This window comes from Coregonus lavaretus, assembly GCF_964263955.1.
Source record: "Coregonus lavaretus genome assembly, contig: HAP1_SCAFFOLD_3042, whole genome shotgun sequence".
In the NCBI taxonomy this organism is placed as follows: domain Eukaryota; kingdom Metazoa; phylum Chordata; class Actinopteri; order Salmoniformes; family Salmonidae; genus Coregonus; species Coregonus lavaretus.
In genome coordinates this window covers 870-69,641 of record NW_028164559.1, presented here as the reverse complement: position 1 = coordinate 69,641, position 68,772 = coordinate 870, and the positions used below count along the sequence as shown (strand labels likewise).

General features: G+C 46.5%; 2 protein-coding genes across 2 annotated transcripts; both read right to left on the bottom strand.

Annotated features, from left to right (window-relative positions):
- Positions 1-11,674: 11,674 nt before the first annotated feature.
- LOC311116901 (activin receptor type-1-like) lies at positions 11,675-37,506 on the bottom strand (the record flags this gene model as incomplete). Its single annotated transcript, XM_084191925.1, has 9 exons — positions 11,675-11,821; positions 12,494-12,624; positions 16,892-17,089; positions 33,996-34,271; positions 34,502-34,648; positions 34,848-34,947; positions 35,102-35,301; positions 36,547-36,814; positions 37,501-37,506. The coding sequence occupies 9 exons, from the start codon at positions 37,504-37,506 to the stop codon at positions 11,675-11,677; spliced, it is 1,473 nt and encodes a 490-aa protein (XP_084048051.1).
- A 24,324-nt stretch (positions 37,507-61,830) lies between these two features.
- Positions 61,831-65,678, bottom strand: LOC311116902 (photoreceptor ankyrin repeat protein-like; the record flags this gene model as incomplete). The annotated part of the gene is made up of 5 exons (XM_084191926.1): positions 61,831-62,507; positions 62,828-63,007; positions 64,490-64,630; positions 64,914-65,043; positions 65,421-65,678. 5 exons carry the CDS (start codon positions 65,676-65,678, stop codon positions 61,831-61,833), a joined length of 1,386 nt encoding a protein of 461 aa, XP_084048052.1.
- Between the last annotated feature and the right edge of the window lie 3,094 nt (positions 65,679-68,772).

The following is a 68,772-nucleotide window of genomic DNA, read 5'->3' as shown; positions in this document are numbered from 1 at the left end:
CGGTTTGCAACTGCACATGGGGACAAAGATCATACTTTTTGGAGAAATGTCCTCTGGTCTGATGAAACAAAAATAGAACTGTTTGGACATAATGACCATCGTTATGTTTGGAGGAAAAGGGGGGTGGCTTGCAAGCTAAAGAACACCATCCCAACCGTGAAGCACGGGGGTGGCAGTATCATGCTGTGTGGGTGCTTTGCTGCAGGAGGGACTGGTGCACTTCACAAAATAGATGGCATCATGAGGAAGGAAAATTATGTGGATATATTGAAGCAACATCAAGACATCAGTCAGGAAGTTAAAGCTTGGTCACAAATGGGTCTTCCAAATGGACAAAGACCCCAAGCATTATTCCAAAGTTGTGGCAAACTGGCTTAAGGGGCAGAACTGAAAAAGCGTGTGTGAGCAAGGAGGCCTACAAACCTGACTCAGTTACACCAGCTCTGTCAGGAGGAATGGGCCAAAATTCACCCAACTTATTGTGGGAAGCTTGTGGAAGGCTACCCAAAACGTTTGACCCAAGTTACACAATTTAAAAAGGCAATGCTACCAAATTGAGTGCATGTAAACTTCTGACCCACTTGGAATGTGATGAAAGAAATAAAAGCTGAAATAAAATCATTCTCTATTATTATGCTGACATTTCGCATTCTTAAAATAAAGTGGTGATCCTAACTGACCTAAGACAGGGAATTTTTACTAGGATTAAATCTCAGGAATTGTGAAAAACGGAGTTTAAATGTATTTGGCTAAGGTGTATGTAAACTTCCGACTTCAACTGTACAGTGAGGGAAAAAAGTATTTGATCCCCTGCTGATTTTGTACGTTTGCCCACTGACAAAGACATGATCAGTCTATAATTTTAAAATGGTAGGTTTATTTGAACAGTGAGAGACAGAATAACAAAGAAATCCAGAAAAACGCATGTCAAAAATGTTATAAATTGATTTGCATTTTAATGAGGGAAATAAGTATTTGACCCCTTTGCAAAACATGACTTTGTACTTGGTGGCAAAACCCTTGTTGGCAATCAGAGGTCAGACGTTTCTTGTAGTTGGCCACCAGGTTTGCACACATCTCAGGAGGGATTTTGTCCCACTCCTCTTTGCAGATCTTCTCCAAGTCATTAAGGTTTCGAGGCTGACGTTTGGCAACTCAAACCTTCAGCACCCTCCACAGATTTTCTATGGGATTAAGGTCTGGAGACTGGCTAGGCCACTCCAGGACCTTAATGTGCTTCTTCTTGAGCCACTCCTTTGTTGCCTTGGCCGTGTGTTTTGGGTCATTGTCATGCTGGAATACCCATCCACGGCCCATTTTCAATGCCCTGGCTGAGGGAAGGAGGTTCTCACCCAAGATTTGACAGTACATGGCCCTGTCCATCGTCCCTTTGATGCGGTGAAGTTGTCCTGTCCCCTTAGCAGAAAAACACCCCCAAAGCATAATGTTTCCACCTCCATGTTTGACGGTGGGGATGGTGTTCTTGGGGTCATAGACAGCATTCCTCCTCCTCCAAACACAGCGAGTTGAGTTGATGTCAAAGAGCTCAATTTTGGTCTCATCTGACCACAACATTTTCACCCAGTTCTCCTCTGAATCATTCAGATGTTCATTGGCAAACTTCAGATGGGCATTTATTTGTGCTTTCTTGAGCAGGGGGACATGGCGGTCGCTGCAGAATTTCAGTCCTTCACGGCATAGTGTGTTACCAATTGTTTTCTTGGTGACTATGGTCCCAGCTGCCTTGAGATCATTGACAAGATCCTCCTGTGTAGTTCTGGGCTGATTCCTCACCATTCTCATGATCATTGCAACTCATTGCTCTTTGGTCTTGGCCATGGTGGAGAGTTTGGAATCTGATTGATTGATTGCTTCTGTGGACAGGTGTCTTTTATACAGGTAACAAGCTGAGATTAGGAGCACTCCCTTTAAGAGTGTGCTCCTAATCTCAGCTCGTTACCTGTATAAAAAGACACCTGGGAGCCAGAAATCTTTCTGATTGAGAGGGGGTCAAATACTTATTTCCCTCATTAAAATGCAAATCAATGTAGAAAATGTTTGACATGCGTCTTTCTGGATTTTTTTGTTGTTATTCTGTCTCTCACTGTTCAAATAAACCTAGCATTAAGATTATAGACTGATCATATCTTTGTCAGTGGGCAAACATACAAAATCAGCAGGGGATCAAATACTTTTTTCCCCTCACTGTATATGGTTGAATCATCAGCATACATGGACACACATGCTTTGTTTAATGCCAGTGGCAGGTCATTGGTAAAAATAGAAAAGAGTAGAGGGCCTAGAGAGCTGCCCTGCGGTAAACCACACTTTACATGTTTGACATTAGATAAGCTTCCATTAAAGAAAACCCTCTGAGTTCTATTAGATAGATAGCTTTGAATCCACGATATGGCAGAGGTTGAAAAGCCATAACACATAAGTTCTCAACAACAGGTTATGGTCAATAATGTCAAAGGCTGCACTGAAATCTAACAGTTCAGCTCCCACAATCTATTTATTATCAATTTCTTTCAACCAATCATCAGACATTTGGGTCAGTGCAGTATATGTTGAGTGCCCTTCTCTATAAGCATGCTAAAAGTCTTAATTTGTTTACAGAGAAATAGCATTGTATTTGATCTAACACAATTTTCCCAACAGTTTGCTAAGAGCCGGCAGCAAGCTGATAGGTCTACTGTTAGAACCAGTAAAGGCCAATTTATCACTCTTGGGTAGCAGAATGACTTTGGCTTCCCTCCAGGCCTGAAGACTTTCCTCTAGGCTCAAATTAAAGATATGACAGATAGGAGTGGCTATAGACTCAGCTACTATCCTCAGTAGCTTTCCATCTAAGTTGTCAATGCCAGGTGGTTTGTCATTATTGATCAATAACAATTTTGTCGCTTCTCCCACACTAACTTGACAAAACTTTTTGGGGATATTTTACCCCCTTTTCGTGATATCCAATTGCGATCTTGTCTCATCCCTGCAACTTCCCAACGGGCTCGGGAGAGGCGAAGGTCAAGTCATGCGTCCTCCGAAACATGACCCGCCAAACCGCGCTTCTTAACACCCACCCGCTAAACCCATAAGCCAGTCACACCAATGTGTCGGAGGAAACCCAGTTCAACTGACGACCGAAGTCAGCCTGCAGGCGCCCGGCCCACCACAAGGAGTCGTTAGAGCATGATCAGCCAAGTAAAGCCCCCTCGGCCAAACCCTCCCCTACGACGCTGGGCCAATTGTGCGCCGCCCTATGGGACTCCCGGTCACGACACAGCCTGGGAATGAACCCGGTTCTGTAGTGACGCCTCAAGCACTGCGATGCAGTGCCTTAGACCGCTGCACCACAAAATTCTAACTTGCAATGTATTTACAGATAAAAATAACTGGGAGCTGGCCCAACACACTCCACAGCCCTTCTCTACAATGCCTCTCTCAATAGTTTAAAGTGACAAATGTGGCTTTTTCAGTAAGTTTAACACAACCAGGCGTTGTGACCAACAACAAACAAGTCTAGCTAGTAGCAATAGGCTAAATACACCATATGCCAAATTCCAACCCAGATGTATTCATTTATTATGCCTTGGATCTGGTCATCAGCTGCTCTGAGCAGAGGGGGGCTGGGGGAAATGGGGTGGTGGTGGCCCCATAGCAGGAGCCTGAAAATACCCCCATTCGCCACATTTCCATCACAAAGAACCAGACTTCAACTTTGACTTCTGTCTGGGTCTGCTGAATGGACGGCTGGTGTTGCACCCCTGCCAGTTCCCACTTGGCTAGTGCAGTGGTGGTCACAAAACAGACTTTTTACTCAGAGATTCACAACTTGAGATATATATATATATATATATATTAAATAGCACCACCTCTGATAAATAAATAGTCTGGATTCCTGTATCCAGTTCTCTTGGTGGAAGGATATACATTATTTCAGCTGATAGCTACTAGAGATGGCCCTGTGTAGCTCAGTTGGTAGAACATGGCGCTTGAAACGCCAGGGTTGTGGGTTCGATTCCCACGGGGGGCCAGTATGAAACAAAAAAAATCGCTCTGGATAAGAGCGTCTGCTAAATGACTAAAATGTAGAGATACAGTCAATCACAAAAATCTCTAAACGCGTGACTATGGGTCTTTCACTTCATTGTTATATGCGGAAGCGCATATACACCCCCATCTAGCCTATTGTAATCACGAGCCGCCAGTAGATTGTTTAGTAAACACAAACGCTCACAGATAACCGTAGCGTTAACATCAACAGAAACGTGTGGCCTCTTTTCAAGACATAAACATGAAGCAATGTTGAAATACACAGACTACTCTGTTAGCCTGGCCCCTTCGTGCACACCTGATTAGCAAACTAGCCAAGCAGCTACAGTAGCTCGAGACAGACGCAAACATGTTTTGTTAGCTAACGTTTGCTAGCTAGCTACTTTGACTCACTCACACGCTAATCACTTGTTCTATTTATATAACTAGTTAAGCAAGCCATATGCATGATTACAGAAATGCACGGGCCATGTTTCTTCGGCTGTGTTATTCAACGAGTTTAGCAAGTAGTACTAGCTATAATGTGTTTGCGGTTTACAAACCCTAGACAGGCAGCGCCATGATGATCGACAGGCGATGCCAACCAAGCCATCCTCCCTCTCATCAAACAAACAAAAAATACACGAAGACAAAAGACGAAGGGGCCACACGTAACCATTTTACTTACCATCACCGATGGCTACGAACCCAAACAGGGTCAGTAACGTGAGAACAATTCGTTTTAAAGCCATTTATTCAGCATTCCCATCGCATTCGGAGTGTGGTATTGTAAACACCACGGCCAGATCTAAACACAACACTAACCATACAACCACCGCCAACCAGTGATGCGAAGTATTCTTCTTCTTTGGGTTTTATGGAGAACTACACGCAAAAAGGTGTATTGGCCAGCAATCGTGCGGGATGAAATAAAAGATCCCAAAAGACAAAAGCCAGGCGAAGTGATGCAGGCAGCGCAGTTCATTAAATGGATGTGCATTCGGTTTTAAAGGGGAGCGCTCTTTCTGGTTCCAGCCCCTTTGTTATGGTAGACCCGACACTACACTGATAGTAATGCAGATTCATATTCTGACTGCACTGAATCATTTTTGATCATTTCTATACAATTTTACAATTCGTGGTATAGGATTTAGATATATTACCTGACTGGACTATTTGTCACAGAATGTATCAGGGCACTTATGTTTTAGTAGTATTTTAGGTTATTTGCCCACATGATGAAAAAGCCACTGTGAAAAATGTTACATTTTGGGCAAATACCTATTAGAAGATTTAGTGACAGATCATTTAGTCAAACTGAGATAGTCTACACCTAAGCTGTCTTAATGAAAATGGTCAGGCTCATCAGGGATGCATTTGGCAGAATGGTAAAGCTCTATCTCTCTCTGCTGTTATCACCTGGCCCTTTGCTAGTGCTCTCTGTTCTGCCCTGAAGTCTAATAGTGTCTGCTTGGTCTCTACAGACAGCAACTGTATATCCAGCCGTTAACAAGCTGTCCCAATTGATCTGCTCATTTCTTCAGTGCACGCACGTCTGCTGGTCAAATCATCCTTCTATCAAAGCCAGCCGAGACATTTGGATATGGACAGAGAGGAAGACATGAGAGGGGCTCCTCTCTCTCTCTCTCTCTCTCTCTCTCTCTCTCTCTCTCTCTCTCTCTCTCTCTCTCTCTCTCTCTCTCTCTCAATTCAATTCAATTCAATTTAAGGGCTTTATTGGCATGGGAAACGTGTGTTAACATTGCCAAAGCAAGTGAAGTAGATAGTAAACAAAAGTGAAATAAACAATAAATATTAACAGTAAACATTACACTCAGAAGTTTCAAAAGAATAAAGACATTTCAAATGTCATATTATGTATATATACAGTGTTGTAACAATGTGCAAATAGTTAAAGTACAAATGGGAAAATAAATAAACATAAATATGGGTTGTATTTACAATGGTGTTTGTTCTTCACTGGTTGCCCTTTTCTTGTGGCAACAGGTCACAAATCTTGCTGCTGTGATGGTACACTGTGGTTTTTCACCCAGTAGATAAGGGAGTTTATCAACATTGGGTTTGTTTTCAAATTCTTTGTGGATCTCTGTATTCTGAGGGAAATATGTGTCTCTAATATGGTCATACATTTGGCAGGAGGTTAGGAAGTGCAGCTCAGTTTCCACCTCATTTTGTGGGCAGTGTGCACATAGCCTGTCTTCTCTTGAGAGCCAGGTCTGCCTACGGCGGCCTTTCTCAATAGCAAGGCTATGCTCACTGAGTCTGTACATAGTCAAAGCTTTCCTTAAGTTTGAGTCAGTCACAGTGGTCAGATATTCTGCCACTGTGTACTCTCTGTTTAGGGCCAAATAGCATTCTAGTTTGCTCTGTTTTTTTGTTTGTTCTTTCCAATGTGTCAAGTAATTATCTTTTTGTTTTCTCATGATTTGGTTGGGTCTAGTTGTGTTGTTGTTGTTGTTGTCCTGGGGCTGTGTGGGGTCTGTTTGTGTTTGTGAACAGAGCCCCAGGACAAGCTTACTTAGGGGACTCTTCTCCAAGTTAATCTCTCTGTAGGTGATGGCTTTGTTATGGAAGGTTTGGGAATCGCTTCCTTTTAAGTGGTTATAGAATTTAACGGCTCTTTTCTGGATTTTGATAATTCGCGGGTATTGACCTAATTCTGCTCTGCATGCATTATTTGGTGTTTTACGTTGTACACGGAGGATGTTTTTGCAGAATTCTGCATGCAGAGTCTCAATTTGGTGTTTGTCCCATTTTGTGAATTCTTGGTTGGTGAGCGGACCCCAGACCTCAGAACCATAAAGGGCAATGGGTTCTATAACTGATTCAAGTATTTTTAGCCAGATCCTAATTGGTATGTCAAATTTTATGTTCCTTTTGATGGCATAGAAGGCCCTTCTTGCCTTGTCTCTCAGATCGTTCACAGCTTTGTGGAAGTTACCTGTGGCGCTGATGTTTAGGCCGAGGTATGTATAGTTTTTTGTGTGCTCTAGGGCAACGGTGTCTAGATGGAATTTGTATTTGTGGTCCTGGCAACTGGACCTTTTTTGGAACACCATTATTTTTGTCTTACTGAGATTTACTGTCAGGGCCCAGGTCTGACAGAATCTGTGCAGAAGATCTAGGTGCTGCTGTAGGCCCTCCTTGGTTGGTGACAGAAGCACCAGATCGTCAGCAAACAGAAGACATTTGACTTCAGATTCTAGTAGGGTGAGTCCGGGTGCTGCAGACTGTTCTAGTGCCCTCGCCAATTCGTTGATATATATGTTGAAGAGGGTGGGGCTTAAACTGCATCCCTGTCTCACCCCACGGCCCTGTGGAAAGAAATGTGTGTGTTTTTTGCCAATTTTAACCGCACACTTGTTGTTTGTGTACATGGATTTTATAATGTCGTATGTTTTTCCCCCAACCCCACTTTCCATCAATTTGTATAGCAGACCCTCATGCCAAATTGAGTCAAAAGCTTTTTTGAAATCAACAAAGCATGAGAAGACTTTGCCTTTGTTTTGGTTTGTTTGTTTGTCAATTAGGGTGTGCAGGGTGAATACGTGGTCTGTCGTACGGTAATTTGGTAAAAAGCCAATTTGACATTTGCTCAGTACATTGTTTTCACTGAGGAAATGAACTAGTCTGCTGTTAATGATAATGCATAGGATTTTCCCAAGGTTGCTGTTGACGCATATCCCACGGTAGTTATTCTCTCTCTCTCTCTCTCTCTCTCTCTCTCTCTCTCTCTCTCTCTCTCTCTCTCTCTCTCTCTCTCTCTCTCTCTCTCTCTCTCTCTCTCTCTCTCTCTCTCTCTCTCTCTCTCTCTCTCTCTCTCTCTCAGAAGGAGAGCAGAGCTTGGCCTTTGATACTTTAACAACCCCCTTCTACGGTGTTAAAAATAACCAGCTCTTAATCTGACAGCATGGCCAGATAGACAGACTGGGGCATGGAGGGTATTATCTTTCTGGACTTTGGTCAACACCAGCCAGACAGATACAGTAACACCCACACACACACCCACACACACCCACACACACCCACACAGGCTGTGGAATCGATATTGTGGTTCTCTGTAGCTCAGCTGGTAGAGCACGGCGCTTGTTACGCCAAGGTAGTGGGTTCGATCCCCGGGACCACCCATACACAAAAAAAAAAATGTATGCACGCATGACTGTAAGTCGCTTTGGATAAAAGCGTCTGCTAAATGGCATATTATATTATTATTATATTGTAGATGAATGGGCAGATAGACTGGAATCAATTTCCGTCCACACTCACACACAGTGTTCTAAGTTTATGTTGATCTGCATGAATAGACACGGATTAACTTTGAAAACCTTTAGATGTCTTCTCTTTGTGGAAATAGAAATAGAGCCTCCAGACGTAATAGAAACATGTGCTGGCCGAATTAGACCTGCTTCTTTCACACTACACTAACACCACACTTTGGCAGTTTGTAACTAGGTAAAAAAATAAAAATATCTGGGAGAGAAATACATCTCTCACAGTAACACAAAGAGATACACACACGGTCACACACACATGTAGGCACGCATGCACGCACACGCACACACACACACACACACACACAGACACCCACACCCACACACCCACACACATATACACACACGGTCACACACACATGTATGCAGGCATGCGCACACAAACACACACACACATATACACATGCATGTGTGTGCATGCATGAGTGTGTGTGTGCATATACGCCTGTGTGGGTGCATGCATGAATGTATGTATATAAGAGTATCTGTTATATGAATGTATGTATATGTTTGAGCAGGAGTTTGTCCCATTAAAATTAGATCCCATTTTAACATTTTTGATTGTATTGGACTGTAAACCTATGCTGAAAAACATGGCTGAAGACTACTCCATTGAACCAAAGGGATCATTCATTTGAGTCAAAGATGATCTATGTAGTGTCTGGTGCCCTCTGGTGGACAATTACGCCCTTATTCTCTACCAGTGTAACAACTAATCTTTTAGTAGCCTAATTAAAATGTAACGTCAGTGTGAAGTGAGCAGCATAGAAACACATTTCAACCAATTTGAGTAGGTTAACAAATATACATCTATGGATAAATGAAATACCCTGTAATCGATGTAATGTTTTTTATTCCCCTTTTAAATATTGAATGGTAGTGGTGATAATGATGCTATTTCTAAGCTGAAAGTATTGCATATAGAATTTCAGATTTAAAAAAATACAAATACATAAATATCCTAATATACATACAGTTGAAGTCGGACGTTTACATACACCTTAGCCAAATACATTTAAACTCAGTTTTTCACAATTCCTGACATTTAATCCTAGTAAAAATACCCTGTTTTAGGTCAGTTAGGGTCACCACTTTTTTTAAGAATGTGAAATGTCAGAAAAATAGTAGAGAGAATGATTTATTTCATATTTTATTTATTTCATTACATTCCCAGTGGGTCAAAAGTTTATATACACTCAATTAGTATTTAGTAGCATTGCCTTTAAATTGTTTAACTTGGGTCAAACATTTGGGTAGCCTTCCACAAGCTTCCCACAATAAGTTGGGTGATTTTTGGCCCATTCCTCCTGACAGAGCTGGTGTAACTGAGTCATGTTTGTAGGCCTCCTTGCTTGCACACGCTTTTTCAGTTCTGCCCACAAAATGTTCTATAGGATTGAGGTCAGGGCTTTGTGATGGCCACTCCAATACCTTGACTTTGTTGTCCTTAAGCCATTTTGCCACAACTTTGGAAGTATGCTTGAGGTCATTGTCCATTTGGAAGACCCATTTAACCAAGCTTTAACTTCCTGACTGATGTCTTAAGATGTTGCTTCAATATATCCACATAATTTTCCTTCCTCGTGATGCCATCTATTTTGTGAAGTGCACCAGTCCCTCCTGCAGCAAAGCACCCCCACAGCATGATGCTGCCACCCCCGTGCTTCACGGTTGGGAGGTGTTCTTCGGCTTGCAAGCAACCCCCTTTTCCTCCAAACATAACGATGGTCATTAAGGCCAAACAGTTCTATTTTTGTTTCATCAGACCAGAGGACATTTCTCCAAAAAGTACGATCTTTGTCCCCACGTGCAGTTGCAAACCGTAGTCTGGCTTTTTTATGGCGGTTCTGGAGCAGTGGCTTCTTCCTTGCTGAGCGGCCTTTCAGGTTATGTCGATATAGGACTCGTTTTACTGTGGATATAGATACTTTTGTACCTGTTTCCTCCAGCATCTTCACAAGGTCATGTTCTGGGATTGATTTGCACTTTTCGCATCAAAGTACGTTTATCTCTAGGAGACAGAACGCGTCTCCTTCCTAAGCGGTATGACGGCTGCGTGGTCCCATGGTGTTTATACTTGCGTACCATTGTTTGTACAGATGAATGTGGTACCTTCAGGTGTTTGGAAATTGCTCCCAAGGATGAACCAGACTTGTGGAGGTCTACAATTTTTTTTCTGAGGTCTTGGCTGATTTCTTTTGATTTTCCCATGATGTCAAGCAAAGAGGCACTGAGTTTGAAGGTAGGCCTTGAAATACATCCACAGGTACACCTCCAATTGACTCAAATTATGTCAATTAGCCTATCAGAAGCTTCTAAAGTCATGACATCATTTTCTGGAATTTTACAAGCTGTTTAAAGGCACAGTCAATTTAGTGTGTGTAAACTTCTGACCCACTGGAATTGTGATACAGCGAATTATAAGTGAAATAATCTGTCTGTAAACAATTGTTGGAAAAATGACTTGTGTCATGCTCAAAGTAGATGTCCTAACCGACATGCCAAAACTATAGTTTGTTAACAAGACATTTGTGGAGTGGTTGAAAAACGAGTTTTAATGACTCCAACCTAAGTGTATGTAAACTTCCGACTTCAACTGTAGGTGCTTTACTTTGAGCAGCTTTTACAGTAAATCCAATGCTGGTGAAAGATACAATATTATATTGTTAGATACAACTAATTAATTAGCTCTAGGCTGATATTATGATCATGAGTAACACATTTCAGTAATGGGAGCATTACCAGGGTACTGTTGATGGTCAGCTCAAAGGGCTTCCAGGAAATACAAAATCAATCAATATGTATAGATTCTGTATAGTGCATCAAAACAAATAAGGCACTAGCAAGACATTAACGGCCGCTTGCAATGATCATACTGTATGATCACAAGGCCTCACTGATCCAACAGTGAGACATCCATCCCCAAAGCATCACAGGACAAGGCTATAACAAGGACCAAACTCTGATGATCTCTCAATCCGGTGGGCCCCTAGGAGAGGACAATGTCCATGTTCTGTGGAAGTCCTTTCAGTAAACTCTTCAAAAATCCAAGTCCAAGTCCTTATTTGTCTATGGTAATGCTTGTCCCATTCCAGATCTCGGCAGATGATTATGCCAAAGCAAATACATGAAATCCTTCTATTGTATTCCTGATTAAATGATCCAGGCGGTATACTGAAGGTTGGTGGGGGCCTTATAGGAAGATGCACCAGAAATATGGGACACTGAGAGTCTTACGTAGTAGCAAAGGATATAGATAGGCTCTATACAAGACTATAAACCCTATTGTTGGTGTGCTGGTTGTAGTCTTATGTTAAGGTCTAGACATCCTGCTTGTATTCTGGAGTTGAGGCCTACATGTCCATTTTGAGTTTCTCTGTGGGGTAGTCATGGTTCTGGTCCAACTTGGAGAGGATCTTCCTGACACGGAGAGCTGTGAGGCGGGCTGGAGGGCTCTGGAAACAACACTCCTTCATTGTCTTGGCAATGGAAGACAGGATCTGTACACAAAGAGAGAGAGAGAGTCCCATCATAAGATCTCACTCAGTTCTATCACTGTATGTACAGTAGAAAGTCACTGTAATATCTTTACTATTGGTGGTGTGTGTGTGTGCGTGTATATACACTGACTGTACAAAACATTAGAAACACCTTCCAAACATTGAGTTGCACCCCACATTTGCATGCAAAACAGTCTCAATTTGTCAACAAGGTGTCGAAAGCGTTCCACAGGGATGCTGGCCCATGTTCACTCCAATGCTTCCCATAGTTGTGTCAAGTTGGCTGGATGTCCTTTGGGTGGTGGACCATTCTTGATAAACACAAGAAACTGTTGAGCGTGAAAAACCCAGCAGCATTGCAGCTCTTGACACACTCAAACCGGTGCGCCTGACACCTACTACCATACCCCGTTCAAAGGCACTTAAATATTTCGTCTTGCCCATTCACCCTCTGAATGGCAGACATAAACAATCAATGTCTCAAGGCTTAAAAATCCTTCTTTAACCTGTCTCCTCCCCTTCATGTACACTTTTAAAAGTGGATTTAACAAGTGACATCAATAAGGGACCATAGCTTTCATCTGGATTCACCTGGTCAGACTATGTCATGGAAAGAGCAGGTGTTCCTAATGTTTTGTACACTCAGTGTATGTGCATGTGTATGTGTCTCACCGGGTGGGAGTGCAGCCTGTTGTGCATACTGGGTCTTTGCTGGTCCACACACACCACCTTCTTCATCTCCTCAAAGCTGGGGTCAGAGGGCACCATGTCAAAGAATGGCGGACGGTACTCTTCCACTATCCCTGGAACAACAAACACAATCACACCTGAGGAACACATGTTACATATACAGTCAGTACCAGTATATCTACGTCTTCATTCCAAAGGAGTCAGCCAACATTCCATCTTACATAATGATGATTGAGGTGGGGAGGATTTGGTGGGAAAACCACAGGCAACATGACACTACAGGCACCATGACACTACAGATACCATGACACTACAGACACCATGACACCATGACACTACATACACCATGACACTACAGACAGCATGACACTACAGACACCATGACACTATAGACATCATGACATTACAGACATCATGACACTACAGGCACCATGACACTACAGACATCATGACACGACAGACACCATGACACTACAGACATCATGACACTACAGACACCATGACACCATGACACTACAGACAGCATGACACTACAGACATCATGACATTACAGACATCATGACACTACAGGCACCATGACACTACAGACATCATGACACGACAGACACCATGACACTACAGACAGCATGACACTACAGACATCATGACACTACATACACCATGACACTACAGACAGGATGACACTACAAACATCATGACACTACAGACACCATGACACTAGAGACAACATGACACTACAGAAACCATGACACCATGACACTACAGACACCATGACACTACAAACATCATGACACTACAGACACCATGACACTACAGACACCATGACACTACAGAAACCATGACACCATGACACTACAGACATCATGACACTACAGACACCATGACACTACAGACACCATGACACTACAGACACCATGACACTACAGACATCATGACACTACAGAAATCATGACACTACAGACACCATGACACTACAGATAGCATGACACTACAGACACCATGACACTACAGACACCATGACACCATGACACTACAGACACAATGACACTACAGACACCATGACACTACAGACACCATGACACCATGAAACTACAGGCACCATTACACCACAGACCCTATGACACCATGACACTACAGACATCATGCCACTACAGACACCATGTCACTACAGACACCATGACACTACAGACATCATGACACTACAGACACCATGACACTACAGACATCATGACACTACAGACATCATGCCACTACAGACACCATGACACTACAGGCACCATGACACTACAGACACCATGACACCATGAAACTACAGGCACCATTACACCACAGACACCATGACACCATGACACTACAGATATCATGCCACTACAGACACCATGACACTACATGCACCATGTCACTACAGACATCATGACACTACCATGTCACTACAGACACCATGACACTACAGATACCATGTCACTACAGACACCATGACACTACATACATCATGACACTACAGACACCATGACACTACAGACACCATGACACTACAGGCACCATGTCACTACAGACATCATGACACTACCATGTCACTACAGACACCATGACACTACAGATACCATGTCACTACAGACACCATGACACTACAGACATCATGACACTACAGACACCATGACACCATGACACTACAGGCACCATGTCACTACAGACATCATGACACTACCATGACACTACAGACACCATGACACCATGACACTACAGATATCATGCCACTACAGACACCATGACACTGCAGACACCATGACACCATGACACTACAGACACCATGTCACTACAGACATCATGACACTACCATGACACTACAGACACCATGACACCATGACACTACAGATATCATGCCACTACAGACACCATGACACTGCAGACACCATGACACCATGACACTACAGGCACCATGTCACTACAGACATCATGACACTACCATGTCACTACAGACACCATGACACTACAGATACCATGTCACTACAGACACCATGACACTACATACATCATGACACTACCATGACACTACAGACACCATGACACCATGACACTACAGATATCATGCCACTACAGACACCTTGACACTACAGACACCATGACACCATGACACTACAGGCACCATGTCACTACAGACATCATGACACTACCATGACACTACAGACACCATGACACGATGACACTACAGATATCATGTCACTACAGACACCATGACACTACAGACATCATGACACTACAGACACCATGACACTACAGGCACCATGTCACTACAGACATCATGACACTACAGACATCATGACACTACAGACACCATGACACTACAGACATCATGACACTACCATGTCACTACAGACACCATGACACTACAGACACCATGACACTACCATGTCACTACAGACACCATGACACTACAGACACATGACACTACAGACACCATGACACTACAGACACCATGACACTACCATGTCACTACAGACACCATGACACTACAGACACATGACACTCCAGACACCATGACACTACAGACACCATGACACTACCGACACATGACACTACAGACACCATGTCACTACAGACACCATGACACTTCCAACACCATGACACTACAGACACCATGACACTACCATGTCACTACAGACACCAAAACACTACAGACACCATGACGCTACCAACACCATGACACTACCGACACATGACACTACAGACACCATGACACTACAGACACCATGACACTACAGACACCATGACACTACAGACACCATGACACTACCATGTCACTACAGACACCAAAACACTACAGACACCATGACGCTACCAACACCATGACACTACAGACACCATTCCACTACAGACACCATGCCACTACAGATACCATGTCACTACAGACACCAAAACACTACAGACACCATGACGCTACCAACACCATGACACTACAGACACCATGCCACTACAGACACCGAAACACTACAGACACCATGACACTACCAACACCATGACACTACAGACACCATGCCACTACAGACACCATGACACTACAGATACCATGTCACTACAGACACCATAACACTACCGACAACTGACACTACCAACACCATGAAACTACAGACACCATGACACTACAGAAACCATGACACTACAGACATCATGACACACAGTGACATTGGAATAACAATCTAGATTCCAAGACAGAAAAAACAGAAAGGAGAAGACTACATCAAAGATAGAGTGTCAATCTTCTCTCTGTTTAGATTAGATTTGGGTTGTATATGTTGGCTTCATATACATACGGTATACATCTTTTCCTTCACAAAGGACTGAAATAGTTCTCTGAAATTCAGATAGTGGAGAACAGGAGTGTTGGGTATATCTTGGACAAAAAAGAGAAGATACAGAATCCCTGGAGAGAGAGTGTATTGTGATTGAGTTCTGGGAGGCTTGGTTGTGTGTGTGTGTGTGTGTATGTGTGTGTATGTGTGTGTGTGTGTGTGTGTGTGTGTGTGTGTGTGTGTGTGTGTGTGTGTGTGTGTGTGTGTGTGTGTGTGTGTGTGTGTGTGTGTGTGTGTGTGTGTGTGTGTGTGTGTGCAACTGTGTATGTATATGTGCGTGCGACCAAGTGTGTGTTTGTGTGCATGTATGTGAAAGAGAGACCGACAGAGAGAGACAGACAAAGAGAGAGAGAGAGAGATAAAGAGAGAGAGAGCATCTGGACTATGTGAGGTGGGAGAGTGCTGACACTAGATAAGAGCGTTTATAATGACTAAAGGGCTAATCATGAGAGAGGATAGAGAAAGACAGACTGCCAGATAGAACAACATTGTAGTGAAGAGAGACATGTACTAACTCCCTCCTACACCGTTCAGTTGCATCCCAAATGGCATCCTATTCCCTATATAGTGCACTACTTTTGGCCAGGACTCAAAGGGGTCAAAAGCAGTGTACTACATAGGGAATATTGTGTCATTTGGGACAGAGGATACATGTTCTAGAGGTCCAATAGTCCTGGTGCACTAGTATTAAGACTAAGACAATTCAAATTTCAATGTTTGAGTGGATGGTGTGCTCCAGTATGTGTATTAACTTGTTCAATCATGAGAAACCTACCCCAGGTCCCTTTGGTTTAAAAGGCTTCATATGCGTTCAGACAGAAGCTTTTATACAGTACAGTACAGAGAGTACAGCACAAGTTCATGTGATCCCTGTGGGAATTGAACCCATGACCTTGATGTTACCAGCACCACGCGCTTACCAACTGGACCACAGTACATGTTTCAATTAAAGACGGCAGAGCGTTTTCGTTGACCTCATAGTTGCATGTGTGTTCCTGTGTGTGTGTGCATGCCTGTGTGTGTGTGTTACCGTTTACTATGGTCCTTCTGGAAATCTCCCAGAGGACTAGGCCCAGGGCCCAGATGTCTGTCTGCTTGTATGACTCAAAGATGTCCATGCGGATGCTCTCGTCCAGGACCTCCGGGGCCATGTAACGTTTGGTGCCCACTCTGGGGTTGTTCCCTACATCCAGGTAGTCACTGGTCTGGGAATGCATCACAGACAGGCCTGGAGACACAACAGGGTCATGTTCACTAGTGAGAAAACATTTAGAAACAGAGTGAAACAGGTCATACCTGAATTTGCACCTCTCTCCGCTAGCCCTCTCTCCTCTAGCCCTGTCTACTTCAGCCCTTTCTCCTTCAGCCCTCTCTCCTCTAGCCCTCTCTCCTTCAGCCCTCTCTCCTTTAGCCCTCCCTCCTCTAGCCCTCTCTCCTACAGCCCTCTCTCCTTCAGCCCTCTCTCCTTAAACCCTCTTCATTTCAGCCCTCCCTCCTTCAGCCCTCTCATTCAGCCCTCTCTTCTTCAGCCCTCTCCCTTTCAGCCCTCTCTTTTTCAGCCCTCTCCTCTCTAACCCTCTCTCCTTCAGCCCTCCCTCCTTCAGTCCTCTCTCCTCTAGCCCTCACTCCTTCAGCCCACTCTCCTCTAGCCATCCTCCTTCAGCCCTCTCCTTCAGCCCTCTCTCCTTAAGCCCTCTCTCCTTCAGCACTCTCTCCTCGAGCCCTCTCTCCTCTAGCCCTCTCTCAGTCAGCCCTCTCCTTCAGCCCTCTCTCTGCTAGCCCTCTCTCCTCTAGCCCTCTCTATTTCAGCCCTCTCTCCTTCAGCCCTCTCTCCTCTAGCCCTCTCTCATTCAGCCCTCTCTTCACTAGCCCTCTTTCCTTCAGCCCTCTCCTTCAGCCCTCTCCTTCAGCCCTCTCATTCAGCCCTTTCTCCTTCAGCCCTCACTCCTTCAGCCCTCTCCTCTCTAACCCTCTCTCCTTCAGCCCTCACTCCTTCAGCCCTCTCCTCTCTAACCCTCTCTCCTTCAGCCCTCCCTCCTTCAGTCCTCTCTCCTCTAGCCCTCACTCCTTCAGCCCACTCTCCTCTAGCCCTCCTCCTTCAAACCTCTCTCCTTCAGCCCTCTCTCCTCTAGCCCTCTCTCCTTCAGCACTCTCTCCTCGAGCCCTCTCTCCTCTAGCCCTCTCTCCTCTAGCCCTCCCTCCTTCAGCCCTCTTTTTCAGCCCTCCCTCCTTCATCCCTCACTCCTTCAGCCCTCTCTCCTTCAGCACTCTCTCATCCAGCCCTCTCTCCTCTAGCCCTCTCTCATTCAGCCCTCTCCTTCAGCCCTCTCTCTGCTAGCCCTCTCTCCTCTAGCCCTCTCTATTTCAGCCCACTCTCCTCTAGCCATCCTCCTTCAGCCCTCTCCTTCAGCCCTCTCTCCTTAAGCCCTCTCTTCTTCAGCACTCTCTCCTCGAGCCCTCTCTCCTCTAGCCCTCTCTCATTCAGCCCTCTCCTTCAGCCCTCTCTCTGCTAGCCCTCTCTCCTCTAGCCCTCTCTATTTCAGCCCTCTCTCCTTCAGCCCTCTCTCCTCTAGCCCTCTCTCATTCAGCCCTCTCTTCACTAGCCCTCTTTCCTCTAGCCCTCCTCCTTCAGCCCTCTCCTTCAGCCCTTTCTCCTTCAGCCCTCACTCATTCAGCCCTCTCCTCTCTAACCCTCTCTCCTTCAGCCCTCACTCCTTCAGCCCTCTCCTCTCTAACCCTCTCTCCTTCAGCCCTCCCTCCTTCAGTCCTCTCACCTTTCAGCCCTCACTCTTTCAGCCCTCTCCTCTCTAACCCTCTCTCCTTCAGCCCACCCTCCTTCAGTCCACTCTTCTCTAGCCCTCACTCCTTCAGCCCTCTCTCCTCTAGTCCTCTATCCTTCAGCCCTATCTCCTCTAGCCCTCCTCCTTCAGCCCTTTCCTTCAGCCCTCCCTCCTTCAGCCCTTTCCTTCAGCCCTCCCTCCTTCAGCCCTCACTCCTTCAGCCCTCTCTCCTTCAGCACTCTCTCCTCCAGCCCTCTCTCCTTCAGCCCTCTCCTCTAGCCCTCTTTCCTCAGGCCCTCTCTCCTTCAGCCCTCTTCCTTTCAGCCCTCCCTCCTTCAACCTTCCCCTTCAGCCCTCTCCTCTAGCCCACTCTTCTTCAGCCCTCTCTACTTCAGCCCTCTCTCCTTCAGCCCTCTCTCCTTCAGCCCTATCCTTATGCTCTCTCTCATCTAGCCCTTTCTCCTTCAGCCCTCTCTCCTCTAGCACTCTCTCCTCTAGCCCTCTCTCTTTCAGCCCTCTTCTTCAGCCCATTCTACTTCAGCCCTCTTCATTTCAGCCGTCCCTTCTTCAGCCCTCTCCTTCATCCCTCTCCTTCAGCCCTCTGTCCTTCAACCCTCTCTACTTCAGCCCTCTTCCTTTCATCCCCCACTCCTTCAGCGCTCTCCTCTCTAACCCTCTCTCTTTCAGCCCTCCATCCTTCAGCCCTCTCTTCTCTATCCCTCTATCCTCTAAGCCTCTCTCTTTTAGCCCTCTGTCCTTCATCACTCTCTCCCCTAGCCCTCTCTCCTCTAAACCTCTCTACTCTAGCCCTCTCTCCATCCCTTTCTCCTCTAGCCCTCCCTTTCAATCCTCTCATTCAGCCCTCTCTCCTTCAGCACTCTCTTCTTCAGCCATATCCTTATGCCATCTCTCCTCTAGCCCTCTCTCCTTCAGCCCTCTCTCCTCTAACCCTCTCTCCTATAGCCCTCTCCTTCCTTCAGCCCTCTCTCCTCTAGCCCTCTAACCTTCAGCCCTCTATGCTCCAGCCCCCACTCCTTCAGCCCTCTCCTCTCTAGCTCTCTCTTTCAGCACCTTGTCCTTCAGCCCTCTCTCCTCTAGCCCTCTCTTCTTCATCCCTCTCTACGCTACCACTCTTTCCTCTAGCCATCTCTCCTTCAGCCCTAACTCTTTCAGCCCTCGCTCCTTCAGCCCTCACTCCTTTAGCCCTCTCTCCTCTAGCCCTCTGTCCTTCAGCCCTCTCTCCTCTAGCCCTCTCTCCTCTATTCCTCTCTCCTCTAGCCCTCACTGTTTCAGCGCTCGCTGCTTCAGCCCTATCATTCTGCCCTCTCTCCTTCAGCCCTCTCTCCTCTAACCCTCTCCCCTCTAGCCCTCTCTCCTTCAGCCCTCTCCTCCAGCCCTCTCCTTCAGCCCTACTCCTTCAGCCCTCATTCCATCAGCCTGCTCTCCTTCAGCCCTATCATTCTGCCCTCTCTCCTTCAGCCCTCTCTCCTCTAGCCCTCTCTCCTTCAGCCCTCTCTCCTCTAGCCCTCTAGCCCTCTGTCCTTCAGCCCTCTCTCTAGCCCTCTATCCTCTATTCCTCTCTCTTTTAGCCCTCTCCTTCAGCCCTCACTCCTTCAGCCCTTTCCTTCTGACCTCTCTACTCCTCCCTCTCCTTCAGCCCTCTCCTATCTATCCCTCTTTACTTCAGCCCTCACTCTTTCAGCCCTCTCTCTTTCAGCCCTCTCTCCTCTAGCCCTCTCTCCTTCAGCCTTCTCTTCTTCAGCCTTCGCTCCTTCAGCCCTCACTTCTTCAGCCCTTGCCCTTTAACCCCTCTTTCCTTCAGCCCTCTCTCCTTCAGCCCTCTCTCCTTCAGCCCTCTCTCCTCTAACCCTCTCTCCTCTAGCCCTCTCTTTCCTTCGGCCCTCTCTCCTCTAGCCCTCTCTCCTTCAGCCCTCTCTCCTCTAGCACTCTCTCTGTTAGAGCCGATTTGGGCATATTTTGTATAAAAGACTGAACATACTGAGCTCCATGTACATTTGTGTATATATATTAAATATTAATGTATATGATGAAATATTAGGTACGTACCTTTATGATTTATTTACCGGATTGAGATATATTCATTTGTTATTAGTGTAACTCAGTTTTTGGCCCCCCCTCTCGCCCATTCATTGTACTGTGTTAATTGTATTAGTATAAAGGCAGGAAGTTGGGCCTTCGGGGGGAGGAGTCCTTGCTAGATGCGGGAGCGGTATAGTTTTTTGACCATATAGACATACAGAAATACAGACAGACAGGTCATATTATATTATGTATTTGCATTTCAAGTAATCTCTGCTTTAAGTTGATTGGAGAATACCTTTTTGTTAGATAAGAAGAATAAACATTTTTGTTGCACTATATCCCTGGATCTCATTGAATGTTTGGCCGTTTGGAAACGTTGAGTGTGGACTGTATGCGTCCGAAACAACCCCGCTTCAGGCTAGGGCAGTGGCTATGGTAAAGAGGAAAGGAAGCCACTACATTCAAGTCAAAAAACTCAGTGAAGGATTACTACCGGAAGGAAATCTCCGGTTCGGACACACGCTGGATTTTGTTCTATTTGTAATTGCATTCGGACCATAAGGACAGCTCGCTTGGAAGGATTTGAACTCCTAGATTTCGCCAGCCGTGAGTAACCACTGCGAATGAATGAGCTGCCCTGTTCAAGGCGAGCGTTTGATCATGCATATTATGGAAGCGCAAATGTGCTTATAATTGGAATGTTTGATAAACTTGGGAATGGAATTCAAAATACAGCGCTGTGAAAACAATTAAGAAGTTTAAGTTCGGGAAACACAGATCCTATGCACAATGTAGCCTAATCATATATCTAATATTTGGCCTAACGTGGAAAGCAATCCATCAACGCAACGAATGCAACTTAAGGATCTAAAGATACTGCGTGTTAAAACTTCATTAAAGGGACAAAACCTCAACGGGATGAAATGTTTAAAACGCATCTAAAATGCCAAACTTGCACATGTGCAATTCAAAATGGGTCAATATGCTGAAATGGATGACTGTGTTTTTAAAGATTAAAGGAGGTCTAAAGGGGCATTACGTTTAACAATCAAACCAATAACCGTGTCATTGTAAATTGAGTGAACTAAAAGTGAATGATGGAGGAGGAAATCCCAAATAAGACTCCACTGGAGAGGGCAGAGGAGCATCTAAATTCACTCTATGCAGCCCGGAGAGGCAAACTTGGAGTGTGTACACGCAAAATGAATGAAATAAAAGTCCTTCTTGTTGATGGAGGAAACATTGCAACTGTGAATGAGAGTCTTGAAGCATTTGATGCTGTGCTCAATGACTTTAAGAAGGCTCATGAATCTGTGCTAGAGCTGGTCACAGAGGAGGAACAGGGACAGGAGAGCATTAACTATTATCAACCAAGAATGAGAACTTATGAACATTTCCTGAAAGAGGTGGAAATATGGAAAAAGGCTGAAGTTGAGCCACAAACGCTCATTGAACCACATGACAGCATTTCCAATGTGTCAAAAATATCAAGTAAAACTAAGTATTCTAAGACTGCTTCCTCAGTGTCCTCTGAACGCCTTAAAGCCGAGGCAGAACGAGCAGCTCTACTAGCTCGCCAAGCATCATTACAAGACAAGCATGCATTGGAACTGGAGAAAGCTCAACTGAATGTTAGGATGGAAAAAATGGCACTGGAAACGGACATAGCAGCATATAATGCCAAACTGAAGGTCCTGGAGAGTACCGAGTCAACTTCTCAATCCCATTCTGTGGCAGCCCATTTACTAAGCCAAGAAGATGGAATGAACTCTTATTTTGAGAAACAGGAACCAGAGGTCTATGTGGAACCTGAACCATCACCTGTTGAGTTTGCTGCATTAGGTGCAGTTCCAAAGACCCCACTACAAAGAGTTTTACAACAACCGACCATAAAGCCATCAAACCCTATTCCGAAAACAGTCGTAAACCACACTCTTCATCAGCCAACAGCAAGGTCTAGCAATCGACACAGAATCAACACTGCGGGTATCAGCCATAATACCAGCCATGATAACCTCTCTACTGTCATGCAAAGGCAGAATGAAATTGCTGACCTCCTTGTACTACAGCACAAACAAGCCACACTCCCTGTTAGGGAGATACCTATGTTTGACGGTGATCCTCTAAACTTTAGGCCATTCATGCGTGCATTTGAGCATGGTATAGAAGATAAGACAAGCAGTCACCAGGATAGGCTCTATTACCTGGAACAATACACCTCTGGTCAGCCCAAGGATCTGGTCCGTAGTTGTCTGCATATGGAAGCCAGAAGAGGCTATGCAGTAGCTAAGAGGTTGTTAAAGGAACACTTTGGCAATGAAATCAAAGTCACCACTGCTTACATGGAAAAGGCTTGGAACTGGACAAACATCAAACCCGATGATGGAAAGGGACTGGGTGGTTATGCACTCTATCTAAGAGGTTGCTGTAACGCTATGCAAGACCTACAGAACATAGAAGAGCTTAATCTTCCCTCCAACATAAAGCTGATCATGTCAAAACTTCCCTACAAACTAAGGGAAAAATGGAGGTCTATGGCATGTGATATTTTAGAGAGAAGTCACCTGAGGGCCCAGTTCAGTGACCTGGTAACGTTCATGGAAAAACAGGCCAAAATACTGCAGGATCCGTTGTATGGAGATATTCAAGATCCCCTGTACAACAAAAGGTTTTTAAAACCCAAAACAGAAGCTGACTTTAAACAGCAGTTCAAGTCCAAGAGTAGGGGAAGCAGCTTTGCCACTACAGTAGCTGTAGTGGCAGATTGTGACTCTGAAAAACCTTTAAAAGAACAAACATTCAAAGTAAAGAGACCAGGCACCTACCCTTCTGATGCTCCCAGTATCTCATGTATATTTTGTGCTGGTGCGCATTTATTGGTCGACTGCCAACAGGTGAAGGCACAGCCACATGAATTCAAGGTTGAGTTTCTGAGATCAAAAGGCCTTTGTTTTGGCTGTTTGATGAGAGGACACTTAAGCAGAGAATGTAAAAGAAGGATGACCTGTCAGAGCTGTCAAAGAAAGCACCCCACGATCCTGCACATTGAAGGAAGAGAGAGATTTAGATCTCAAAAGGCAGATATGAGTGGTGTAGCAGTAAAGCGGGAGGAGACTGTCAGCAGTGCTCTTGTTTCACTGGAAGCTGGTGAAGATACCGGGGCCGGTACAGATTGTGCACTTGCAATTGTGCCAGTTCAAGTAAAGGTGGCAAATGGAAGCAAGTCTGTGTTAACCTATGCGTTTCTCGATTCTGGTAGCTCAGCAACATTTTGTACGGAGAGACTCATGAGGCAGTTGCAAGCTAAAGGCAGTGCGACTGAAATTCTGCTACGCACAATGGGGCAGGAGAGTCCTACCAAGAGCTTCGAGATATCTGGATTAGAGATTGGCAATGTGGAAGGCGACACATTTCTTGCATTACCAAAGGTCTACACCCAACATAAGATCCCAGTGACAAGAGAGAACATTCCCACTCAGAAAGAGCTCAAAAGGTGGCCATACCTGAAAGAGGTTCAGTTGAAGGAGATTGATGCCGACGTCGAACTTCTGATTGGCGTAAATGCTCCAAAGGCAATGGAACCCTGGCAAATCATAAATAGCCAAGGCAACGGACCGTATGCAGTGAAAACCCTCTTTGGATGGGTGATGAATGGTCCTCTCAACAGCTGTACCATGGCAGAAGAATCCGGGCGTCCTACGGTGATGGCCAATCGTATCTCAATGGCCGACCTGGGGGTTCTTCTTGTAAATCAGTACAACCATGACTTCCCTGAGAGAGAGTATGAAGAGAAAAGTGAGATGTCAGCTGAGGATCGTAGGTTTATGGAGATAGTATCAAGCTCCATAACCCTCAAAGACCATCACTACTACTTACCGTTGCCCTTTCGCAACAAAGATGTAGTCCTGCCAAACAACCGTGACATGGCAAAGCAGCGGGCTCTAAATATTATCAGGAAGTTCAAGAAGGACAAAGGTTACGCTGCAGAGTACAAAGGCTTCATGGAAGAGATGATAACAAAAGGTTACGCCGAGAAGGTACCACAAGAACAGCTCCTCAGAGAGAAAGGCAAGGTATGGTACATACCACACCATGGCGTTCACCATAAGCGCAAAGGAACGATACGAGTGGTGTTTGACTGTTCATCATCCTATAAAGGTACATCTCTTAACAGTGAACTCCTTCAAGGCCCTGACCTGGCAAACACGCTTATAGGAGTCTTGCTAAGATTTCGGCAAGAGCACATTGCCATGATGGCAGACATCGAAGGAATGTTCCATCAAGTACGTGTCCATGAAGATGACTTAGACTTCCTGCGATTCCTATGGTGGCCGGATGGTGATACTAACAAAAGATTGGAGGAGTACAGAATGACAGTACATCTTTTCGGTGCTATATCCTCTCCAAGTTGTGCAAACTTTGCACTGCGAAAGACTGCAGAAGACAACTGTGAGGGGTACGATGAAGAGGTGATTCAAACAGTCAAGTCCAACTTCTATGTTGATGACTGCCTCAAGTCAGTGGCCACAGAAGAACAAGCCATAGCTCTCACAAGAAACCTCAGGGATGTGTGCTCTCAAGGTGGGTTCAAATTGACCAAGTGGGTCAGCAACAGCCGCACTGTACTAGCTTCTATCCCTGATGAACACAAAGCCAAGCAGATAAAAGAACTGGACCTGGACAGAGAAAAGCTGCCTGTTGAAAGAGCACTTGGAATCCGATGGAACATTGAAAGGGATGTGTTTACCTTCCAGGTCACTGTCAAGAACAGACCCCTTACAAGAAGAGGTATTCTCTCAACTGTCAGCTCTATTTATGATCCATTAGGTTTCCTCGCCCCATTCGTATTAAAGGCAAAGCAAATTCTTCAAGTGCTCTGCAAGCTAAAGTGTGGATGGGACGAAGTCATCCCTGAAGAACACTCTATTTCATGGAAGAGATGGCTCTCAGAGCTGGACCAGCTCTCCAGATTCCAGATCAACAGGTGTATGATGCCGGAGAACTTTGGTCAAATCAAGACCGCACAGCTGCATCACTTCGGTGATGCAAGTGAACAAGGTTATGGCACGGCAAGCTACCTTAGGTTCACAAACGTTATGGAAAAGGTCCACATCGCATTCATACTGGGGAAATCAAGGGTGACCCCACTCAAGCAGATGACGATCCCCAGACTGGAACTAGCTGCAGCAACATTGGCAGTGCGAGTGAACAGGATGTTAAGGTTGGAGCTCCAGATTGAACTTGAGGAGTCAACTTTCTGGACAGACAGCCAGTCGGTGCTAAAATACATCCGCAACGATACCAAGAGATTCCATACTTTTGTGGCTAATAGGGTTGCTATGATCCGTGACCTATCGAAAGCAAAACAGTGGAGGTATTTGAACTCCAAACACAACCCAGCCGATGATGCCTCAAGAGGATTACATGTTGAAACTTTCCTGAACTCAAAGAGATGGCGCAAAGGACCAGAATTCCTGGAGAAAACAGAAACACAATGGCCGAAAGTCCCCGAGGAGCTTGGCTCCATCCCTCCAGATGATCCAGAGGTGAGAAAAGACGTCATCGTAAACAGTACATGTGTGGAAGAAAAGAGTCCGACCAGCAAACTGATTGAGTACTATTCAACATGGAACAGCTTGAAGAAAGCAGTTGCCTGGATGCTGAAACTGAAGAGACTTCTACTACAGTTAAGCCAGCAAAGGAAAGTTCTCACCCAAACCGATCCAGGATCAGATCAGAGTCTGACAAACCCACTGAAGGAACAAATTGACAAGTTCAAACTGACGTTTGGAAAAGAAAGTCTGTCTGTAGATGACCTAGATGAAGCAGAAAAGGTCATCATTCGATTTGAGCAACGACAGCACTTTAAACAAGAAATTGCACTAGTTGTAAAAGGAAAACAATGTGCCAAGAGAAGCGGCTCAATCTGTAAGCTTGATCCAATAGTTGACAATGGCATTCTGAGAGTAGGAGGAAGGTTAAGCAAAGCTGCTATGCCTACGGAACTAAAGAATCCTATGATCCTGCCCAAAGACTCCTACATCTCCAGACTGATCTTACTCCACATCCATGAGCAGGTTGGCCACTCTGGGAGAGGTCACATGCTTTCTAGACTTCGCCAGCGATATTGGATACCCTGTGCCAACTCCTTAGCAAGGAAGATCCTTAAGAGCTGTGTCTTCTGCAGGCGGATGCAAGCTAGAGCTGGGGAACAGAAGATGGCTGACCTTCCACAAGATCGGGTAGCACCTGATTTGCCGCCTTTCACCCATGTGGGCATAGATTACTTCGGCCCCATAGAGGTGAAGCGAGGCCGCGTTCATGTGAAGCGGTATGGTGTGATCTTTACTTGCCTTGTGAGTCGAGCTGTCCATCTAGAAGTTGCTAGTTATCTGGATACTGATTCCTGCATCAATGCCCTGCGCAGGTTCATCTGTCGAAGGGGCCCAGTAACAAGTATCAGAACAGACAATGGCACCAACTTTGTCGGAACACACAGAGAGCTAGGAGAAGCTCTGAAAGAGCTGGATCACAACAAGATTCAAAATAGATTACTGAAGGAAGGAGTGACATGGTCATTCAACCCTCCCTCTGGAGCCCACCATGGGGGGGTATGGGAGAGGTTGATCCGACTGGTGAAAAATATCCTCTATTCAGTCCTTAAAGAGCAAGTACTGGATGATGAGGCTTTGCAGACAGCCTTGTGTGAAGTTGAGGCGATTATGAACGACAGACCAATCACTACTGTAACAAATGACCCTAACGATCTAGAACCCCTGACTCCGAACCATCTGCTTCATCTGAAAGCAAAGCCAGTCCTGCCACCAGGACTATTCCAGAGAAGTGACCTATACTCAAGAAGGAGATGGAAGCAAGTACAATATATCACTGACCTCTTCTGGAAGAGATGGATCAGGGAGTATCTACCACTTATGCAGGAGCGGAACAAGTGGAACAAAACTAAGAGAAACTTCAGTCCTGGTGACCTTGTGGTCATCGTCAATGACACCGCCCCAAGGAACTCTTGGCTAATGGGGCGTGTGGTGAAGGCTTTGCCAGGGGCCAAAGGTCTTGTCCGGAGCGTCATGGTTAAGACTAAGACCAATATCCTACAGAGACCTATCAATAAACTCTGTCTGCTCCTTGAGGCGACGAAGTGAGACACACACACACACAGTGCTCCATCTTTGAATCACGTGCACCTCTGATTCGTTGATGTCGTACTCTTACATTCTTTGATGTCATACATTTTGTGGACGTCAAACTCTTGACATTTTTTGGAAGTTGAACACCTTTACACTTCAACTCAGACTGAGATCTATGGACTATTTTCCTATATAGCACCTTGTATATTTGTATATAGCTATGAACTGTAATGGTGCTCTGGTATAGAATGTTTTTGTATTGGCTCTACGTTTGAATATTAAGTAATTGTTGTGCATTCAGTGCAGTCAACAATTAGGGGCCGGTATGTTAGAGCCGATTTGGGCATATTTTGTATAAAAGACTGAACATACTGAGCTCCATGTACATTTGTGTAAATATATTAAATATTAATGTATATGATGAAATATTAGGTACGTACCTTTATGATTTATTTACCGGATTGAGATATATTCATTTGTTATTAGTGTAACTCAGTTTTTGGCCCCCCCTCTCGCCCATTCATTGTACTGTGTTAATTGTATTAGTATAAAGGCAGGAAGTTGGGCCTTCGGGGGGAGGAGTCCTTGCTAGATGCGGGAGCGGTATAGTTTTTTGACCATATAGACATACAGAAATACAGACAGACAGGTCATATTATATTATGTATTTGCATTTCAAGTAATCTCTGCTTTAAGTTGATTGGAGAATACCTTTTTGTTAGATAAGAAGAATAAACATTTTTGTTGCACTATATCCCTGGATCTCATTGAATGTTTGGCCGTTTGGAAACGTTGAGTGTGGACTGTATGCGTCCGAAACAACCCCGCTTCAGGCTAGGGCAGTGGCTATGGTAAAGAGGAAAGGAAGCCACTACACTCTCCTTCAGCCCTCTCCTATCTATCCCTCTTTACTTCAGCCCTCGCTCTTTCAGCCCTCTCTTCTTCAGCCCTCTCTCCTCTAGCCCTCTCTCCTTCCGCCCCCTCTCCTTCAGCCCTATATTTCAGCCCTCTCCTTCAGCCCTCTCCTTCTGCCCTTCTCCTTCAGCTGTCTCTCTTTCAGCCGTCGCTCCTTCAGCCCTCACTCCTCCAGCCCTTGCCCCTTAACCCCTCTTTCCTTCAGCCCTCACTCCTTCAGCCCTCTCTCCTCTAACCCTCTCTCCTCTAGCCCTCTCTTTCCTTCGGCCATCTCTCCTCTAGCCCTCTCTCATTCAGCCCTCTCTCCTCTAGCCCTCTCTCCTTCAGCCCTCTTACCTCTAGCCCTCTCTCCTCCAGCCCTCTCTCCTTCAGCCCTCTCTCCTCTAGCCCTCTCTCCTTCAGCCCTCTCTCCTCTAGCCCTCTCTCCTTCAGCCCTCTCTCCTCCAGCCCTCTCTCCGTCAGCCTTCTCCTTCAGCCCTCTCTACTTCAGCCCTCTCCTCTCTAGCCCTCTCTCATTCAGCCCTCGATCTTTCAGCCCTCTCTTCTTCAGCCCTCTCTCCTCTAGCCCTCTGTCCTCTAGCCCTCTCTCTTCTCTAGGCCTCTCCTTCAGCACTCTCTCCTCTAGCCCTCTGTCCTCTAGCCCTCTCTCCTCTAGCCCTCTCTCCTTCAGCCTTCTCCTCCAGCCCTCTCCTTCAGACTTCTCTCTTTCAGCCCTCACTCCTTAAACCGTCTCCTCTCTAGCCCTCTCTCCTTAAGCACCCTCTCTCCTTCAGCCCTCTCTCCTCTAACCCTCTCTCCTCTAGCCCTCTTTCCTTCAGCCCTCTCTCCTCTAGCCCTCTCTCCTTCAGCCCTCTTCCTTCAGCCCTCTCTCCTTCAGCCCTCTTTCCTTTAGCCCCCTCTCCTCTAGCCCTCTCTTCTTCATCTCTCTCTCCTCTCGCCCTCTCTCCTTCAGCCCTCTCCTTCAGCCCTCTCTTATTCAGCCCTTTCCTCTCTAGCGTCTCTCCTTCAGCCCTCACTCTTTCAGACCTCTCTCCTCTAGCCCTCTCTTCTTCATCCCTCTGTCCTCTAGCCCTTTCTTCTCTAGCCATCTCTCCTCTAGCCCTCTCTATCCTTCAGCCCTTGCTCCTTCAGCCCTTCTCCTTCAGCCCTCTCTCCTCTAGCCCTCTCTCCTTCAGGCCTCTCTCCTCTAGCCCTCTCTTCTTCAGCCCTCACTTTCAGCCCTCTCCGTCTGCCCTCTCTCCTTCAGCCCTCTTTTCTTCAGCCCTCTCTCCTCTAGCTCTCTCTTTCAGCCCTCTCCTTCTGCCCTCTTCTTCTGCCTTCGTCTCTCTTTCAGCCTTCGCTCCTTCAGCCCTCACTCCTTCAGCCCTTGCCCCCTTAACCCCTCTCTCCTTCAGCCCTCACCTCTCTAGCCCTCTCTCCTTCAGCCCTCACTCCTTCAGCCCTCTCTCATCTAGCCCTCTCTCCTCTAGCTCTCTCTCCTTCAGCCCTCACTCCTTCAGACCTCTCCTCTAGCTTTCTCTCCTTCAGCACTCTCTTCTTCAGCCCTCTCTCCTCTAAGCCTATCTCCTCTAGCCTTCTCTCCTTCAGCACTCTCCTCCAGCCCATTTTCAACCCTCTCTCTTTCAGCCCTCACTCCTTCAACCGTCTCCTCTCTAGCCCTCTCTGCTCTAACCCTCTCTCCTTTAGCCCTCTCATTTTCAGCCCTCTCTCTTACTAGGCCTTACTCCTTCAGCCGTCTCCTTCAGCCCTCTCTGCTTCAGCCCTCTCTGCTTCAGCCCTCTCCTCTCTAGCCCCCTCTCCTTCAGCCCTCACTCTTTAACCCACTCTCCGTCAGCACTCTCTCTTCTAGCCCTCTCTCCTTCAGCCCTCTCTCCTTCAGCCCTCTCTCCTCTATAACCCTCTCTCCTCTAGCCCTCTCTCCTTCAGCCCTCTCTCCTCTAGCGCTCTCTCCTAAAACCATCTCTCCTTAATCCCTCTCTCCTCTAGCCCTCTCTCCTCTAAACTTCTCTCCTTCAGCCCTCTCTCCTTTAGCCCTCACTCCTTCAGCACTCTCCTCTCTAGCCCTCTCTGCTTCAGCCCTCTCTCCTTTAGCCCTCTCTCCTCTATCCCTCTCTCCTCTAGCCCTCACTCCTTCAGACCTCTCCTTTCTAGCCCTCTCTCCTTCAGCCCTCTCCTCCAGCCCTCTCCTTCAGCCCGCTCTCCTTCAGCCCTCATTCCTTCAGCCCACTCTCCTTCAGCCCTCACTCCTTTAGCCCTCTCTCCTTCAGCTATCTCTTCTTCAGCCCTCTCTCCTCTAGCCCTCTCTCTTTCAGCCCTCTCTCCTCTAGCCCTCTGTCCTTTAGCCCTCTCTCCTCTAGACCTCTATTCTCTGTCCCTCTATCTTTTAGCCCTCTACTTCAGCCCTCTCTCCTTCAGCCCTCAATGTCTGACCTCTCTACTCCTCCCTCTTCTTCAGCCCTCTCCTATCTATCCCTCTTTACTTCAGCCCTCGCTCTTTCAGCCATCTCTCCTTCAGCCCACTCTCCTCTAGCCCTCTCTCTTTCAGCCCTCTCTTTCAGGCCGCTCCTTCAGCCCTCTCCTTCTGCCTCTCTCCTTCAGCCGTCTCTCATTCAGCCTTCGCTCCTTCAGCCCTCACTCCTTCAGCACTCTCTCCGTCAGCCCTCTCTCCTCTAGCCCTGTCTTCTTCATCCCTCTCTACTATACCACTCTCTCCTTTAGCCCTCTCTCCTTTAGCCCTCACTCTTTCAACCCTCTCTCCTTCAGCCCTCACTCCTCTATAACCCTCTCTCCTCTAGCCCTCTCTCCTCCAGCCCTCTCTCCTCCAGCCCTCTCTCCTACAGCCCTCTCTCCTCCAGCCCTCTCTCCTTAATCCCTCTCTCCTCTAGCCCTCTCTCCTCTAGACCTCTCTCCTCTAGCCCTCTCTCCGTCAGCCCTCTCTCCTTCAGCCCTCACTCCTTTAGCCCTCTCTCATCTAGCCCTCTGTCCTTCAGCCATCTCTCCTCTAGCCCTCTCTCCTCTATTCCTCTCTCTTGTAGCCCTCTACCTCAGTGCTCTCTATTCTTTAGCCCTATCATTCTGCCCTCTCTCCTTCAGCCCTCTCTCCTCTAGCCCTCTCTCATCTAGCTCTCTCCCCTATAGCCCTCTCTCCTCCAGCCCTCTCCTTCTGCCCTTTCTCCTTCAGTGTTCATTCCTTCATCCTGCTCTCCTTCAGCCCTATCATTGTGCCCTCTCTTCTTCAGCCTTCTCATATTCTGCCCTCTCTCCTCTAGCCCTCTGTCGTTCAGCCCTCTCTCCTCTAGCCCTCTATCATCGATTCCTCTCTCTTTTAGCCCTCTCCTTCAGCCCTCACTCCTTCAGCCCTCTCCTTCTGCTCTCTCTACTTCTTCCCTCTCTACTTCAGCCCTCTCTCCTCTAGCCCTCTCGGGTCTATCCATCTCTCCTCTAGTCCTCACTCCTTCAGACCTCTCCTCTCTAGCCCTTCTCCTTCAGCACGCTCTTCTTCAGCCCTCTCTCCTCTAGCCCTCTCCCCTCTAGTCCTCTCTCCTTCAGCCCTCTCCTCCAGCCATCTCCTTCAGCCCTCTCTCCTTCAGCCCTCATTCCTTCAGCCTTGCACTCCTTCAGCCCTCTCTCCTCTAGCCCTCTAGCCCTCTCTCCTTCAGCCCTCTCCTCTAGCCCTCTGTCCTTCAATCCTCTCTCCTCCATTCCTCTCTCTTTTAGCCCTCTCCTTCAGCCCTCACTACTTCAGCCCTCTCCTTCTGACCTCTCTACTCCTCCCTCTCCTTCAGCCCTCTCCTATCTATCCCTCTTTACTTCAGCCATCTCTCCTCTAGCCCTCTCTCCTCTAGCCCTCTCTCCTTCAGCCCTCTCTCCTTCAGCCTTCTCCTTCTGCCCTCTCTCCTTCAGCCGTCTCTCTTTCAGCCTTCGCTCATTCAGCCCTCACTCCTTCAGCCCTTGCCCCTTAACCCCTCTTTCCTTCATCCCTCTCTCCTTCAGCCTTCTCCTTCAGCCCTCTCTCCTTCAGCCCTCTCTCCTCTAACCCTCTCTCCTCTAGCCCTCTCGGTCCTTCGTCCCTCTCTCCTCTAACCCTCTCTCCTTCAGCCCTCTCTCCTCTAGCCCTCTCTCCTTCAGCCCTCTCTCCTCTAGCCCTCTCTCCTTCAGCCCTCTATCCTCTAGCCCTCTCACCTTCAGCCCTCTCCTTCAGCCCTCTCTCCTTCAGCCCTCTCCTCTCTAGCCCTCTCTCATTCAGCCCTCTCTCCTTCAGCCCTCTCTCCTCTAGCCCTCTGTCCTCTATCCCTCTCTCCTCTCTAGCCCTCTCCTTCAGCACTCTCTCCTTCAGGCCTCTCTCCTCTAGCCCTCTCTCCTCTAGCCCTCTCTCCTTCAGCCTTCTCCTCCAGCCCCCTCCTTTAGACCTCTCTCTTTCAGCCCTCACTCCTTCAGCCGTCTCCTCTCTAGCCCTCTCTCCTTAAGCACACTCTCTCTTTCAGCCCTCTCTCCTCTAACCCTCTCTCCACTAGCCCTGTTTCCTTCAGCCCTCTCTCCTCTAGCCCTCTCTCCTTCAGCCCTCTTCCTTCAGCCCTCTCTCCTTCAGCCCTCTCTCCTTTAGCCCCCTCTCCTCTAGCCCTCTCTCCTTCAGCCCTCTCTCCTCTAGCCCTCTCTCCTTCAGCCCTCTCCTTCAGCCCTCTCTTCTTCAGCCCTTTCCTCTCTAGCCATCTCTCCTTCAGCCCTCTCTCTTTCAGCCCTCTCTCCATCAGCCCTCTCTACTTCAGCCCTCTCTCCTCTAGCCCTCTCTTCTTCATCCCTCTGTCCTCTAGCCCTTTCTTCTCTAGCCATCTCTCCGTCTGCCCTCTCTCCTTCAGCCCTCTCTTCTTCAGCCCTTGCTCCTTTAGTCCTCTCTCCTTCAGCCCTCTCTCCTTCAGCCCTCTCTCCAGCCCTCTCTCCTCTAGCCCTCTCTCCTTCAGAACTCTCTTCTTCAGCCCCTTCTCCTTCAGTCCTCTCTCCTCTATCCCTCTCTCCTCTAGCCCTCCCTTCTTCAACCCTCTCTCCTTCAGCTCTCTCCTCTCTATCCCTCTCTCCTTCAGCCCTCTCCTTCTGCCCTCTCACCTTCATCCCTCTATCCTTCAGCCCTCTCTTCTTCAGCCCTCTCCTTCAGCCCTCTCCTTCAGCCTTCTCCTTCTGCCCTCTCTCCTTCAGCCCTCTCCTTCAGCCCTCTTCTTCAGCCCTCTCCTTTCCTTCCACCTTCTCCTCCTCTCACCCAGGTCAGCGATGCAGCACTGTCCATTCCTCTTGACCAGGATGTTTCGGCTCTTCAGGTCTCGGTGGGCGATGGCGGGTTTGCCCTGGCAGCTGAGTATCTCTGTGTGAAGGTGGACCAGACCACAGGCTACAGACAGGCACATCCTTAGGCAACCCTCTGGGTCCACGCTGCTGTACTGGAGGAAGTCGTAGAGACTACCCAGCTGGTGGAAGTGGGTGATCAGCCACAGCTGAGTAGTGGAGTTCTTAGATGTCATGTCAGACGCTATGAAGCCTGGGGGAGAGAAGACAGAAGGTATTGTGATAGTCAGACCAGGCCAGGCAAGCTAAATCAAGTGTACCAGAATTCATTGAAAGAAAACAAACACTATTTTGAATCCAAGGGAATTGGTAGAAATTGAGAGCTAAACAGGGTTAAGTTGAATGCACCAATTCGTAAGTCGCTCTGGATAAGAGCGTCTGCTAAATGATGTAAATGTAAATGTAAATGTTATGCTGACTCACCTAGGATGTTGTCGTGTCTGAGCTGTACAGTGTTGTAAATCTCTGTCTCCCTGAACCAAGACTGCTCATCCCTGGAGGAGAAGATCTTCACTGCAACACTCTCTCCCATCCAGGTGCCTCTCCACACCTCTCCATACCTGCCCTTACCTGGGTAGAGAGCAGAACAGAGGAACAGAAACACAGCAGAGATGGAGTGGGTTGGTGTAATAACGTTATCACACTAGTAAGACTAGAAATTAACCCAAAGGGTCCATAAACCATTACATGCTGGTACATGAACGAGTGAGTTCGAGTGAGACACTGAGAGAAATAGAGGAGGGAGTGAGAATGGAGGAGAGTATTTTACCGATACACTCGACCAGAGAGATCTGTTGAGCCATGGTCCTCTGTACCAGGTATGGCAGACCAGTCCCACTGCCTGAGGTACAGAACTCATCAAAGACATCCTGCAGACACAGAAAGAGTATCAATTTGATAATATACTGTAAGTACCAATATTATTGCTAAGTGGCAGTGATCTTGGTACTGATTCTGTTACATCTAAATGTCCTCCTTTGTATCAATACAATTCTATTCAATTTCATTAAATTCCATTCTTACCCCATAGGTGGGATCTGCCCCGCTGGGGACCTTGAGCATGGTGACGTCATGGTCCTCGTTGTGGCCAACTCTGTGGTGCTGTGGTCTGGAGCGGAGCCACAACACCAGGCCACACACACCCACAGACAGGATCAGCAGCAGCAGCAGGGGGACAGCCACCAGCAGAATCACACCGTTCTCCTCCCTTGTAGGCTCACCTGCTGGACAGTAAACACACACACACACACACAGTCATACAGGTAAGAGGGAATAGCAGAAAGCCAAGATGATTTTGATATAAAAGCCCACCAACAGCCACCAGGGGGTATCAGAGGCCTGTATGACACTGCCCTGTTAGTCGGACTCCAAGAGGATTCTGTATGACACTGCCCTGTTAGTCGGACTCCCAGAGGATTCTGTATGACACTGCCCTGTTAGTCGGACTCCCAGAGGATTCTGTATGACACTGCCCTGTTAGTCGGACTCCCAGAGGATTCTGTATGACACTGCCCTGTTAGTCGGACTCCCAGAGGATTCTGTATGACACTGCCCTGTTAGTCGGACTCCCAGAGAATTCTGTATGACACTGCCCTGTTAGTCGGACTCCCAGAGAGACCTGTATGACACTGCCCTGTTAGTCGGACTCCCAGAGAATTCTGTATGACACTGCCCTGTTAGTCGGACTCCCAGAGAGACCTGTATGACACTGCCCTGTTAGTCGGACTCCCAGAGAATTCTGTATGACACTGCCCTGTTAGTCGGACTCCCAGAGAGACCTGTATGACACTGCCCTGTTAGTCAGACTCCCAGAGAATTCTGTATGACACTGCCGTGTTAGCCGGACTCCCAGAGAGACCTGTATGACACTGCCCTGTTAGTCGGACTCCCAGAGAGACCTGTATGACACTGCCCTGTTAGTCGGACTCCCAGAGGATTCTGTATGACACTGCCCTGTTAGTCGGACTCCCAGAGAGACCTGTATGACACTGCCCTGTTAGTCGGACTCCCAGTGAATTCTGTATGACACTGCCCTGTTAGTCGGACTCCCAGAGAGACCTGTATGACACTGCCCTGTTAGTCGGACTCCCAGAGAATTCTGTATGACACTGCCGTGTTAGCCAGACTCCCAGAGGAGTTGTTCCAGAGTAGAACTACTGAAATATGAGCCTCAAGTTTGACTGCTGGTTTCATTTTCTGCCTGGTAGTTAATTGATTGATTCAAGTCACTGATTGACGAGAGAGTGTCTCGGGTCTGAATCAGTCCCTGATTATAGAGGGGAAGAAGGGAAACAAGAAGTATGGACCTCATATGAGACCAGACATGCCATTAGCGGTTCTAGGTTGTTGGAGAGGCTTCTAGAGTAGCTGCAGTGTTCTGACCTGGGTCTGGTGGAGCAGAGCTGTTGGTGTTACAGAGGTTCTAGACTGTTTGAGTGGAGGTTCTAGAGTAGCTACAGTGTTCTGACCTGGGTCAGGAGGAGCGGTGCTGTTGACATTACAGAGGTTCTTGGAGCAGCAGTGGACGTACAGTCCCAGGAAGTTGGTGTAGCACTGTTCCTTGTGGTGGTCCTTCTGGAAGCAGCCCTTCTCCTCTCTGCCATGCACCTTGGTGTAGAAGCAGTAGTCACCCCTGCAGGTGCCGTTCGTACACGTCCCCTTGTTGTTCTCACATGTACACAGAAGGTCGGTGCTGTCGTCAGGGCCTGGGGGAGAGGGAACCAGTGAGTGTGTGTGCTGTGTACGTATGCACAAACACACGCACGCACACACACGCACGCACACACAAACACACACACATGCACAAACGTGAACATAAAGACACAGGACAGATTTATAATAAACAGTTACACAGCTCTATAGAGTATCTGTGGTTGACATTATTAGACAGAAACAAACTTACCCTCTGATGACTCCACGGATGACTGATCTACAAAATATAAAAGGCAGTGGTGAGAGAAGGTCCAGGTCTGGTGGGGCTGGGACTGAGGCTGGGGCTGAGGCTGGGGCTGGGGCTGGGACTGAGGCTGGGGCTGAGGCTGGGGCTGGGGCTGGGGCTGGGGCTGAGTCTAGGGCTGGGGCTGGGGCTAAGGCTGGGGCTAAGGCTGAGGCTGAGGCTGGGCCTGAGGCTGGGCCTGAGGCTGGGGCTGAGGCTGGGTGCTGATGCTGGGGCTGAGTCTGGGAAGACCCACTCATCCTTTGCTCTATTGTTTCAGTACCATACAACAACGAGCACTTCTCATCTACAGTACACACACATCTGCACCCAGCTGATTCCCCAGCAGCAACACACTCACTCACACTCAGATACACATAAACACACAAACAAAAGGACAGGCACAAATACACAAAGATATACAACACACAAACACACTGGTGATTATGTAAACTAGAGCACAAACACACCACTTTTGTTGAACTACCTGCATGAGCGGTGGAGGTCCACAGGCACATCCCAGCCAGCAGCACTGTGAGCATGGCAGCACCCCCCATCTCTGTCAGAGAGACAAGACAACAATTAGAGCTGCAGTGATTATGCTTTGTTTAAGGCTTTTAGAGACTCAAGAAAATAATATGGAACGCACAGTTCTCTCTCACATGCAGTTTCATAAACTCATATGCAGCTTCACAATTAATGTCAACTTCTAGGTTTCCTCTCACCCCCCCCCCCCCCCCCCCCTCTCTCTCTCTACTCTCTCTCTCTCTCTCTCTACACTCTCTATTTCTCTCCTCTCTCTCTCTCTCTTAGCTCCTATCAATCTGTCCTCCCACTCTCTCTGTCTGAGTGTGACAGCCTAGGCCTGGATGCGGTGGCTGAGCTGAGTGGACATGTTTGCCTCAAGACCACCAAATGGAAACAGCTGCAGCCAGATCCATGCAGCTCTAGCCCAGCAAACAGTGAACATTCCTACAACGTTCCAATGGAGTCCCCAATTTGGTTTCCAGCTAACATTATGACAACATGGGCCCCAGCCGCTGGTCGGAGTCACACAGCCCCAGTCAGTCAGTCCCCATTCCATCAGAGGAAGTTATGAGATCAAAAACAATAACAGAGAGTGCCAGGCCCAGGGTCCAGTCAGTCTGCCTGCACTGTAATTACAGTGGCTGATGGGAGAGGAGAGGGGGCTTTGCATGGAAAAAGAACGGTATACACTGACTGTACACGGACACTATTGCGGTTTCACTACTCATGTGTAGTGTGATATCATTGAAAATGTTTCTGAAACGGCTGAGTAATGAAAACTGCCTACAGGACATTTGGCTGACTTCCCCTCTCTATGAGAGATATTGCTCAAACAAATAATGCTAGAAATTAAATTAGACACGCTGCAACTTTCTTTGTTGGTTCAGACGCCCTGCTATCCTCACTGAAGAGTCAGATAATACACTGTAGCACCACTATGACGTATAAACACAATGCACTGTAGCACCACTATAACGTATAAACACAATACACTGTAGCACCACTATAACGTATAAACACAATACACTGTAGCACCACTATGACGTATAAACACAATACACTATAGCACCACTATAACGTATAAACACAATACACTGTAGCACCACTATGACGTATAAACACAATACACTGTAGCACCACTATAACGTATAAACACAATACACTGTAGCACCACTATAACGTATAAACACAATACACTGTAGCACCACTATAACGTATAAACACAATACACTGTAGCACCACTATAACGTATAAACACAATACACTGTAGCACCACTATAACGTATAAACACAATACACTGTAGCACCACTATAACGTATAAACACAATACACTGTAGCACCACTATGACGTATAAACACAATACACTGTAGCACCACTATGACGTATAAACACAATACACTATAGCACCACTATAACGTATAAACACAATACACTGTAGCACCACTATAACGTATAAACACAATACACTGTAGCACCACTATGACGTATAAATACAATACACTGTAGCACCACTATAACGTATAAACACAATACACTGTAGCACCACTATGACGTATAAACACAATACACTGTAGCACCACTATAACGTATAAACACAATACACTGTAGCACCACTATGACGTATAAACACAATACACTATAGCACCACTATAACGTATAAACACAATACACTGTAGCACCACTATGACGTATAAACACAATACACTGTAGCACCACTATAACGTATAAACACAATACACTGTAGCACCACTATAACGTATAAACACAATACACTGTGTGTACTGTATGTCTATGATCACATTACACAACGAGACAGTGTTTGTAATGTGCTCGATTATCTTACAGTAATCATCCTTTATTTGTTGATGGCTGCTTATGATCCGAATCAAAGTAATTAAGTTGAATCAACATCGCACAAGAACAGATTTGATCTGCGCCTCTGATCGTAATGAGCAACAATGCCACAAAATCAGCTTCGTCGATCTTTACACCTCTATTGCCATTGCTGCAGGGCTTTGTTGCACAGCCTCGTAGCACTTTGAGAGGCTAGTTAAGGATCATATCACCTCCACCTTACACGACACCCTAGACCCACTACAATTTGCATACCGCACCAACAGATCCATGGACCACGCAATCGCCATTGCGCTGCACACTGCCCTATTCCACCTGGACAAGAGGAATACCTATGTAAGAATGCTGTTCATCCGACTACAGTTCAGCCTTCAACACCATAGTGCCCTCCAAGCTCATCACTAAGCTCGGGGCCCTGTGCAACTGGGTTCTGGACTTCCTGACGGGCCGACCCCAGGTGGTGAAGGTAGGCAACAACACCTACGCCACGCCGATCCTTAACACGGGGTCCCCACAGGGGTGCGTGTTCAACCCCCTCCTGTACTCCCTGTTCACCCATGAGTGCGTGGCCACACACGTCTCCAACTCAATCATCAAGTTTGCTGACGACAACAGTGGTAGGCCTGATTACCAACAACGATGAGACAGCCTACAGGGAGGAGGTGATGGCCCTGGCGGAGTGGTGCCAGGAAAATAACCTCTCCCTCAATGTCAACAAAACAAAGCTGATCGTGGACTTCAGGAGACAGCAGAGAGAGCACACCCCCATCCACATGGACCGCGCTGCAGTGGAGAGGGTGAAAAGTTTCAAGTTCCTCGGCGTGCACATCACTGATGACCTGAAATTGTCCATTCACACAGAAAGTGTGGTGAAGAAGGCGCAACAGCGCCTCTTCAACCTCAGGAGGCTGAAGACATTTGGCTTGGCCCCTAAGACCCTCACAAACTTCTACAGATGCATTATTGAGAGCATCCTGTCAGGTTGTATCACCGCCTGATATGGCAATTGCACTGTTCGCAACCGCAGGGCTCTCCAGAGGGTAGTGTGGTCAGCCAAACGCATCACCGGGGGCACACTGCCTGCCCTCCAGGACATCTACAGCACCCGGTGTCACAGGAAGGCCAAGAAGATCCTCAAGGACCTCAGCCAACCGAGCCACGGCCTGTTCACTCCACTACCATCTAGAAGGCGGAAACAGTAAAGGTGCATCAAAGCTGGGACGAGAGACTGAAAAACAGCTTCTATCTCCAGGCCATCAGACTGTTAAAGAGTCACCACTAGCCAGCGGCCTCAGCCCAGTACCCTGCCCTGAACCTTACTCACTGTTAATAGCCAGCTACTAGGATTGAATATTGTCCCGGTATTTTACAAATGTTCCATCCCGAGAATAAATCACTTTTCTCCGGGGTAACCCTGGTATTTCCGTCAAAACCGGAAGTGTCATTCAAAAGCAATATAAAGCATATAAATATGTCTGGATTTGATTAGAGCTTTGATCAGCATGGAAATTCAAACCTGACACTACCTGAGCCTGATGAGCCATATATAAAATACATTTTAGGAGCCCTACGTTAAGGACATTTAATGAGCCCAAGCCCAAAAAAGGCCAAATGATTGTGCCGTTATCCAATACATACAGTGGGGAGAACAAGTATTTTATACACTGCCAAATACTTATGTCATGCAATAAAATGCAAATTAATTACTTTAAAATCCTACAATGTGATTTTCTGGAATTTTGTTTTAGATTCCACCTCTCAAAGTTGAAGTGTACCTATGATAAAAATTACAGACCTCTACATGCTATGTAAGTAGGAAAACCTGCAAAATCGGCAGTGTATCAAATACTTGTTCTCCCCACTGTATATGATATAGGCTACTGCACAGTATGCACGACAGAAAAACATAAAAGCCCATATATATATATATAGATATATATGTATATATATAGGCCTAGCGATGCTCTCTTGGGTAAATAAATTAAACTAGCTCCAGTAGGCTAATCTTTTTGAGTGTGAACTGTATTACTGTACTGTATTGTATTATACTGTATTACAGTGGGGGAAAAGAGTATTTAGTCAGCCACCAGTTGTGCATGTTCTCCCACTTAAAAAGATGAGAGAGGCCTGTAATTTTCTTCATAGGTACACGTCAACTATGACAGACAAATTGAGATTTTTTTTCTCCAGAAAATCACATTGTAGGATTTTTAATGAATTTATTTGCAAATTATGGTGGAAAATAAGTATTTGGTCACCTACAAACAAGCAAGATTTCTGGCTCTCACAGACCTGTAACTTCTTCTTTAAGAGGCTCCTCTGTCCTCCACTCGTTACCTGTATTAATGGCACCTGTTTGAACTTGTTATCAGTATAAAAGACACCTGCCCACAACCTCAAACAGTCACACTCCAAACTCCACTATGACCAAGACCAAAGAGCTGTCAAAGGACACCAGAAACAAAATTGTAGACCTGCACCAGGCTTGGAAGACTGAATCTGCAATAGGTAAGCAGCTTGGTTTGAAGAAATCAACTGTGGGAGCAATTATTAGGAAATGGAAAACATACAAGACCACTGATAATCTCCCTCGATCTGGGGCTCCACGCAAGATCTCACCCCGTGGGGTCAAAATGATCACAAGAACGGTGAGCAAAAATCCCAGAACCACACGGGGGGACCTAGTGAATGACCTGCAGAGAGCTGGGACCAAAGTAACAAAGCCTACCATCAGTAACACACTACGCCGCCAGGGACTCAAATCCTGCAGTACCCCCAGCCAGTACATGTCCAGGCCCGTCTGAAGTTTGCTAGAGTGCATTTGGATGATCCAGAAGAGGATTGGGAGAATGTCATATGGTCAGATGAAACCAAAATAGAACTTTTTGGAAAAAACTCAAAGAATGCTGAGTTGCATCCAAAGAACACCATACCTACTGTGAAGCATGGGTGTGGAAACATCATGCTTTGGGGCTGTTTTTCTGCAAAGGGACCAGGACGACTGATCCGTGTAAAGGAAAGAATGAATGGGGCCATGTATCGTGAGATTTTGAGTGAAAACCTCCTTCCATCAGCAAGGGCATTGAAGATGAAACGTGGCTGGGTCTTTCAGCATGACAATGATCCCAAACACACCGCCCGGGCAACGAAGGAGTGGCTTCGTAAGAAGCATTTCAAGGTCCTGGAGTGGCCTAGCCAGTCTCCAGATCTCAACCCCATAGAAAATCTTTGGAGGGAGTTGAAAGTCCGTGTTGCCCAGCGACAGCCCCAAAACATCACTGCTCTAGAGGAGATCTGCATGGAGGAATGGGCCAAAATACCAGCAACAGTGTGTGAAAACCTTGTGAAGACTTACAGAAAACGTTTGACCTGTGTCATTGCCAACAAAGGGTATATAACAAAGTATTGAGAAACTTTTGTTATTGACCAAATACTTATTTTCCACCATAATTTGCAAATAAATTGATTAAAAATCCTACAATGTGATTTTCTGGATTTTTTTCTTCTCATTTTGTCTGTCATAGTTGACGTGTACCTATGATGAAAATTACAGGCCTCTCTCATCTTTTTAAGTGGGAGAACTTGCACAATTGGTGGCTGACTAAATACTTTTTTCCCCCACTGTACATGTGGTACCAGTACCAAGTCAATGATAGCTTGGCAATATACATGGGGTACCAGTACCGAGTCAATGATAGCTTGGCTATATACATGTGGTACCAGTCCCAAGTCAATCATAGCTTGGCTATATACATTTGTATTTGTATTTATTAGGCAGCAGCTACTCTTCCTGGGGTCCAAACATATTAAAGCACTTACATTACATATAAAACAAAATATAAAACAGTACATCATATGACATTATTACACCACTACCTATCTACAATACAAAATGTTTAATACCACCATACAACAATATCACAACTCTTTGTTAAGTGTTGCAGTTATTTCAGTTTCTGTAGTAGCTGACATGTATAGTGTTGAGTCATCTGCATACACTACCGGTAAAAAGTTTTAGAACACCTACTCATTCAAGTTGTATTTTTATTTTTTACTATTTTCTACATTGTAGAATAATAGTGAAGACTTCAAAACTATGAAATAACACATATGGAATCATGTAGTAACCACAAAAGTGTTAAACAAATCAAAATATATTTTATATTTGAGATTCTTCAAATTAGCCACCCTTTGCCTTGATGACAGCTTTGCACACTCTTGGCATTCTCTCAACCAGCTTCACCTGGAATGCTTTTCCAACAGTCTTGAAGGAGTTCACACATATAATGAGCACTTGTTGGCTGTTTTTCCTTCACTCTGCAGTCCAACTCATCCCAAACCATCTCAATTGGGTTGAGGTCGGGTGATTATGGAGGCCAGGTCATCTGATGCAGCACTCCATCACTCTCCTTCTTGGTCAAATAGCCCTTACACAGCCTGGAGGTGTGTTGGGTCATTGTCCTGTCGAAAAACAAATGATAGTCCCACTAAGCGCAAACCAGATGGGATGGCGTATCGATGCAGAATGCTGTGGTAGCCATGCTGGTTAAGTGTGCCTTGAATTCTAAATAAATCACTGACAGTGTCACCAGCAAAGCACCCCCACACCATCACACCTCCTCCATGCTTCACGTGAGAATCACACATGTGGAGATCATCCGTTCACCTACTCTGTGTCTCAAAAGGACACAGCAGTTGGAACCGAACATCTCAAATTTGGACTCATCAGACCAGAGAACAGATTTCCACCGGTCTAATGTCTATTGCTCGTGTTTCTTTGCCCAAGCAAGTCTCTTCTTATTATTGGTGTCCTTTAGTAGTGGTTTCTTTGCAGCAATCGACCATGAAGGACTGATTCACGCAGTCTCCTCTGAACAGTTGATGTTGAGATGTGTCTGTTACTTGAACTCTGTGAAGCATTTATTTGGGCTGCAATCAGAAGTGCAGTTAATTCTAATGAACTTATCCTCTGCAGCAGAGGTAACTCTGGTCTTCCTTTCCTGTGGCGGTCCTCATGAGAGCCAGTTTCATCATAGTGCTTCATGGTTTTTGTGACTGCACTTGAAGAAACTTTCAAAGTTCTTGACATTTTCCAGATTGACTGACCTTCATGTCTTAAAGTAATGATGGACTGTCGTTTCTCTTTGTATATTTGAGCTGTTCTTGCCATAATATGAACTTGGTCTTATACCAAATAGGGCTATCTTCTGTATACCCCTCTACCTTGTCACAACACAACTGATTGGCTCAAACGCATTAAGAAGGAAAGAAATTCCACAAATTAACCTTTAACAAAGCACACCTGTTAATTGAAATGCATTCCAGGTGACTACCTCATGAAGCTGGTTGAGAGAATGCCAATAGTGTGCAAAGCTGTCATCATGTCAAGGGGTGGCTACTTTGAAGAATCTAAAATCAAAAATATATTTTGATTTGTTGAACATTTTTTTAGTTACTACATGATTCCATATGTGTTATTTCATAGTTTTGATGTCATCACTATTATTCTACAATGTAGAAAATAGTAAAAAATAAAGAAAAACCCTGGAATGAGTAGGTGTGTCCAAACTTTTGATTGGTACTGTATGTGTTGGAGTGTCAGTGTAAGTACAGTGGGGAAAAAAAGTATTTAGTCAGCCACCAATTGTGCAAGTTCTCCCACTTAAAAAGATGAGAGAGGCCTGTAATTTTAATCATAGGTACACGTCAACTATGACATACAAAATGAGAAAAAAAATTCCAGAAAATCACATTGTAGGATTTTTAATGAATTTATTTGCAAATTATGGTGGAAAATAAGTATTTGGTCAATAACAAAAGTGTCTCAATACTTTGTTATATACCCTTTGTTGGCAATGACACAGGTCAAACGTTTTCTATGTCTTCACAAGGTTTTCACACACTGTTGCTGGTATTTTGGCCCATTCCTCCATGCAGATCTCCTCTAGAGCAGTGATGTTTTGGGGCTGTCGCTGGGCAACACAGACTTTCAACTCCCTCCAAAGATTTTCTATGGGGTTGAGATCTGGAGACTGGCTAGGCCACTCCAGGACCTTGAAATGCTTCTTACGAAGCCACTCCTTCGTTGCCCGGGCGGTGTGTTTGGGATCATTGTCATGCTGAAAGACCCAGCCACGTTTCATCTTCAATGCCCTTGCTGATGGAAGGAGGTTTTCACTCAAAATCTCACGATACATGGCCCCATTCATTCTTTCCTTTACACGGATCAGTCGTCCTGGTCCCTTTGCAGAAAAACAGCCCCAAAGCATGATGTTTCCACCCCCATGCTTCACAGTAGGTATGGTGTTCTTTGGATGCAACTCAGCATTCTTTGTCCTCCAAACACGACGAGTTGAGTTTTTACCAAAAAGTTCTATTTTGGTTTCATCTGACCATATGACATTCTCCCAATCATCTTCTGGATCATCCAAATGCACTCTAGCAAACTTCAGACGGGCCTGGACATGTACTGGCTTAAGCAGGGGGACACGTCTGGCACTGCAGGATTTGAGTCCCTGGCGGCGTAGTGTGTTACTGATGGTAGGCTATGTTACTTTGGTCCCAGCTCTCTGCAGGTCATTCACTAGGTCCCCCCGTGTGGTTCTGGGATTTTTGCTCACCGTTCTTGTGATCATTTTGACCCCACGGGGTGAGATCTTGCGTGGAGCCCCAGATCGAGGGAGATTATCAGTGGTCTTGTATGTCTTCCATTTCCTAATAATTGCTCCCACAGTTGATTTCTTCAAACCAAGCACCATTGCAGATTCAGTCTTCCCAGCCTGGTGCAGGTCTACAATTTTGTTTCTGGTGTCCTTTGACAGCTCTTTGGTCTTGGCCATAGTGGAGTTTGGAGTGTGACTGTTTGAGGTTGTGGACAGGTGTCTTTTATACTGATAACAAGTTCAAACAGGTGCCATTAATACAGGTAACGAGTGGAGGACAGAGGAGCCTCTTAAAGAAGAAGTTACAGGTCTGTGAGAGCCAGAAATCTTGCTTGTTTGTAGGTGACCAAATACTTATTTTCCACCATAATTTGCAAATAAATTCATAAAAAATCATACAATGTGATTTTCTCTATTTTTTTTCGAGTTCCATCTGGACTACATAGTGTAGATGTTGTGGTGGTGGGTTGAAGGAAAGTTCCATCTGGATGATATAGTGTAGATGTATCCTGGCTTCGGGACCACCAGTAAAGATCCATGTTTCACCATCTCTGCCTACTGCCTACTGTCTATCCTGCACCGCACCTGGGTCATACCTCACACCAATCCTTACAGAAAACTGAGCCAATATGGACCCAGTGGAGGCAGCACAGTATCGGAGTGCATTGGCAACGCAGGGCGCTATGCTGAACCAACACAACCGCAGCCTGCAGCAGATCACCGAGAATCTCCGCCAGCTGATGGACACTCGGGCCGGGTGGACACTCGACCAGCCCCGGCAGCCGGTGGAGCGGAAGCCACGGCAGCGGCGTCTCCAGTCTCGCCTGCAACATCGCGGGACCCCGCCTACCACCTCCGGAGAGGTATGACGGACATCCAGAGGGCTGCAAGGAATTCCTCACCCAATGTTCCCTGTTATTCAGCCTACAACCCTCCTCCATCCCGACGGAGCAGGGCCGGGTGGCCTACATCATCACTCTGTTGACGGGTCGGGCCCTTTCCTGGGCTACCGCGGAGTGGGAGAGCCAAACTCCGGCGTGCTCCGACTCCTACCAATTCACCCGGGAGCTAAGCAAGGTGTTCGACACCTCTCGGGTGGTGTCGGAGCATGAGGCAGGGAGGCAGCTCACGGCCTGTCGGCAGAGTGACCGTTCGGTGGCGGACTACTCCGTGGACCCGGGCTCATGAGGCAGGATGGGAGGAGGCCGCCCTGGTCGTCCTTTACGCGCAGGGGCTATCAGAGGGGATGAAGGTCGAACTCTCCTTCAGGGAGCTGCCTGAGCAACTGGACGGCCTTGTCGACCTCTCGGTGTGGGTTGACAATCGGCATCGTGAGAGGGCGCACGAGAGAGGGATGACGCAAGGCGCGCCTCCGCGTCCCCCTATCAGCCCAGAGGTTTTCAGCCGATTCAGGGAGGAGACGCCACAGGAGGAGGCTATGCAGCTGGGTGCGGCGCACTTGTCCAGGATGGAGAGGCAGAGGTGTCTGCACCGGGGACATTGCCTGTACTGCGGCCAGGCAGGTCACCATTGCGACTCATGCCCGGAGAAGCCGGGAAATGGGGGGCTCGCTAGTATCAGGAGAGGTGCTAGCGAGCCGGAACCGAAACCCCAACTCCAGAGACTCCCGGACTTTTCTCCCCGTCAGGGTTCAGTGGGCGCATGCACTGGTGGATTCTGAGGCCGCGGGACACCTGATGGACGTGGGGCTGGCCCAAGGGTGGAGCGTTCCGTTACCCTCTCTCTCCGAGCCGGTTCCGGTCATGGGACTGGACGCACTGTCCCCGTGCATGTCCGGGTGGCAGGGGTGCTATGGGAGGATATCCAGTTTTTCATTGTGGACTCTCCGGAGTGTCCCCTCGTCCTCGGGCACCCCTGGTTGGTCGCCCACAAACCCCGGATAGACTGGTCCATGGGGCGGCTCATCCTGGTGGGAGGCTCCGTCCCCGTCCTGTTCCAGTCTCCACCGACCACTCATCAGCCAAAACCACCATCCCAGACCACCTACCAGTCCTCACCTCTTCCCCAGGTCCTGCACTCCGAACCGGCTACCGCCCTAGCGGTGGTTGCCACCGGGAGGACGGCGGCTACAGACTCCGTCACCGGCCCAGACCTGGCAGGCGATCCCCGGGAGTATTGAGATCTGGGGGAGGTGTTTAGTAAGAGGCGTGCCAAGGGCCTACCTCCTCACAGGCCATACAACTGCGCTATCGATCTCCTGCCGGGCTTCATGCCCACACAAGGGCGATTGTTTTCCTTGTTGTGGTGGGAGGAAGGAAAGTTCCATCTGGATTACATAGTGTAGATGTTGTGGTGGTGGAGGAAAGAAAGGAACCAGTGGAGGCAACAGCAGCATTCTCCTCCATTGGGCCACTATAGGCCTAAACAACTGGCCCGATGTATTTAACTTTGTAAGACAATTTACTGTATAGGATCAGATGTCAGAACAATATCTACCTATATCTTTGTCATTCAGCTAATATTTTTTTTCCACAGATATCCATGTTTGTATGTTTAGTATCTGTTGATTAGTAAAGTCTTTACAGCTTTAATCCTGTGATTGCTGTGACTCAGAGCTTGTTATGATGAGAGAGAGACTGGTAGTCTGGTCTGGTATGTCTGATTGTATCTGCATTAGACAGACATGGCAAAGCAAGGCTTAGTGGTCTGTCTATATGCTTCAATTACTGTGTGCATCCCAAATGGCACCCTATTACAGATTTAGTGCACTACTTTTGACCAGGGCCCATAAGACACCGGTCAAAAGTAGTGCACTATGTAGGGGATAGGGTGCCATTAGGGACGCACACATTGTGTGTGTTCTCTCTAACATGTGAGGTAGAATCAGCTCTCCCTCTATACCCCTATGCTTAAACCAACATGATAAATGATACAAAGGAAACAAAATACCTCAAGGGATTTGCAAAGAGAGCCTGGCTCCCTGGTACAGTTAACCACACCTGGCTCCCTGGTACAGTTAACCACACCTATCTCCCTGGTACAGTTAACCACACCTGGCTCCCTGGTACAGTTAACCACACCTGGCTCCCTGGTACAGTTAACCACACCTAGCTCCCTGGTACAGTTAACCACACCTGGCTCCCTGGTACAGTTAACCACACCTGGCTCCCTGGTACAGTTAACCACACCTAGCTCCCTGGTACAGTTAACCACACCTAGCTCCCGGTACAGTTAACCACACCTAGCTCCCTGGTACAGTTAACCACACCTGGCTCCCTGTTACAGTTAACCACACCTGGCTCCCTGGTACAGTTAACCACACCTGGCTCCCTGGTACAGTTAACCACACCTAGCTCCCTGGTACAGTTAACCACACCTGGCTCCCTGGTACAGTTAACCACACCTAGCTCCCTGGTACAGTTAACCACACCTGGCTCCCTGGTACAGTTAACCACACCTAGCTCCCTGGTACAGTTAGCCACACCTGGCTCCCTGGTACAGTTAACCACACCTAGCTCCCTGGTACAGTTAACCACACCTGGCTCCCTGGTACAGTTAACCACACCTAGCTCCCTGGTACAGTTAACCACACCTAGCTCCCTGGTACAGTTAACCACACCTGGCTCCTCCACTACAGGTGGCCTACATCATGGCTCATCATAGCAGCCCACACAACACTTTAAAAGATTACTGATGATGGGAAGGATCGAATAGGACTGTATTTATAAAGTGTCGAGTAAGAGAGATCATCTAGGAACAGTTTTGACTTTAGATCATAATGAATAAGATTACATGGACGGGGGGACCTGATACTAGATCAGCACTCCCCCCCTGTCCAAATAATCATATTCATTATTATCTAAAAGGAAAACCTGATCTTAGATCGGAAGCACTGTTACTCTGACAAGCCTTATGAATATGGGCTCTGGGTTTTGCTTTCAATAGACTCAATATAAGGCCCATGTTTCGCAAAGTTCTATTCTGTAACCTGAACCGTGCCTTATCTTGGAGTGAATAGTTAATATGTAGAAGTCATGTTTATCTTGCACATTTATTCTCTGCCTCTTTAGCCTCCATTCCTTTCATTCGAAAAAGAGGGGTTCTCAAAGGAATATTTGGTTCTCAAAGGATATTTCCAGATGTGTTTTAAATACTGAGAAACTGCTAAAGTATGGAGTGACTAATATGATTCATATTACAGTAGGCTAAATGTCCAACTATATTATTTAAGTATTATAACATGGTTATATCAGGACATTTTCTTGTACACTAACCTAGCCCATAAATGAAAAGGATAATGCTCAATGGCACTGCTGGAGACATTCTAGAGTGTAAACATGTGAAGGTGTTCTATCCAATAAGCACTGCTGTGGTTTGGCGCTTTTCTGATGTGGTCAAGGTGTGACATGTGTCAGTTAGGCATTACTGATTGGCTGAAAGCTGTGGTATATCAGACCATAAACCACGAGTATGACACAAAATTACTTGTTTACTGTTCTAATTACATTGGTAACCAGTTTATAATAGCGATAAGGTACATTGGGGGTTTGTGGTATGTGACCAATATACCACGGCTAAGGGCTGTATCCAGGCACTCCGCCTTGCGTCGTGCGTAAGAACAGCCTTTAGCCATGGTATATTGGCCATATACCACACCTCCTTGGCCAATATTGCTTAATTAGAGGTAGGCTACGTGACTTACCAGCATCCACCTGTTCATTCTCACAATAATAGGAAATCATAGCCTACAACAGATACTTGTAAATGTTCCCACCTAGTTACTAGAAAAGCAATCCACACCTAGACAAAAAGTTAAACGAATAGGCAACAGCTGTCACAAATGTCAGATTGAATGTGACTTTTACCTGTTTTTTCCTTCAATGCACAGCTTTCTTTCCTCTTGCGTTTCATGAGGAAGCCAAATTGTGTACCACAGAAATGCACCACGTTTGTCCCATATTAAAAACAAAATGTCTTTTAAACTATTTGAAAGTGTTAAAAGACATCCAAAAGTAATGTATTAGATACGTCTTCCATTCATGTGTCAACCTTTGAGTTCGGTGAACGCTTTTAGTTCCAGATGTTCAATCCTAAAATCCCCCCACATCCTTTCCTCTTTCGATGCTGATCAGCTACTACATGGACCATTCCTCTCAACCTTTTCGGTCTCTTAAAAGTATTTCACTCCTCCAATAAAAATGATTCTAAACTGAAACTCCAAAATACCTGACGGGAAAAATGAGCGACCCTCCTAAATATGTCAGAGATATGGTCCGTCCAAGTTGAACATATTTGTCTCGCCTGAAGCACGGCACAGTGACCCTGTATCTCGGGCAAAAATCTTCCACTGATAAACCGAAAACACGAAGCTCAAGCCTGGAACATAGGCAACTAGACGTCAGTCCTCGGCTTTTAAAGAACTACACATTCAAAGAACTTCTCAAACAGCTAATGTCTCCATCTCGATAAAGTATCCTATGTAGCCTGCCTAGGAACCTAACTTTGCTCTGTTCCTGATTCATGCACAATATCAAGCCTACTGAGATTTAAATACACAATTTTGTCCCACCCATCATTGTCCTGGAAGGGATCTTGCTGGAATGTGCTCTCAGAGCAGTTTTCCTGTTTCTGGCAAGCATCTCATTTTTTCCTCTGGTTTTCGCGCTTGTAGCCTGGCGTCTCTGAATACTGCAATTACAGGGTTACAGATGTGGCTTTGGGTCTGCTCTATGTAGGGAATAGGGTGTAATTTGGGACATACTGTAAATTTGCTCCCTACCCCTACTGCTACCCCTTGGACCTAACCCATGGATGATGATGTCAGTGATATTACAACTGGTATCTGGCGTCCTTCCTCTCTTGTGTTACAGCAACAAATATTATTTTTGAACACACATTGTATCGAATATGTTACTATATTAGGCTCATATCCTCCTCAAAAGGACAGTCGGAGCACTAGGGGAATATTTCACTATATTTCACTATTTTAACCAGGTCAACCTAGCCTACAAAAAAGCCTGAGTGATATCTCTCTTCATTGGCGTAATATACATTTCCTTCCTTGTTCGCATGGATGGTCCTTAATCTATCCTCTTGGCCTATGTACAGCTGCTCCATCGCTGGGAGGCCTCACACCAACAGTCTAAGCGAAGAGAGAGCTAAATGTTCTTCTTCTTTTGATCAGCAGCATGTATTTTTCCTTCCCCACGTAACATGTTGAGATCCAGGTTGTTCTCAGCATTCTTTCAGAGCCAGACAACACCACAGAAATAAGAGGGACATCTCATTCTATTTCTTTGGGCTGCACAGTTTGTCTCTGTTCTTTCCAGGCTATGCTGAAAGTCTTTGTTATTTGTGCAATAATCGCACAGAGAGAGGATGGAGAATGAAATCCTGTTTATATGATGAACTTCTTCAATAGAATAGAGAAAGTCTTGAGTAATATGCTTTCCTTTGACAGCCAACAGCCAATTATTTCAAAAGAAGTTTATTACTTTTACATTTTTAACTAAAGACCACATCCTGAATGAAAATACCTGTGGAAAATAAATGTACTTTTGTACGGTATCATAATATGCTGTGGAGCCATTTTTCAAAGTTATAGAAAACATGAGTCATCATGCAAATGCATAAACAGTCTGTGATATACAGTATGTATCTCCTGTCTGAGGACTCCCAATCTCAGGTTGCATCCCAAATGCCACCCTATTCCCTATTGAACTGGGCCTATAGGGCTCTGGTCAAAAGTAGTGCATTACATAGGGAATAGGGTGCCATTTGGGAGGAGGCCTCAATCTTTACTTAAAGGTGCTACTCGGGTCTCTTTCTGACCTCCGTAGGGCTTTTATTTGGAAGTTGACTTTATATTGACTAGTTCCCCAACTGCAAGGGGGAACTGAGACAACTGTTATAGAGATGCTGTGAGCAGATTTCACTGGGTTTATCTTGGTAGGTTGATCTACTGACATGAAAAGTTTATGTAAATGTAGAAATTATTGCTTTAGTTTTGATCTTACTCCTCCTATTTGTTTGTTTGTTTTTCCTAATTGGTCTTGTTTGTTTATTTTATAGACTGATATTTATGGTCTGAGGATAGTTCTTAGCATCTAATAAAAATAGCTTCATTCATAATATATTCAAACAAACCATTCCTTTTTTTCTCTCTTTCTTATGACACTGTGATGAGGTGGTGTTGAAGGAGTCAGGCGCAGGAGGGTAAATCACAGAATAACAGGCCTTGATCCGCAAAATACACTCCAGGGCACAAAACAGGCGCACTGGAAAATACAAAGCACACGGGAAATTCTCCCGTCGATACAAAATACACGAGCTCCACCGAGCTTCACTAACCTCCACAATAAACAATCACCCACACAGACAAGGAAGCAGAGTGAACACTTATACAATGACTAATGAGGGATAAGGACCAGGTGTGTGTGATTGAAGACAAGACAAATGGAGTGATGTTAAATGGATCGGCAGACGCTAGTAAGCCGGTGACGCCGAACGCGGAAACCTTCCCGAACAAGGAGGGGAGGCAGCCTCGGCAGAAGTCGTGACAGACACAGGTCGGAAGTAACTGGGCTTTTACCTCCACTGACCCCAAGTCAGATCTAAAACACTGAATCCTCAAATATTTCCACATCTCGATCCTTTCCTCTTTCGATGCGGATCAACCTCAGTAGGTTATTTATTCTATGGCGCTCCTCTTAGCCTTTTGTTTAAAAAAAGACAGTTCTGCTCCAATAAAAAAAAACTCTAAACTGAATATCCAAGAAACCTGACGGTAACCCTCCTAAATATGTCAGAGATATGGTCCAAGTTGACCAGATTTGTCTCGTCTCAAGAGCGGCGCAGTGACACTGTATCTCAGGCAAAAATCTTTCACTGAAAACCGAAAACACTAAGTTTGGGTCTGGAACACTAGGTTACTAGACGTCAGTCTTCCGCTTTGAAATAACTTCACAAACAACCCCATGGCCCCATCTCAATAAAGTACTTAGCCTGCCTATGAACCTAACTTGTTCCTGATTCAAGTGCAAGATAAGCCCTACAGAGATTATCTCACCCCTCATTGTCTTGAACGGGGTCTGGCTGGAACGTCCTTTCAGAGCAGTTTTCCTGTTTCTGGCAAACCTCTCATTTATTCCTCTGGTTCTTGCCCTTGTAGCCTGGCTTCTCTGAATACTGCAATTAAAGGGTTACAGATGTGGCTTTGGGTCTCTCAGTGATGGGAGTTGAAGATAGACTGTAGTAAATGCTATAACTACAGTACATAATAAAGCATCAATCAGACAACATTTATGCTCTTAAACTTGAATTATAACTTGATTATTAGGCCTACACACACTGTGTGTGCATGTGTGTGTGTGGGGGGGTCACTGTCTTTGTATCATTAACACTGTCTGTACTGGAGACAGACAGTGTAACCTGAGGTTGCTATACCCAGTGGGACGTTAGAAGAGCAGCTGTCCAATGGCATGGCGCTTCCCGAGGACACTGTGACTGGACCCCAAGACAGACAGCAGGACCCCAGGACAGAATATTATTTGGATGCATCCCAAATGGCACCCTATTCCCTATGTAGTGCACTATACTTTTAGGAATAGGGTGCTTCTTGCCCATAGAACAAGTAGTGCCATATATAGGGAATAGGGTGCCATTCAGGACGCAGCTCTGACTGAGACAGCCAGTCCCAAATCGATCCCTACTCCTACCCATTGGACCTAACCCTTCAGTGGTTGCAGATCTGACTCATGGGCAATGACACATTCACTGTCAATGGTATTGCAATTGGTGTCCGGTCTCCATCCCCTTTAGTGTTGCAGAAACAAATATGAATACTATTTTTGAACACACACTGTTTAGGCCTATACTATAATTAAGCAATAAGGCACCTCGGGGGTTTGTGGTATATTGTCAACATACCACGGCTAAGGGCTGTTCTTATGCACGACGCAACGCGGAGTCCCTGGACACAGCCCTTAGCCGTGGTCAATTGGCCATATACCACAAACCCCCAAGGTGCCTTATTGCTGTTATAAACGGGTTACCAACGTAATTAGAGCATTAAAAATAAGTGTTTTGTCATACCCGTGGTATACAGTCTGATATACCACGGCTGTCAGCCAATCAGCATTCAGGGCTCGAACCACCCAGTTTATAATAGGCATGTAGAGCTTTGGGAAATATAGCACCATTTTGGCCGGCTTGGGTCAATATGAAATATCATAGAAAAGGAGGTCTGCAAGGCCTACAGTGTGTTTAAATCAAATAAATGTAGCTATCTATATCCAGTGGAACACTTTATCTAATACTGAACTGTTGATCTCCCACCATGATCCAAATATGACTGCCTCCTTTATGGGAATGCTGAATTACACTGAAGCGTGGGTGAGATATTTTCTTAATTTGAGTAATGTGAATTCCTTGTTCTCATGGCCCTTAATCTATCTACAGATACACACACAGCTGGTAACCCTCACCCTCACACGTTTTAGCGAAGAGAGAGCAAACTGTTCTTTTTTGATCAGCAGCATGTCTTTTTCCTTCCCAACATTAATCTGTAAGATGTTGAGATCTGGGGGTTTTTCAACATTCTTTCAGCACCAGGCAGCACCATAAACAGAGAATGATATCATTCTATTTCTATGTATGGGCGGCAGGTAGCTTAGTGGGTTAGAGCGTTGTGCCAGTAACCGAAAGGTTGCTGGTTCTGATCCCCGAGCCGACTAGGTGAAAAATCTAGGAATAACCCTAATTGCTCCTGTAAGTCGCTCTGGATAAGAGCGTCTGCTAAATGACTAAAATGTAATGTATGGGCAGCACAGTTTGTTTTGTTGTTGTGCAATAATCTCACAGAGAGAGGAGGGAGAATTAAATCCTGTTTATGATTTTATTCAATAGAATAGAGAGACAGGCAATGTTTGCCTGGACATTCAGCCTTTCAAAAGAAGTGTAGCACTTTTATAGTTTTAAACTAAAGAGCAATGAAAATATCTGTGGAAAATAAATTTGCTTTTGTACTGTATCATAATATGCTGTGGAGCAATTTCTCTAAGTTATAGAAAACATGAGTCATCATGCAAATGCATAAACAGTCTGTGATATACAGTATGTATCTCCTGTCTGAGGCTAATTTATTATTTATTCAAACAAACCATTCATATTTTTTCTCCTTTTTATGACAGGTTGGAAGTAACTGGACTTTTACCTCCACTGACCCCAAGTCAGATCTAAAACACTAGATGCTATATAGCTGGAGGTACAGGTACCTTTACCAAAACTGACCCAAATCAGATCTAAAACATGAAGTATTACATAAGAGATCGAGTGGACATTATCCCTCCCATGTGTTGCGTCCTTTGGGTTACGCTTCTACTTATGCTTAGGCCGTATGGTTACGCCCCATGGTTACAGAAGTATAGTTAGGCTGTATGGTTACGCCCCATGGTTACAGAAGTATAGTTAGGCTGTATGGTTACGCCCCATGGTTACATACGTATCTATAGTTAGTCTGTATGGTTACGCTCCATGGTTACAGACTTATCTATATTTAGGCTGTATGGTAACGCCCCATGGTTACAGATGGTTGCAGATGCATCTATATTTAGGTAGATGGGTAAAATAAATAAAAAGAAGACAACTGAATATCCCTTTGAGCATGGTAAAGTTAATAATTACACTTTGGATTGTGTATCAATACATCCAGTCACTACAAAGATCAAATCAAATCAAATCAAACAATACAGGCATCCTTCCTAACTCAGTTGCCGGAGAGGAAGGGAACAGCTCAGGGATTTCACCATGAGGCCAATGGTGATTTTAAACCAGTTACAGAGTTAAATGGCTGATAGAAGAAAACTGAGGATGGATCAACAACATTGTAGTTACTCCACAATACTAACCTAAATGACAGAGTGAAAAGAAGGAAGCCTGTACAGAATACAAATATTTCAAAACATGAATCCTGTTTGCAGAAAATGTGGCAAAGAAATGAACTTTTTGTCCTGAATACAAAGTGTTATGTTTGGGGCAAATCCAACACAACACATCACTGAGTACCACTCTTTATATTTTCATATTATGGGTATGCTTGTCATCGGCAAGGACGAGGAAGTTTTTTAGGATAAAAAGAAAAGGAATAGAGCTAAGCACAAGCAACATGCTAGAGGAAAACCTGGTTCAGTCTGCTTTCCAACAGACACTGGGAGACAAATCCACTTTTCAGCAGGACAATAACCTAAAACACAAGGCCTGTCACACCCTGGCTCTGGGACTCATTATGTTGAGCCAGGGTGTGTTCATTCTATGTGTTCTGTTTCATTGTTGGGTGTTCTAGGTTGTCTGTTTCTATGTTTGCCTGTGTGACTCCCAATCAGAGGCAACGAGTGTCAGCTGTCGGCTAGTTGTCTCTGATTGGGAGCCATATTTAACTGTCGGTGTTTCACTTTGTGTTTGTGGGTTTTTGTTCCGTGTCGGTATTTGTTTACCGTGGACTTCACGAGTCGTGTTTTGGTATACTTTAACTAATTAAAGTCATGTTTGTTTCACACGCTGCGCCTTGGTCTACTCACTCCTACGACGATCGTGACACAAAAACCCACCATACAAGGACCAAGCAGCGTGTCCAGGAGCAGGCAGACTGGACATGGGAGGATCGCCGGCCATGGAGTGAGACTGACGAGAGGCAACCCCAAAAATTTTTTAGGGGGGGGCACACGGCATGGACGACGGGGCTGACGGAGGCAAAAGAGGGGCGGATTCTGGAAGCCACCAGGTTACGGATACACCGCCCTGTACGTCCTGTGCGGATGCCTCACACAGAGTGTGTGAGGGTAGGCATTCAGCCAGGACGGGTTGTGGCCGCTCTTCACTCCAGGGCTCCTATCCGTCTCCACAGCCCGGTTCGGCCTGTCCCTGCTCCACGCACCAAGCCTACGGGGTGCGTCGCCAGCCCAGCCCGGCCTGTCCCTGCTCCACGCACAAAGCCTACGGTGTGCGTCGCCAGCCCAGCCCGGCCTGTTCCTGCTCCACGCACCAAGCCTACGGGGTGCGTCGCCAGCCCAGCCCGGCCTGTCCCTGCTCCACGCACCAAACCTACGGGGTGCGTCGCCAGCCCAGCCCGGCCTGTCCCTGCTCCACGCACAAAGCCTACGGTGTGCGTCGCCAGCCCAGCCCGGCCTGTCCCTGCTCCACGCACCAAACCTACGGGGTGCGTCGCCAGACCTGCCCGGCCTGTCCCTGCTCCACGCACCAAGCCTACGGGGTGCGTCACCAGCCCAGCCCGGCCTGTCCCTGCTCCACGCACCAAACCTACGGGGTGCGTCGCCAGCCCAGCCCGGCCTGTTCCTGCTCCACGCACCAAACCTACGGTGTGCGTCGCCAGCCCGGCCCGGCCTGTTCCTGCCACTCGCACCAAACCTACGGTGCGCGTCGCCAGCCCGGCCCGGCCTGTTCCTGCCACTCGCACCAAACCTACGGTGCGCGTCGCCAGCCCGGCCCGGCCTGTTCCTGCCACTCGCACCAAACCTACGGTGCGCGTCGCCAGCCCGGCCCGGCCTGTTCCTGCCACTCGCACCAAGCCAGGGGTGCGAGTCGCCAGCCCGGCTCGGCCTGTTCCTGCCACTCGCACCAAACCTACGGTGCGCGTCGCCAGCCCGGCCCGGCCTGTTCCTGCCACTCGCACCAAGACAGGGGTGCGAGTCGCCAGACTGGTCCAGAACGTTCCTGCTACTCGCACCAAGCCAGGGGTGCGAGTCGTCAGCCTGGTCCAGCCCGTTCCTGCTACTCGCACCAAGCCAGGGGAGCGAGTCGTCAGTCCGGCACAACCCGTGCCTGAGTCATCGGTGCCAATTCAAGTACCGCTCAACTGCTCCACTAAGGAGCTGAAGCCTACCGCTCCTGCTACGTCCAGTCCAGCTCCAGCCAGCGGGGCCAGACCGGACCAGGGGCGCTATGGGGGGTTTGTTGGAGGGTGGTGGGCAAGGCCGGAGCCGGAGCCGCCGCCGAGGAGGAATGCCCACCCAGCCCTCCCCTGTTTTTGGCTCGTATTTAGGCGCGGTCGCAGTCCGCGCCTTTAGGGGGGGGTACTGTCACACCCTGGCTCTGGGACTCATTATGTTGAGCCAGGGTGTGTTCATTCTATGTGTTCTGTTTCATTGTTGGGTGTTCTAGGTTGTCTGTTTCTATGTTTGCCTGTGTGACTCCCAATCAGAGGCAACGAGTGTCAGCTGTCGGCTGGTTGTCTCTGATTGGGAGCCATATTTAACTGTCGGTGTTTCACTTTGTGTTTGTGGGTTTTTGTTCCGTGTCGGTATTTGTTTACCGTGGACTTCACGAGTCGTGTTTTGGTATACTTTAACTAATTAAAGTCATGTTTGTTTCACACGCTGCGCCTTGGTCTACTCACTCCTACGACGATCGTGACAAGGCCAAATATTCACTGGAGTTACTTACCAAGATGACATTGAATGTTCCTGAGTTGCCTAATTACAGTTTGGACTTAAATCATTTTGAAAATCTATGGCAAGACTTGAAAATGGCTGTCTAGCAATGATCAACAACCAACTTGACAGAGCTTGAATAATTTAAAAAGAATAATGGGCAACTATTGTACAACCCAGGTTTGCAAAGCGTTTAGAGACTTACCCAGAAAGACTCACAGCTGTAATCACTGCCAAAGGTGATTGAATACTTATCTAATCAAAATATATTTGTTTTCTTCCATTTAAATTTTTTTTCCATGTTGACATTACAGAGTATTTTGTGTAGCTCATTGACAAAAAAATTACAGTTAAATCCATTTGAATCCCACTTTGTAACAAAACAAAATGTGGAAAAAGTCAAGGGGTGTGAATACTTTCTGAAGTTACTGTATAGTTATGCTGTATGGTTATGCCCCATGGTTACAGACGTATCAATGGTTAGACTGTATGGTTATGCCCCATGGTTACAGACGTATCAATGGTTAGACTATATGGTTATGCCCCATAGTTACAGCTGTATCTATGGTTAGACTGTATGGTTATGGCCTGATCTGACTGTGACTATAATAGCACCAGTTAACAAGCTCACTGAGCTCAGAACCACACTAACCCAGCTTAGCCTATAGCCAAAGCTGCTATAGCTATCGGATATAGGGGGAAGAAGGATCATCACTAAGTCACATGGATGTTGTGTTGTTAAACGTTTTAATGTTTGGTTTTGTAATAGGATATTCATTAGGCCTATCATACCTTTTCATACTGTAGGAGCCGTTTCTGACACATCAATGGCTTTTACATTTTTACATTTTTAGTCATTTAGCAGACTCTCTTATCCAGAGTGACTTACATGAGTGAGTGCATATATTTTTGACTGGCAATTGTCACTACACATATGTTTCTAAGTCTTTCTGAATCTTTGATGAGGGCGATAGTGTTATTTAAAAATAACCACCACATACTATTAGGACAGAAGTTGATTCCTACTGAACAACATACTTCACATTTCAGCTCTATCACAACATGTGAACTGGATCTACAAACAACATGTTTGTAATGTAAGACTTCTTCTAACTAAGCAGGTTTGTGCAACGTAATAATAAGCCACTCAGGCTTATCTTTAAGTACCTGAGCCTCATCAAAACTGAGGGGATCCCTGATATTATATTACAACTCTTGATAAAAAACATCTCTCACAAAAGTCCTGTCAACGGTAAGAGTGTAAAATCAACTTCTTTGGAAGACAGCTGATTGGAGTACATAGGAAAACAAAGCATAGAGTAGATTGGAACTCAGATGTGCATTGTGGTCAGACCTGGGTTCAAATACTATTCGGAATCTTACAAAAACATTCAGTGTTTGCTTTAGCCTGCCTGGAGTGCCAGGTAGGTGCGGTTTGCACTTTTGGGACTTTTCTATTGGTTCCATATCAACAGACAAGCACTCTTAAGCACAGCTGAAGCATTTGAAATCATTTTAAATTGTATTTGAACCCAGGTCTGGTTGTGGTATATCTGACCATGAGGTTTATCAAACAGTAAACTCTGAAACCTTGTCCATAATCCTCCCTCATCATTTACCTAACTCATGTTAATGTCCTGTTTTCTTTTTCAGTAAGTTCAAGCCCTTGCTTATCAGAAATTATACATTTCTTTGCTATGGCTCTGGTTCCTTCACAGTTTCGATTGGTTAGTTAAGAGCGTGGAAGACCAAACAAAATCTACTGATATTTTTAACGGCTGAACTCTCCAAAAATAAATAAATAAACTAAATAAGTTAACACAGAAAACGCGAATTCCACTTGAAAGATACATGAATAATAATGTCTAGGAATGTCCAGGCCATTGCCTTATAGCAGCATATCCCAGCAGAGAGGAAAAACAACAGTCCATCCATTTGACTTAGTCCAGCTCAGATGCTAGTTTCCACCCATGTTATTGGAGGCCCCACTGTAGGGGTGCAACTGGGCCTCCATGATGACCCCAGGCAGGTGCCACCACAGGGGAGCCGTCCCCTTGTCCTCCTTATATGACATCATCACAGTGGATACAATGGAGTTGGTAGGAGATGACAGCAAAGATGGTGGATAAATCACTGAAGCATTGAAAAAAATTACTTAACAGGGGTGGGTCTCCCATAGACACCAATGCAATAGCAGCTGGCTCTGGTCTACTTAGTTCATTGACTTTCATTCAACCAGAAAACAAAAACTGCAAGTGGGGGGTCTCGCTTCCTCTTCCATCTGATGACAGCACAGAGGTCGTTCTATTTTCCCAGGGTTCTGTTCTCCCACTCTGTGGCAGTTTAACGACAGACAGTTGGCAGTTTAACTTGCCTTGGCGGGCTCCTTTGCCTTGGCTGCCGCCTTGGCTGCCTTCTTCTTAACTTTCTTAAGTGCCTTCTCTTGCGCTTCCTTCTCTTCCTCCAACTTCTGCTTTTCCTTTTTCTTCTCCTCCTTCTCCGACTTGTACTTCCAGACCGGAGGCTCCAGGTGGCCCTTGTGCCTCTTCACCTTCTTCGCCTTCTTAGGTGTTTTGTCCAGAGACTTAGTGAAGGTGATCTTGGGGATGCAACCGGACGGGAATACGGAGTTCTGGTGGGTCATGGAACGAGGGAGGAAGTTCCGTAAGCCATTAGCAGCCGTCGAGAGACCACTATCCCTCCGCTCCGTGTTCGAGCAGCAGTTGGTGAGCGAGAAGGAGCTCGATGACGCTGGCGCAGGCGTGAAGGAACATTTCACACCGTTACTATGACACACAGAGCTTTCCTCCAGGTCCTTGCTGCTGTGCTTCTCCATCAGCTCCGGCACAGCCAGGCGGCGCTTCCCAACCTCGGGGGGGCTTGTGGGGCAGAGGGGCCGGCAGCCCGTGGAGACTAGAGGGCTGTGGATGGATGTGGTCATCCTCACCAGGTGGTCCATCACTCCGTTGTCCTGAGGGTCGTTGGGTAAGCTAATGGTCAGGCTGTCCTTCAGACGTTGGGTCAGTGTTTTGGGGCTCATGGCTTTAGAAGAAGATAGAAGATAGAAGATTACTTCTATGTACAACATTTATTTTACTACTATGTAGAACACCTAGTAACATCTGTTGCATTGCAATAAAGTTTGATTCAGATGTGTCACAGTGACACACTACAGAGAAACACACATAGCTTATGCATGCCCAATGGAGAGGTTGGATAAATGGGTCAGCAGCAGTGCAGCACCCCTGGAGCAGGTTATAGGTTACAACAGCAGGTTACCGGACCACTCCCCACCAGATTTTTCCCAGCCGGGGCAGGGATTGGAACCGGCATCCCTCCGGTTGCTGGCCTGCCTCTCTAACCTTTGGCAACCAGCTCCTTCAGCTCGGGCCACTCAATCACGTAGCTGTCGCAGAACTGCTCAGCAATGGGGTGCGCCTGGAGGACACGGAGACGCTGCAGGACCTCGAAGCGACCCGTCTTCAGGGCCCAGTCCGTGATGCCTTTCCCTCTGACCTCATCCACTACATTGATATCCGCACCTGGACATGGGGATAGGAAGGGAGACAGAGAAAAATGAACGCATCCAAAATGATCACAGGAGCTAGACAACAAGGTTAGACACTAAAGAAATGAGGGAAACTGATCAAGATGAGATTTTTTAAATGTAATGTGTGAGGCATGTACTCTGACAGCTTCATTGCCCTACTATGTGAAGGGGTATAGAGGATCTAAACATAGACAGCAACACACTATGAGGTGGGCTTTTCAATTCTGGTTCTGGAGGGTCCAAACACTTCCGTTTTTTCACCTCCTTCTAATCAGGGACCAATTCAGACCTGGGACACCAGGTGATTGCAATTAACTACCAGGTAGTAATAAAAACCAGAAATGTTTCAGCCCGCCAGGACCGGAATTGAATAGCCCGGCGGCTACAGAAAGGAGAACTGTCGCTATTTGATTGGCTAATAATGAGACAGTATGTGTTTATGAACATCTTCAGTTTGAAGCAGGAGAATCAAGGCTTTCAATTAAAGGGGCAATCAGCAGTTGAAACAATATTTAGCTCTTAATTATTTAATTGGGTGCATTATTGGATCGAGACGGACTCACACTAGTGTCTATTTCAGAGGACTGTCCTCAAGCATTTATTCAGCTGAAGAGGAACGCATTATAAGGCATGTGGACGTAACACAAATAACACCATACCCAAAGCTGTTTTTGTGTCTACAGATCACAGGCGGCCGTTGGCACCTTAATTGGGGAGGACGGGCTCATTATAATGGCTGGAACGGAATAAAGGAAATGGTATCAAACACATCAAACACATGGTTTCCATGGTTTCCATGTGTTTAATACCATTCCATTAACTCCATTCCAGCCATTATTATGAGCCGTCCTCCACTCAGCAGCCTCCTGTGGTACAGATAAGAATAGGTAATAGGGTGACTTGATGTTGACCTGTCTTGACTTATGAACCAGTAGTAGGTGTTACCAGAGCCATGTCTATATCAGTCCTGGTAAACACCAAGATAATCCAGCCTGTAACCCAAAGCGGCTAGTCCCAGATTAGACAAGAAGATCAGAAAATAAAACCATGTCCTAAGATATTCCCCTTAAACTCAGATAGATGTGCGTCATCATCCTTCTCCACCAAAATGGCTGTCATAATCATACACTTGGTGTATGTCTGAAATGGCACCCTATTCCCTATATAGTGTTCTACTTTTTCTTTTTTCGTAACACATTCACGGTAACCATAGAAACATAATGAATAATACAATAGTCATTCTAGTTCCATGATGATAAGTTGATAACCCATTTCACCAGAGTAACTGTGCCTCTACTGATTCGAGAATATACATAAGATATCAGTTAGGAAGTTGTCAGTATGGAGAGTGAGGTTTTACGCCACGTGGAAAAGAAAAACCCATGGAAATAGTCTTTAGAAGTCCTTCCTGCACTCAAAGACTTTTGTTCAAGGACTACTCCAATTCTTGATTTGACTGTCTTTAGCCACTTACCGGCCATGAGGAGGGAAGACACACAGTCTACCCTGCCCTGTATGGCTGCCTTGATGAGGGCAGTGAAGCCCCGGATGTCCCTCACCTCCAGGTCTACCTTAGGGTAGTAGTTCAGGATGAAGTTCAGGATGGAGACGTAGCCTGGGTGGAGAGAGGGGCTGTTATTAGGAAGTTTTGAGTTGCCATAGTTGTTATCACAGGTGGAATTGGGTGGGAATCTTCTGGGGAACATTTTAACACGTTTTGTAGCTGAATGGCCGATGACTGTGATAAAGTTCCTTGAGTGATTTATTTTCTCCAGTTACACCCCTGAGTATAATTATGTGATCCCTACCAGACCATGAAATAGGTGCTTCTATTGATATGATATGCTATGATATGATATGCTCACCAAAGCTAGCCACCATAATATTGCAATGCTTACCGGCCTGGGCAGCGATCATCAGTGCTGTGTTGCCTTCGTTGTCCTGATGGTTAATATCGATCAGTGGACATGTGTGTAGACCATAGACGATGTCCACATAGCCTCTGGAGACTGCAAGCATCAGGCCATTCTGACATGGATACAAAGCAGAACGCAGAAATGTGATCATTCAATATGCTCTAATGCAGTGTTTCTCAACCTTTTATGTACCAGGAACTGGCAAGCTTTTGCTCTTCCTTCTTGTGGGACCTTTTACATTAAAACTAACACTTGAGTAACTGACAAAAAAAGTGTCAGCCAACCATCTCAAGGATCAGTCTCTATCATCCCAGGGATCATTGCCAGTCCGCAGGCCAAAGGTTGAGAAACACGGCTCTAGTCTAAGGTACAACATCTGAGGCCATAAGGTTTTCTTGGAATACTCGAGCAAACGCTTCAAGTATTTGAAAGTAATCAAATACTTATTGAACCCAGGACCACCAGAGGGAAACATGACATAGTCCTTACCCTGCCATTGATGTCCAGCTCCATAACCTCTTCCTTAGTAACCCCCCTCTCCAGGACCCTCCGTAACGTTAGCGCCTCGTTCCTGTTACAGGCCTCGTACAGCGTAAAGGTGGTGCCCCCTCCACCCCGCTCCATCTCATAGTCTGGCATGATAGAGTCCTCCGACACCAAGCTCGCCGTTTCTGACTCATTCTCAGAGAGTTCAGAATCCTCGGATGGGCCGGCGCCCAGGTGGGGATCATCTCGTGCATGAGCCATCACTGGACCTCCAGGTGGACCACCGAGAGCAGGGGATCACGCCCGACCAGAGGCCTCCTCTGCCCACAGGAGGATGAGATCACACACTGTGGCGAGGACCCTGCCTGGACCCTGCTAATGATTTCCACATCCCAGCTGCTCCCTGGAAGAATAGACACAGACATACATGACTGGAGGGACACAGACAAACAGACACAGTACAGCACGAGCATGCGCACAAACACACACACACACACACAATATGACTGTCACATTCTTACGCCACAGGGAGCGCTCTAATTCAATTACACATTATGAAACAACTGTCGGATAGACAGACAGCAAGGTTTATACAAATCTCCGCTGTTGAAAACAAAATGTTAGTCTAAAAGAAATGCAAGATAATGTCTAGGTGCTTTTTATAGTGGAGATCAAGTTTATAACCTCCCTTCCTGGGCTGGATGAGACAGTGGATTGCGCAGTCAGATAGAACAGAGTAAATAGGCATTTTAACGTCATAGATTTAGCCGGTGGTAACTTGTGGAATAGACACCGGCTGGAATGCGCATTTAACCAATCTAGACCCACCCGTTGTATAATATGAAACAACTGGCTGACTCAATTAAAAATGTGATGAAGCAAATTGATTACCCTATTTTGGTACCCTTCCCTTTCCCCAATATATAATCTGTTTGTTATCAAAGAGTGTTAATCAACAGCTCATAGAGCATCTGTTAACCTTCTCTGAATCACAGTACAACAACTGAAATAAACCAGCACGGATCTAGTTGGCATGTAACATGCATATATTTTATAAGAATAGCCATTAAACAATCCTTTAGAGTCTGTATTTACACTACATTCAATGACCAATGTGACAAAACATTTTATAATCATTAGCCTATATAGTTGGTTGATCCTCTCAAGTCCATATCTTTCAGTCGATGTTGATCTGTCAAGTAAGTTGCTCCTGAACAGCCTCCTAAGGTTCCCATTGACCTGAGACGGCACGGTCGTAACTCCTACATTTTCCATTGCCAGCCTGGTCTGAGTGTATGGACAGGTCCATTGATTGGTCTTATTCCGTGGGAGTGAGTGAGGTTCTAAAGTAGATGAGCCTCAATCACCCCAGACCTGAGGAGAGCCTTAATGACCGATTCACCTTCTGGGGCCGATCCAACCTGTATTGTGTTTGCTCAGATATTTTATTCTTAAATTGTCCTTTTCAGTACGGTTCTATCAACTATGGGGGATTCGGAACCAGGCCAGCCCAGTACAGCTCGGCTAGGGTTGGGTCGCTTAGGTCCTATAGTGTGAATCAGGCTGAGGAGAACCTGAGGAGAACATGAGGAGAACCTAGCCCCTCCCAGCCAGGTGTGGTTGACAGGAGGAAGTACTGTAATCTGAACAATTATGGCAGTCAGAAATAGTATGCCCTCCTGGCCTCGTCACGGTGCAACGTGCCTCAGATAGCCATTTTGTAACTGGATTGAGATCTGGACACCAGGACACCCTACTGGACACTAGGACGCCCTACTGGACACCAGGACGTCCTAATGGACACCAGAATGCCCTACTGGACACCAGGACACCCTAATGGACACCAGGACGCCCTACTGGACACCAGGACACCCTACTGGACACCAGGACACCCTACTGGACACCGGGACGCCCTACTGGACACCAGGACACCCTACTGGACACCAGGACACCCTACTGGACACCAGAAAGCCCTACTGGACACCAGGACGCCCTACTGGACACCAGGACACCAGGACGCCCTACTGGACACCAGGACGCCCTACTGGACACCAGGACACCAGGACGCCCTACTGGACACCAGGATGCCCTCCTGGACACCAGGACACCCTACTGGACACCAGGACACCCTACTGGACACCAGGACGCCCTACTGGACACCAGGAAGCCCTACTGGATACCAGGACGCCCTACTGGACACCAGGACGCCCTACTGGACACCAGGACACCCTACTTGACACCAGGAAGCCCTACTGGACACCAGGACACCAGGACGCCCTACTGGACACCAGGACACCCTACTGGACACCAGGACACCCTACTGGACACCAGGACACCAGGACACCCTACTGGACACCAGGACGCCCTACTGGACCCCAGGACGCCCTACTGGACACCAGGACGCCCTACTGGACACCAGGACGCTCTACTGGACACCAGGACACCCTACTGGACACCAGGACGCCCTCCTGGACACCAGGATGTCCTACTGGACACCAGGAAGCTCTACTGGACACCAGGACGCCCTACTGGACACCAGGAAGCCCTACTGGACACCAGGACGCCCTACTGGACACCAGGACGCCCTACTGGACACCAGGACACCCTACTGGACACCAGGAAGCCCTACTGAACACCAGGACACCCTACTGGACACCAGGACGCCCTACTGGGAGACACACTGAACATGATGCTCTAGTCTATATCTGGAGGTCAATGCCACGATTTATAGATAAACCTAGCGTTTAAATAAAGCTTCTTGGGAAGTTTTCTAATGTCTATACTGAGCACGCACTGTAAGCCTGTTTTATACGCATTGCATAAACTATCAGGGAGAGTGTAATAAGCATTCAATGCATTTACCTTTAAAGCAATTAGCTAAAGACCATGAAAAGAGAGGTATACTGCTGCTGAACACAGACTAACAAGAATGAGGTTTTCAAGAATAAGAGAAGCTTTGGCTTCTCTCTCAGTGAGTCAGCCTATGTAGGCTAAGTGATAGGGTATGTGTAATGGGTATAGACAGGGCATATGGTGCTGCTTGCCTGTCTGCTATCATGTCTGGGAGGCCAGGCTGGGCCAGGCCAGCTACAGCATCTGCCACCGCATGGAGCCTCACCTTAAACTAGTGTAGAGCAGCCTGCTGGGTACTAATCAACCAATCTGTGCATACACCCACACACACACACACACGCACGCACGCATGCACACACACACACACACACACACACACACACACACACCCACAACCAATCCACCATTCACAAAAAGCACACACAAAATGAATCCTTTTCTCTTTAAAGATAAAGTAGCATTAACATTTAGATTAAGATAATGTATTTACATACCTAGCCAT